The sequence below is a fragment of the Cygnus olor genome, chromosome 10 (genome assembly GCF_009769625.2).
Source record: "Cygnus olor isolate bCygOlo1 chromosome 10, bCygOlo1.pri.v2, whole genome shotgun sequence".
In the NCBI taxonomy this organism is placed as follows: Eukaryota; Metazoa; Chordata; class Aves; order Anseriformes; family Anatidae; genus Cygnus; species Cygnus olor.
The window spans coordinates 11,508,350-11,574,240 of record NC_049178.1 but is presented as its reverse complement, the minus strand read 5'-3'; the positions used below and the strand labels follow the sequence as shown (position 1 = coordinate 11,574,240).

The 65,891-nt window shown below is 42.4% G+C and overlaps 1 protein-coding gene and 2 long non-coding RNA genes across 3 annotated transcripts; 1 reads left to right on the top strand and 2 right to left on the bottom strand.

Moving 5' to 3' along the window:
- Positions 1-5,610: 5,610 nt before the first annotated feature.
- On the bottom strand, positions 5,611-25,376 carry TXNRD3 (thioredoxin reductase 3). Its single transcript, XM_040569151.1, has 16 exons — positions 25,054-25,376; positions 18,471-18,531; positions 17,410-17,519; positions 16,719-16,832; positions 15,258-15,330; positions 14,341-14,460; positions 13,841-13,983; positions 12,287-12,402; positions 11,959-12,184; positions 11,641-11,733; positions 11,115-11,191; positions 9,998-10,154; positions 9,703-9,810; positions 8,827-8,922; positions 7,184-7,318; positions 5,611-6,892 (listed from the first exon to the last, which is right to left on the bottom strand). Exons 1-16 carry the CDS (start codon positions 25,177-25,179, stop codon positions 6,830-6,832), a joined length of 1,818 nt encoding a protein of 605 aa, XP_040425085.1. The 5' UTR covers positions 25,180-25,376; the 3' UTR covers positions 5,611-6,829.
- A 17,334-nt stretch (positions 25,377-42,710) lies between these two features.
- On the top strand, positions 42,711-53,478 carry LOC121075563. Its single transcript, XR_005823025.1, has 3 exons — positions 42,711-42,788; positions 45,182-45,226; positions 48,918-53,478. It is a non-coding gene; the product is annotated as an uncharacterized LOC121075563 (long non-coding RNA).
- Positions 50,670-61,315, bottom strand: LOC121075562. Its single transcript, XR_005823024.1, has 2 exons — positions 61,210-61,315; positions 50,670-55,916 (listed from the first exon to the last, which is right to left on the bottom strand). It is a non-coding gene; the product is annotated as an uncharacterized LOC121075562 (long non-coding RNA).
- Positions 61,316-65,891: the final 4,576 nt, after the last annotated feature.

The window sequence follows — 65,891 nt, the reverse complement described above, 5'->3', positions numbered from 1 at the left end:
TGAACTTGCCCAAATCTGAGACAACTGAAAATTTGTCTTCCTGAAGGCAGGGAACGTCAGACTTGCTTACTGTTGCAGAAAACCTATCAAAAGTTGAATGTAGAAAGGCATCCTGCACCCATTCCCTGTCTTGAGTGATACCCTCTCCCAGTCCCATATTTTGGATCTAGTTATACATCTTCCTCTATACAAATCCCAACATGTGAATATCCACATAAATTCACCAGAAACTCAATCTAGGTATTAGGGTACACAACTCCTTCGAAGGACTGTCTTGAACAATAGGTATATGTATGCTTATGCATGTGTTTTAAATTCTCCTAGCTTATACGAATTTGAATAATACAAAAAGAAGTCTTTGAATTCTGTTTCTTGCAGAGCCCCCTAACAAGACCTAATGCAACTGCTGGTGATCAGCCATACCTGCAAACAGATCCTGTCAATGACACTGCTCTTAACACATCCCATTTTATAACTTTAAAATGCTGTGCAAACACCAATCAATCCTCTCGGTGCTCTTGCAATATATGCTTATCCTCAGAGAGGTTAAGTAACCAACAGTCACACCAGAGACGCAAGACAAGGAAGTTCTAACCTTTACTGTCACTGCCCCAATAAGCAAACACAGAAGACGCAAACACTAAAGATGTGCGTTTCCTGTTGATTGAGGTCAGGATCAGTAAGGTTAACTTAATTTCTGGAGGAGACTGAACTAAATTACATGTAACACCTCAACAGCAGAATCTTAGGCTTCCTAATTCAGCGACTCAACTCCTTTACTAAATAAGCTTGAAGGGAAGGGCCTGGTTCAGTGATGCTTCATCCAACGTGGGAGGCAGTTGGCTTCCTTCCCAAGAAGGCTTCTCCACCTCCCTAGCCTAGCTGAGGCCTTGAATGTTATGGAGACACCAATCTGGCAATCAAGGAGCACCTTTAATCCCCTTCAAGAGGGACCATCTTTTTAAAACTCAACCCTCACCTGAGAGGAGGGAAGGGATTGTCAAACGTCAAAAAAATTAACATTTAAGAGCAATAGAAATACAATCAGGAGATGACAGCTGTAACCAAAAACATATAAAGTGAGAGAGGAATGGGAAGAGAATCAAGGCTGTATTGGAGGTGCTTGCTCCAAGGAAGGTATGGACACTTGTTTTGGGAATAGAGACAAAAAAGATCTCATATCTCACAGGGTAGATAATCTGTCAGGACAGAGGTGGAAAAAAACAGTTACTCAGATTGACGGAAGTTCTGCCTGAAGAAGAATAGAACAGTGCACAGCAAAATCTTTGTTTCCCAGTCCACTTACTTGTCGGTCTCACTACCTACACCCAGAAGAGATGGGATGGACAGAGCAGATGCACTTCTTGGCAAAAAAGCTGACATATCCCCAGCACAGGGTTTTACCACATCTGGTAGAGGCTCTACCATGACTTTTCTTCCTGCTTAAGGTGAGGGAGAAGAAGGGAGATAGAGAAACCAGTGAAAAAATCCCTGACAAAAATCAATCTTTTTCCCCCCCCAACCCTAATTTCTTCCTCTTCTGCCCAACTTTTGCAAGTATGGTCTCCCTCCCTTCCAATGCACAATGCTGGACCATGACTTCCACTCAATTCAACCATTTCATCCACAGTGGTTCAGACCCCATCAGCACTCTAAATCGCCCTCCACCCACAAACTATGCAAGCCCAAGCCAGAGCATGTCAGAAGGAAGATTACACAAGGAAGTCCGTGCCAGGTTTCCAGGAGTCATTTTTACAAGGCAAGAAGGTGGTGAACCATGCCAGCATCTACCCACAACTCTCAGCCTCAGTTAAAAGCAAAACAGCAACAACACTAAGTACTAAAAGGGAGTTTCTTGCCCAGAAACTCTTGGGCTCACAAAAGCTGAGTTCTTAGTCAATTTAGGTATAATTTGCACTGACCTAGGGTTAGCAGGTGCACAACTCAGATCAGCAGAAACAAACAGGTCAAATTAAACCCAGCTGGGAACTGTTAGTCCCATACAGTAGGGAAAGGAGATAATTTTGTTGAAGACTGAATTCCTTGCAATTCAAGGTGCACTGATTGCAAATCCTTATTGGACATTGCGAGCAGGAACCCCCTGTACATTTTCCTATTCAGAAAAAAAAGTCATTCTTTTCTTCCCGATCTAGACACATCTGCTACAGGCACAAGCACAGCTTGTTCTGGTAATCTGATCTTTTCTCCCCTTGCAGAGCATCACCATGCACGCACAAACACGATTTTGTCATATTAATTGGTCCAAAAGAAAGCATAAATAGGCAACAGACCAGTCACATCAGCTCTGCAAAATAAACAGTATTTTCCATCTTGCCTCCCAGTTAATAAGCAATCAGTGGTGCCTCCCAAACATCTTGTCATTATAACACTTCCAAGCACAGGATTGGTCCTGTTTTTGCTATGCGAAGAAATTATCTTAAAGGATGGTTGCTATTTTTAGAGGCAGCACTGGAAATTGAGCAAGTCATCTCCGAACTGTGAGCTCATATACCTTAATGGAGGTGAAGATGTCTAATCCCACACTCGATATTCACTGTGTACTGTCAATTAAAAAAAAGGTCATTTAAGGAGTTCCTAAACTGCCTCTCCATTTACTTGGATTACAACCTTGAGAATAGATTATGTAGTACTGCAAACCTACAAAAAAAAAGAGGATAGCTTGCCTCATTAGATCCACTGGTTATTTTTAATTAAACACTTGACCTTTCCTTCCTCTGCCATTCCCAACTCCTAAGGCACATCCAGGAATTTATCCCTTGCCAATATTCAATGGAGACTTACAAGATTTAAACACATGAGAACTTCAGTTTGCGGCTAAAAATATTTTTTGTTTTCATTTTTTTGAATATTTGAGATGTGTTGAATAAAGGCAAAGCCCTCAAATCTTTGTCAAAAGCCACTCCAAGGGGAATACTGAAACTCTGAAGCCTTAAATAGTAGAGTTAGATGGAAAAAATCTTTAATGTCTTATTCTGGCATTTCAAGGATTATTACACACTTTTGTATCTGTCAACTTGCCCCCACAGTTCTTGTGCAGACCAGCTAGCTGCTCCTGTGTTACTTAAGACCAATTACAGTGCTTAAAATACAATTAAAATTCATGTTACATAGAAATCCATCTACTAATTTGATGATTAAGTGTTTTCCATGTTTTCAATAACTATAATCGTAACCACTTCTGGACCTGGAAAGGATACATGTAACCAATAAGTTAAAGCACACAATTTTGCTGTTTATTCACTGTTTCAAGAGCTACAGTCCAGACACAAAACACCGTAATCATCAGTGACCCAGACAAACCATTACTTCAGCTAAGAGCAGATTCAGTAAGCAACTGAACATTTTCAACTGCAACCTATAAGAGGCTATTGGTATTTTAAGTATACAGAACAGCCCTTTAGAATTTGGTGAACATTTATGGCAACAGAAATGTAAATAGACCATTTGTCCTTTGATGTCACTGTCTGAATGTCTGTACTACTCAAACATACAAGTGATTTGGAGCAAATGAGTTTCAGAACAAGGTATCTGTTAGCTTGAGGGAAGATTGCTTTAAAGCATTCTAAACCCAGTTAGAACTGCACTAAAGTTTCGTTAGGTTTCACACTAGTTAAGTTTCCATCAAAGGAAGTTTGACAACAGAATACAAACATAGGTAGACATTCATTTAAATGCTACTTATGTAGCTTAAAAAAAATCAGAGGCTCTCCATGTAGTTTTCAGCATCTACTGTTTTCACTAAAGCAAACAAATGCACACACAAAGTGCTACTGCTTACTACCTGCAGTTACTCAGGACCATTTAATCAGCTTGTGTAGTGATGTCTGATTCTCGTAATTCTTTTGGGATAACAACCCAACCTCATTGCACTAGAATGTACATCATTCCCCTGAAGTTTCTTGTCAGAGGGCAGACCAGTGGGAACTATAGAAATTGCAACATACTGAAAGAGGCTAGAGCTGTTGCAAAGCCTTTTCAGACCCACATCAGGAAATCCTCCCCATATTTGGCCACTATACAGGGCCTACAATTCTTTTATGTCTTTAAATAACGCATTCCCAAGGTACAACAAGCCTGAATGGTGTTGGGCAAAATGAACTTTGAGAGTGAAATACAATATAGCCCCAATTCTTGGGAAAACTGACAACTTGAGCATTTAGGGTCACCTAACAGCTAGATTCCAGGAGCAGAATACTTGAGAAAAGATACTTTAGAAACGACTGAAGCAAGAAGCCATTCTACTTAACTTAGTCGCAGACAAAAAATCCTGGGAAAACAACCTCTACGTACAGGGGTATTTAGTTCAGTTAGGTTTTTACTTCTGAGATTGTTTTTCCTCCTCTAATATCTGCTGTCAAGCTTAATGCTTTGGCTTTTAACTATATCTTGTTGTCATGGCACCTTCTACTTTACATGCCAGCCTAGTGAAACACAAACACATTCACTTAAAATACTGCTTTTGCTATTAACTAGTTTTTGTATATTTTAACTGCAGAGTTTTAAACTTAAAGATTAACTGTACAGAGCACTCAATGCATGTAAAGTATCATTTAGAAAGAGCTGACAGCCTAGACAAGTTTGACAAGGAACATCCACAATTAGCACATTGTTACTGATATGCAAGCAGTAATTATTGATTAATTAACTTGAACCTGTAAAACAAATCTGAGTACAAAATAAAACTCAATTAGTGCTTGCTTCCCAAATTTACTATTAAGTTGCTGTTCATTGGCTTAACGTTTGTTTCCTTCTGCACTTCCTCTATAAAAATCGCTACACAAGTTAAACTTGGCCATTACCTGACAGTTGCTCATGATATAAAGCCATCTGACTGCCTTTTGGCTTACTAAGTTCCAATTCTGCTATTTATACAGTGCCAAGTCCACACCATGTTACTTGTTCCAAGCAGTCCATCCTAATCTCTACTCACTTTTTAAAACAGCTCAGATGAACCTCTGGATCACCCACTTCAGCTTACAGACTTCTACACTATTGTATCTTCTTTACTTCAAACTACAATATCAGACCTATTAAGAAAGGCAAACTTTCAGGCATGAAAGACTTTGGCAATACTGCTCTTAAAGCTACTTCTGCAGAAGATAACAAGCAGGTGGCTCTAGCTAGTATTCCTGTGAGACTGGAACAACCAATTCCCCAAAGCTCTGAGGCACAGCCACAGCAGAAATACAGTAAGCATTCCTACTGCCAAATGAAAGTACTTTGGATTACCGCTAGGCACCCACAGCAAAATCCTAAAGCAAAATACCAGCAAGACTTGGTGCTAAAAGCCTAGCTAGAGTCTAGTGAGCACCCTTCAGCTATGTCACAGTCAAACACTAACGTATATAAGTAAGACTTTGTGGATTACAAAGAAATGGTATTAAATTGCCTTCTCAGTCTCAGAGAAACCTCCATGCTGAAGTAGAAGTGCGTTAGATTTCTGGAGCATGCCCCAAATTCAGTAAGACAACTTGCTTCTCCATTTGAGAGATTACAGCATGCAAAGGTCTATGGAGGCTTTAGTATTGCATGTGAAACAGTAAGATTTCTTAAGTATGTAATAATGTAAATCATGGTCAGACACAACAGTGCTGTATGTGTTGTTTATTGAACTTCAAATTCCATGGTACATCATAGATTAAATAGTTAAAAACTGTTTATTTACTATCATACAGTGTTCAAAAAGTCTTTCAAAACATATTTTTGGACAAAACTAAGAGCCAAATTCAAACATAACTCCCCCAGAGCAGCATGCCATTGGTGGAAGAAAGCTTCAGAGTACTGACTGTACACAACACATGACAACAAAAGCATGACAACACACCAAGTCATTGTTCTCTGCTGCAACACAGTCCAAAGAGACATTCTCTGCAATTACCGCCGTTGGTAGGCACCTACATTAGTGGGACAGATTGCTCTGAAATTCTTCCTTCCAGGCTTCAATACTCCATATAAGAGTACAAACTTACAGTTTCTGGATTCTGTGATGTTTTACATTAGAGCTGAAATCAAATATGAGACTATAAGCTCTAAATATAGTCATAAACCGCAAGACCAAATTGCGGAGGTCTTGCATTTATGCTCTTCAACCCTGACACACTGACACACAAAATTCCTACCATTCAATTTTTCATCTTAAAGACACTGTCACCTGAGGTCAAACAACTATGAATGTGAACAGCAGCAATGTCCTAGATTACTTTGAAGTTTTAGACTTGAAGTGAGATACAAGTACTTCAATCGCACTGCTCATCACTTGCATACAATTTGTGCCATCTTGCCGTAACTGGATATACAATTAAGTAAAGCAAAATGCATCAAAAGAGATAAATCAGTCAACTGTAAACTGTTGGCAAGAATGATTCAGTTACATATTTGTCTTCTACCTCAGGCATTTATACAAGATACTGGAGCCTTGAAGTGTCAGCTTTAATTTGTGCAACTTAAGAATTTCCTTCAGGAGGAGTTCAGTCACCTGACTGGACGAAGAGATCTCCCAACCTTGCGTGGCAGCCATCAGTCATAGCTCACCTCACAATAAGGTTCCGAGCCATAACATCATAAAAGCACATTAGTGCCGATTCCAAGCAAAGTCAGGATTCACTGTTAAGATTTCCCTGCTGTATTACTGTTTCCATTTGCAACGCTATTCACTGAGGAAGTCTCACAAAAGCACCAATCCCCACTGCACTACACACAGTGGTACTGATGCAAATGTTTATTTTGCCCCAAAGCAGTTGGATGTATTAGGGCTTTCACAAAACCAAGCGTGCACAACATGAAAACACGTAAGACAGCAGGTTTAACCTCAGCAGCCCCGTTGAGTGATGTCTTGTCCTGAAGATTTTGTAATATCCATCGTAGTGAACACCTGTAAGACACCAAAACAACAGCTTGCTTACTGTTGCTCTGTATCATCCATGTGGCTATCGTTCTCCTCTCGCGAAGTAACAATACTAGATTTCCATGAACTATTATGGTGGAAAACAAGTTGCAGTGCACAGTTAACATACATTTCCTATCACATGCCAATATCTGGTAGCCAGAAGTTAAGCAAGCATTAAATAAATCTCAGTATAGAATGCACTTCAGTACTATTTTCTTACATTTTTTTTAAAGCAGGTTTTAAAATCAAGCTCTTCCTTCCCCCTCACCCTCTTACCTCCGCACAAGTTGGATGGATACCAATTGTTTCATCTAGTAATTCTTTGGTGAGACCACATTTTATTGCAGCAGCAAAACCCTGGGTAACTTCACCAGCATTAGGTCCAAGAACATGAAATCCTATCACACGGTTCTTTAAGGGTGCAGAAAACAAGAATGAGTAAAGTAGGTAAGTTTAACAAAAGCTCTAGTACATAACTCCCACTACATTTAAAGTTATATGCCATGCAAGCAGGTCAATAGCACAGTCTTGAACAAAAACCAAGCCACTCCAAAGAAAGTAGTTCTATGGCTTATTTTAGTCCATTATATCAGAACAGAACAAGTGAATGAGTTTAAAAGTCATCATACATGAGTTTAAAAATCATCATACAGCACTAACACTCAAAGACGCTGTCTAAAACTAAAGACAAGCAGCTGACTAAATTACTACCTATTATTCTGTAGGTAAGCAATATGTTCAGATTGAATTTGTTTTTCTACATTGAAATTAGGTGAGATGGAGGAGCTGTGTATGTTGTCTGTCAAAAAATCTGATGCTGAACAGCTTTACTAGTTGTTCCCTTCCTCCCCCAGACAGTTTACAGAAAGAAAGAGTTAAAACACCCTAGGTTTGAATTTTGAACAAGCTGTCTGTGTAGACAAACCTACAGTGATGGCAGTAGCCTGTAAGAATGAGATAAAAATGGGTGTGGTCTGTTTTAATTTGCCTGATGAATTGATTTATCAAGAGGAATACAAACAATGGTTTAAAACATTTTCCCTAGACATCCCAATGCCTTCAGAGAAGCCCTAGCCCAGGTCTGAACATAATTTGCAAGACAGGATACAAATTCCTTATAACACAGAGAACTGAAGATGCTATTTACTTGACATTTCCCCCATCACTTAAGCATGCTAGAAAAAGCTTTGCATAGAAATCTGAAGAAAATCTTCCCCTCCACTGTCATCTTTTCACTTGGCGTTCTTGCAGTCAGTCTCCACCAACAGCAGAACTTTGTGCCTTTCTGCAGTCTTTGAGAAAGGCATTGGTAGGCTAATAAGGAAGAGTAAGTTTATTTCCTCTTAGTTCAACAGCCAAGCTATTTCATCATATCATCCCTTGTCTCCAAAGTAATTTTACTCTAAATTCTTACTTTGTACATCTGTTCTCCCAGTTTTTGGGACAGATAACAGACAGCATTGGCACTTGTTTTTGCAACAAAACTCACTGATCTCTAGAAATGAAAGTTTCTCGTCACTGAGGTTCCAGGATCAACAACATTTTCCAACTTCCTGTTAAACATACAAACCTCTGCACATTGCAAAAAGCCTAAAGCAAAAAAATACAATGGCCCAGAAGCCTAAGGCAAGACTGTAGATATGTAATAGTTCAACAGCCCTTGGAAAAAACCCTGGAGAACCTTGAATAGAGACTCAGGATTAGATTCATAAACCTATAAAGCTATCACTTGCTCAAACAACTGTTATACAAAATCAAACAATCAGCTCCTTCCAATTGATTGAACCTCTTAAACTAATACTTATGTTAACAGAACAGATACATCTGGCCTAAGGCAGGCCAGATATTAGTCTTCTGGCTCATCTAAATAAAAATATTCATGAATACACTCGACACATACATTCTGGCTTGCTACTTACATTGTTGTGTTTAGCGCAGATAATCTTCGCGTAACAAGTATTGTTATCTCGGCCTGGTACTGTCCATTCAAGTGGCCAGAATAAACTGTGATAAACCTGGGAGGATAACAAGAAAGAAGCATAACAGTTTGATGAATTAATTCAGTCAGACAATTCTAGTTTTTTTAATCTGTATTTACAAATAGGTGGTTTGACATTTAACTCATTGGACTGTTGTAGCATATTAACCAGTGCTTTCCTCTCAGCATCTGCCATCCCCATACCAGCAGTCCATATTCCAAAAGTTAGTAGAGGAACACTTAAAACGTGTGTCCCAATTAAAGCTGTAGCTGTTTTAATTAAGTGTTTAAAGACAGCATCTTATGACTATTTTCAGTGAGAGAAGGTCTTTAGTAGTACAAATTTAATTTCTAGTTACTATATATTTAATCCTATTCTGCAAAGCAATTAAAGCAGAAGCTAAATAATGCCAAGTATATTTGAAAGACAAAGGAGTTAAATACAAAGCATGCAAACAACTCTCTTGAAATTGTCTTCAGAGAAGTGCAGAAGCTGGAAGTTACCATAAAATAAACAAGTTATGGCTGATACTTCTACAGTCCTAAGTAAAGGTCAGGAAGAAATTAATTCCCAATTCAGGTACAGTGAACAAGTGGAAAACAGACAATCCCAAGAGTTTGGTATATTTCAGCCATAAGAATGTTTACTTTGCTACAACAGAAGAGCTACCCACAGTTTTGAAGCCTGATTTTGGCCTCCTGAATTCAAATGATTCTCAGAAGCACAGAAGTAGTTATGTAGAATTCTAACTTTATCAAGCCAAGTCCTATATTTCTGGCAATCCATTAAATTGTTAGTTAAGTTGAGTGCTCTCACCTCCAAGTTTTGCTTTCCATATTCTTCTATGGCTTTCTCTTCAGCTAGCCCACAGCTGCCATACTCTAAAGGAGTAAACACTGTTGTTGGTACATTGATATAGTCACACTGAAAAGAAACAAAGTTTATATTTAGACTGTGCAAGTTCTACATGGTACATCATAGGAAGAATCGTATTAACCCAGTCTTATGTTTGCAAAATACTTACAGTGCCCACAGTCATATGAACAACTTGTGTTACCGTAATTGAGGAAAAAAACAGAAGTAAATTAAAATTGTGTTCTTACAGCTTTACCTTTGTGGAACTACCACCATAGAGCCTGCGGGCTAGGAGTTTCCCTGCTTGAATTGCAACTGGAGTAAGTTCAAGCTTTCCCTCCAAGATATCCCCAATAGCATAAACATAAGGCACATTGGTTTGTTCTTCATCATTGACTGGTATTTTCCCATTCCTTTAAAACAAAAGGAAAACAAAACAGATCAGTATCATGACCTTCCTCAGTGCTCAGCAAAAGACGAACAGGATATGTTCTGCTACAAAGATGTTATTTTAGCCACTCAGCATATTTTATTAAGTATGCTTATGCCATTTTACTTCAGTTGCAAGCTCTTCAAGGCATCAGTTATATTTGCTTCTGACACAAGGCTGAAGTTAGCATTTAATTGGCCATTTTTGTCTCCAGCAACAACACAAGTCTGATGACAATGAAGTTAGTCAGGCATTTTTGGACTTTTGATTTTTTATTTGAATATTATACAGCTTACAATTTACATTTTCCCCTATGGGGAAAAAAGCTGCATCATCACTCACGTGTATAAATAAGTTGGTTTAATAAGTTGCTAGCTGCTGCAAGCTGATTCTAATTCTATTGCCTGATCTGCATAATCCTGCCTTTTTCTTTGCACCAGCTTTGCACTGACACTGGGGAGAAAAAAAATCTGTAGTGAGTAGTTTGCTCCTTTTTTAGATGCCCAGATTGACTTGCATGATTTCCAGGACTACAGCAGACTTACAAGCCTGTTAGGCAAAAAAAAGTTACAGGTGTACTGAGATTCCTGTCGAACCACAGTTCAAGCTCACTTATGTGGAACAGCCTTCAAGAAATGATGAAATGTACACTAAAACCAGAGAAACGCGTTAAAAGTTAAAGATTTTATACATATTCAGTAAATAAGCGTTGGCCACTGCTCAAGGAATACAAGTAGGTATTAGAATAATTCTTTTATTGAGTAAAGATTTAAGGAATTAAGTCCCTGAGCAATTGTACTCAAATCCAGGAGAGACATTAAAGGTTCACCTAATTGCCTTGTTTAAAAGTGTGGGTTAAAAAAAGCAGCAGTAGCATTAGACATTGTTAAGAAGTTTTAAAAAAAACAAAATCAGTGGCTTAAGGGAGTTGAGAAATACTCACTTCTCATTGATTTTGACACCAATCGTCTCTAAACCAATATTTCTGGTACACGCATCACGACCAATAGCTATCAAAACCTAAAAAATAAAATTACATCTAGTAATTTTACACAAGGAATTGTAATGCCGATTATGTTTTACTTTTCTCTTTCTGAAAAAGCTTTAAAGCATACATGATTGAAGTGACTTCTCAAAAAAAAACTTTGGAAAGAGGAGCTACCCACTGCTCAGTCTCCAAGCACAACTTATTTCAGAGATGCAACAAACAGCAAAATGTTAGTAGCAGAACAAAACAGAAGTAATACTGTTCACCAGAACCAAATTCCAAGCATGAGAAGTTTCACCTGTTCTGCTGACAGGGCACAACTGAAGATGAATATTTAATTTTCACTTTTTTTCCTGTTAGCAAGTTACATAAACAATTTTCCAAGCAAGACTTTAATTTTCTCCTGAACAGCTTTTAAGGTATTTTAATACATATCCATAGTACTGCAATATTCAGTTATTTTAAATACAGAAATGCTTACAGTGTTATATTCTCCCACAAAAGTTTCTGGTCCCTCAGTAAACTGTGCTGTCACTTTTAGTCTTCCAGGCATGCCATCCTCCAACTTTTCAACCTGTATAAACATTTGTAAGCTTAGAATGACCTCAAACAGCAAAACTCTTGCATTAGCACTTCAAACTTTGACCTACTGTTATTCAGCAGTAAAAAAAAAGTTAGTCTCATAAAACATTTATTCCTGTACAATCCCAAAACCTTCCCAGAAAGCACATGCATCCTACCTAGCTGTGCTGTTTACAGTAATTTAATGTGGAGAGAAGAAAGCTTAGGAAGCACTTACCTGAGTAGGTATACACTTTCTGATGAACGTTACGCCATGCGTTTCCATGTGGGCACCTATTTTTTCTGCCATTTCTTGGTCAAAGCCCCGAAGAAGTATGGAACGCACCATTACTGTGACATCTAGACCTAGACCAGCAAGAAATCCTGCACACTCCAGTGCCACATAGGAAGCACCCACAATTAGCGTTTTGCCAGGGCAATAAGGCAGGGAGAAGAGGTCATCGCTAGAAAACAAAAGTATAGGTTACAAGGCTCTTTGAAAGCAGGCTTGTCTTTGCAAACACCAGAGCAGACAAAATTCAGTCTATTATGCCTTTTCATCTCACCTTGTAATACAGTATTCTTTATCTCCAGGGATACCCAGGTATCTAGGCCTTTCTCCTGTTGCCAGGACAAAAGTCTCTGCTGTGTGATAGGTTACTTGTCCTTTTCTATTAGTTGCCTGTTACACAGACAGAGTTAGAAGTCTTTATCACAGGAACAGGAATTACAACAAATTAAAAACTACATAATCCTCACCTAATTTTTAAGCATATCCACAATGTTTAACTGCTAGCTTCAAATAAAGCCTAATATATTTAGAGAACCCACGTAGATCACTGAAGAATAACAGGTTTAAATTACAGACTGTTAGGCTATTCTTTATCCTTTTAGGTTAGAGTACCTAAAATAATTTACTATTTGAATCCTGCTATATGGACAGAATTCAATCTAAACGAGTAGTTACTAACTTGAAAGTAAAATCACAAAAAAACACAGCAAATTAAGGGTGCTCCTACCCCTTGCTTCCACGGAAAGGCCAACACTATGCTAATTACAGAATACCTTCAATTACTTCTTAAACTAATGTAGAAATTAAAAAAATAAATCAGATTTACATGCTTTAAGAGGGCCTAATACCCTATTTTAAATGAATTAAAACTAAAATTTAGCTATTTTCTTGATCTCTAGAGGCCCTGAGAATTTCATCTTGCCAATGCATCTATTCCAAAATCCAACCTTCATTCATGCACTTTAGTTATTTGCCAAAACAGATAAAGTTAAACTCCCTCCCACCCCACCCATCAAATCATCATGTGATTCAGGTTGGAAGGGATCTCAGGTCATTTAGTACAATCTAGATCTTAAAGTCTCCGTTCTAATTCATTTATAATACTAAGGACACTATTAAGCAGATGACCTGTATATGTGGACAGAAATAGTTGGTAGACGAGGTAAGTAAAGCATATCATCTCCTCACCATTAGTTCTCTTGGTTTGAAAGACATTTAATTCAGCTTTCATAAGCTCATACCAAAACAGAAAATTGCAGCCACTGAACCAAGCAGAAGAATTGCATTTTGAAGACAACTAAGTTAACCTTGCTACATTGCTATCACTCACAGCAGGATTACCAGCACATGCTTTGTCTTGCAAAACTGACAGTTTAATTCTTATGCTGATACAGCATAAGGTTCTATCAGCAGTGTTATGCAAGTGCTTAATCTAAATTTTATTTCTACGGTTTGTGCGCTTTAGTATGAAGAGTTTCCAAGTGGCATATTGTTACAGTTGAAGATTGTGTTGTATGTTAATTATGTTTGTGGCTCAGTTTGATGACCTTTGTCATGACATTAGCAACTAAGACCATCTCATGCAAGACTTAAGTTTACCGAAATCCACATTACTCTTACGTAAGAGTTACTAGGTTTGCAAATACTGTGACACATAATAAAGCACAATATTAATTTCAACCAACTTATTTCAGAAATGACTTCTTTTAACTTAGGCTGACTTAAGTTGGCAGTGTTAGCATGAAGCCTTTTCCTTGATGGATTTTAAAAGGCAGCTTTAGAATACAAGTTCTCTCCCAGGTGAATAAAATGTTTTAACAGCACATACCTTAATTTTGTGTGGTTCAACGAATTCTCCGTAAGAATTTAGGTATGTCACAGATTTCTCTCTTAAGGACAATCGATAACCCCAGTTTAAAGAACCAATGTAGTTTTGAATTGCTTCTACCATGATCTCCCAGTTGTGTTTAACTGAAACAAGCCATTAATTTCATATTTTAGAAAACAAAGCACAACGAACCCTTGAAGAAAAACTTGTCTTATTTATTGTACATCATGCTAAGCAGCCATCATTGTCATCAGTAATTAGGATACTTATTAAAGCCATGTGTTACTATGGTACACTTACCTGACTTGTTATTACCTGAAATAAGCCCATTCTAAAAGTTAATCCATTTATTTCAGATTCCATGTATGACTCAAGAAGGAGAAACGCTTCTGATTCACTTACGAAAACTACTGAACTCTGCCTCTATTTACTAAGTCTGAAGTACAAGAACCATCTCAACCATCTGTACGCTACCTTGTCTGTCCTCTGTTCTTACTAACCTTGTTCTTCATATTGCCAGCCATATTTCCTTGAATCTTGGAGTGCCTGCCCCAGAAGTGCTGCTTGATGCATTAGCTTCTTTGGAATACAACCTACATTTACACAGGTGCCACCAAGACCTAAGATGGAAAGAAACATGTTATTGTATTGCCCACATGAACAGAACATGCTTCTGCTATTATGAGCTTTACATAGCCACCCATAGATCAGTTGTTGATGCTTGCTGTAACATGAAATTTCTGCTGTTAGACATTTTAAAATACAATGAACTTTATTTGACTCATCAGGCCAAGTACCATGTGATGTCAAACAGAGGATAATTACTTACAGAGTGCTTCATATTTTAGTTGGATCAGCAAGTTAGCATGGCAAAAAGCCCAGAGTTCCTAAAATTTAGGATTGTCTATGCTATGGAATCTGAAATATGTATTTGATTGAAGTTTTAGCTATAAGAGCACATTCATAGCTTGACTCAAAGTTTGACCAGTGAAATACCTTACTCATTCTCAATTGCCAATAACATTAATTAGGTCAGACAGTAGCTGCCTAATTATGAAACGGTGAGGCATGGACAGCTATAGTCACATTTTTTTAGTGGTAGCCTGCATCAGTTGTCCTTGAAGTTGAACTAGATGAACTAAAGTGCATAATAAAACACAAGAAAATGAACACATGCACACATAGTATTCAGCTACAGTATTAAAGTGAACAGAATTAGAATGAATTCTCACTTTTTTCAAATGTAACAATATGCAAAACAGAAATAACTGTCCAGAAAAGCATCATCTTTGTTATGTGTTCCAGAATTACAGTAATTCTGCCCTAATTTCTAAGGATAGAAATCCATAACATCTAACAGAACAGTAAGCATGACTGGCACTCAAACACCATCAAATACAAGTTAACAGAAACTTACCCCAGGAGGTTCCAAGAGGTGTTGGAACAACATAATCCAATACCATTACTTTCTTTCCCAAGGTAGCAGCTTCCTGTAAAAAGAAGTCAGCATCGATGAACTTCTCAGCAAAGAAAAGCTTGCCTGCTCTTTTACAGTCATGATATACTCAGCAATAATAGCAGGCTCATTTGCTAGTCTCATTATTACATGCCTCTTCTACCTCCTCCACTAAGCAGAAATACATAACCTTGTCTGACCACACAGTTGACCCTTCTTGGAGCAGGAGCTTTGTCTGGACATCCATCTAATGTCCATTCCAATCTGAATAATCTTATACACAAGGAATGACCAGACACTTGACTGAATCTACTCACTGTTTCATATTTTAAGGGCTTGGATCAAATCTTTAGGTGTCTCAATCTGTTCAAGAACTCCTGCACAGTTGCTGAGATCCTGGATCAAACAAGGTTTAGAATTACCCAGTTATTTTGTATTCGATGAATACTCAAACTCTCCCACTCTAAACAGGTTGGCGATTATCACTAAGGTTACAATTCACATCTCAGAAGGAACTTTGAGGAAAGATCTGCAGCATTCTGAAAATAACTAATGAAGGAGACTGTCCAAATGGAGCAGTTGTGGGGTAGAGGGTGGTTCATATTTAACAGCTTATTTGTGTTATCTCAGAAAACAGAACAAAGCCTTTCAAAAGCCCTCTTTAGTCTGAGGACATTGAAGTCTATACCTCAATCACCCATGACTGACAGTTGTGATATATAGGCAGTTCTGGTGAAAGAAAAGAACTCACACCTTCTCCCACAAACTAAAATAAAGTATGAAGCTGTATCACCTTCTCTGCCATTTTTATATTGATCTAGTTATAGTTGCATGCTTAACTGTATTGTAGAGCAATCAGCAATGTTGCCAAGAGTAACCTCACCACAGCCAAACCATAAACTGATGGTTAGGATACCTAGCTGAGAGGTAGGAATTGTGGATTCAAATCCCTCATGTAGAGGAGAAAACTGAATCCGCATCTCAGGTCCTGAGGCATTCTGAACAACAGCTAATTGTGTAAGATGTACACAATCTCTATTATCATTTCTGCAAAAGCAGCTAGAAGGGAAAATAAAGAGTGAGCCAGTTTCTTGAGATAACAGTACGTTTCTAGATTACTGTTTGGATGTGTTCAAATGCCTGTACACTACACACGAAGAGGAGATACTTAAAAAGGTTTTGGTTCCACCCTCAGCCAGGAACCTAAAACCTATTATTAGATGACCTGACCAGGCATTGGCTTGAAACTACTCCATACAGACTGTGATCTTTTGAGTAAGCACACTACTAGACCACTACTGATTCATTAGCAAGTTGAACACTAATAATCATGAAAATATAGATTCTTTTAATTCTACTGTGATTAATATGAAGACTAATTTTTCAAGAAGGTTCATATAGAACCTGTTCTTCGTGTCATACCTTGGAACAAGCAAGTCCACCTGAGCCACCACCAACAATAATGAGGTCGTAATCATAGGTTTCTGCATCTTTGACATCCCCAAGAAGTTTCTGCAGTGTTCCATTCTGATAAGCCTGTAGAAACATGTTTGAATTGATTTTAAGTAAAGACTGAATTACATTGCCTTTTCTGATGTAGATCATCCAGTCTGACATTTCCCTTCAATATCTTAACAGAAGATATAGCTGTTCCTGAATTTCAGGATCTGTATGGCCAAAGACTCCAAGCAACCTGATCTAGTTGAGGTTGCATTGAAAGTGGGGAGTTCCTAAAGTAATTCTGTGATTCTGAAGATCATGGTCCTGGAAAAAATTCAAACGTGTTTCACATTTTATTTGCATAACAGCCTTTATGTCATAGAAATGGCACTAAGAATCAAAGAGCAAATTAAAAAAATCACTGATTGTCTATTTCCTCAGTCATACAGCTTAGATTGAGTGCTACACAAACTTTCTAAGAACAGTCTAGAAGTTCCAGAGCCTGTCTTACTGACAAATTCAAGAAAAAATGCTTGCATACTTGTAACAAATATAGCAGCTAATTCACTAACAAACTAGGCAGTAAAAACACAAGAAAAACGGCTTGACCTAACATCCCCCCCCACACTCATTACTCTCGTTTACTTCCAGTTGATTTTAAAAGAAAAGTTACCTTGTAAGTTGCGTCACAGCCACCTACATGCTTTCCATTCACAAATACGTTAGGCACTGTCCTCTGATTAGTTAGCTCTGCTAATACTTGCTGAATACTGGGTCCATCAGCTAAAAATAAATGCAACAGGTACATTGCACAACTATTTTAAAATATTTTTACTCCAAGACCATATCTATTTAGCATCAGTGATCATAGCAATTGCAAGGAAAAGGTATTCTTGATGAGAAGTAATTCCAGGAAAAATACTGAGAGCTGTATTATGTGCATCTTAGACTATAACTAGTTCATAGTATCTCAGCTTTAAAAGTAAAAAGTAAGTATGAAGAGATACTTTGGATTACTAATTATGTATATTTCCCCCCCAAACACAGTTTAAACACAAACACTTTAAAAAAAGCATTAGAAACTAAGTTTTGTCTCTGTATATAGAGAAAAAAAAATCAGCAGGTGATGACACACAATCAACAGTTTACCAGTGGTGTGGTGAAGAGCTTAATGAGAATTAGAATAGCCAGAAACTATTTGTTCTTAAAACTACACTCATTATGTATACATAATGTAAGGAACACAGTACTACATTTGTAGTGAAACTAAAGCAACTTGAGCTTTAGAAAAAAATCAAACTGGCAACAGTCAAGATACTGTAATTCACCATTCTTTCCCATGACTCAGCAATGTTCCCTATAAAGGTCACTCTTATAACATGTCAAACATTAACAGTTCATCTAAAGCCACAAAAGAAACCAAGAAGGTAGAAAACTACTACAGTTTTTTTCCTGAAGGACAAAACTCCTGATGGAGAAATCAGATCTCACATCCTCTGTGTAATCAGTTGACAATTTGCAGAGAGAGTCAAAGCCTTCAGTTATATTAAACACACATCCTCCATTAAAATCCACATTGAAGGCTAACCGGTCTTTTATCTCTGTACACATTAAAACTGATTTTATTTGCTTTATATTACTTCCAGTTAGTACAAGAGAGCTTAGAGCCATGCACAGTCACTGATTTTTAGCTCCATGAAGCAACATCTGGTAGGTTTCCTTTCTGCTACTTACCAGTCACATCCAGTTCTAAAGCATAGTACTCTACACCCATGGTGCTGAAGAGTTCTTTCACCTGCAACAGAAAGGGACACAGTGTTTTGGTACACAGGCAGACTGCCAAGGCAAAGCTTTCACAAGATCTGATGCACAGTTCAGGGTAAAACCTAATCGTTAGATCTAAGAACTTAAGTCTCAATTATATGAGCATGTAAGGACTTTTAAGTCTCATTTATAATTCTTTGAGAGCCTGTAGATATCTTTGATCGTTTGGCACTACTGCTACATTTTGCACGGTCCTTATTTAAAGCCAGGCTATTAAACAGCATTCAGATTAAGTATCCCACATCTGAGCAATCTTCTATTACAAGTTTTACTGACCTTAAGAGACAGTTTCTTTATACAACTGGCTTAGCTGCAGATCTCTCCATCCCCTGATAGATAACAAAAGCCATGACAGTAACTGCTATACAGAGTATCATCAAAGAAGAGAGAATGCAGCAGCCAGATTCCTTGATAGTACTAAGGAAAGGCAGAAGAGCAGGGAACAGGATAACTTGCAAAACAAAACACTGATGAGCACATGCAAAACAAAACAATAAAAACATTGCATTATAAAAAAGCCACAACAAGAATGACTCCCCAGGTGTACTCAGCACTGGGACAGCTCATGTCTACCTGCCCTGCCCACATTCAGTTTTGTTCACTGCACCTCAGAAAAAGATTTAGAACAAGTGGAGAACAATTATTCGGACTAAGAAGTCAATGAGCTGAGTTCAACTTAAAGAAAAGATGTGGAAAAAGAGCTGTTTCAGTAAATAATTGACTGACATAAGGAAGAAGAAAAGTGGTGGTGGATGCAATAACTAATGGGCTTGAACTGCATCAAGAGATTGAGATGAGACCTCAGGAAATGGTTTTCCTAATAGCAAGATGCTGAAACATATAGCCTACATAGAAGACAATCTTCATCAGTGAAGTGGCTTCAAAGTACATGTCAAAAGTATTTGACCTACTGCTTCTCCTACACTGAGTTTGGGAGAAGACTTGTTTTTTTGTTCCAGCTCTGATTTTTGGTTTGCTGTTTAACAACACCTGCCTCAGCCTTCTGGAATAAAGCAGGAGTAGTTCTAACTTGTTGGCCTTTGTTTTACTAAGTCATTCACATCTTACTTGTGAAATACTGACAGCACTAGTATCAGAATGTAAGAGTTACATTTTTAACCTTTTACATTGCTATTCTTCCCCACTAGACAGGAGAAGGGTCTAACAATGCTTGGTCATTAAGAGTCTGCTTGTCTCCTACACTGCCATGAAAAATCTCAGACAGACCATCACTAGGAACATGTTCCAGAAACATGTTTCATGTACCCAAGAGCCAGTATGGAAACAAACAAGCTAAAACCTCTATGTACAAGCCTAGCCCTAAAAAGAAAAGTCATCCTAAATGACAACTCAGTTGAGATTTTTTTTTCCTCCCCAACAACTTCTGGGTGTTCTTGTAATACTAGTTGAGAATGGACAGGGTGCTATTATTACCAGATTCAAATCAGGTGGCCTTTTTGAAATAATATTTTTACAGTAACATCCATTTGCAAATCAGCAGCATTGAAATTATGAACTGTTCTTCCAGGGGGGACATACCTCATGGCACAGGCAATATTACAGCTGGCAGTATTTATTCCTTCAAAATATACTTTGACAGACTTACCTCTGCAAACAGATATCATAAGGCATTGGGTAAGATACCTGCTTCTAATCGTAACCATCATGATGTAGGAACAGCGCTAAGAAGAAGCACTAAATTTGTGTGCCCCTTGCCAGCATCACGTCTGAACAATAAAACACACTAAGCTGTTGATAAAAGATTTTTTTCTGAATTACAACCAGCTTTCTGATGAACCCCTGATTTAATGATGACAATTCATATAAATTGAGTCATATCTAACAAGCTTACAAATGTTAAACACATGATAAAGAAGTGTTTTTAATGCTGCTGCGATCCATGCTACTATGCTACTATGATCCGTACTAGCTACAGATCTAGTAGCACTAGATCCGTGCTACTATGACAAAGGCCAGGTATTTCACTGCTTCCTGTCTTGTACTGGAGTTCCAGCTTTCTTCAAACAAAGCTTTTGCATTATGTATTAACAACATGACATGTTTCTTACCACATCATACAGCAATTGTAGCATACTACAATACGCCCTGCATGTATGACTGATGACATTAGTTTTACAGCTGCAAATTAAATGAAGTTGGAATGGCCCCTTGGAAGTCATTTGATTCAACTGCCTGCACAAACAGGGCCAAATGTGAAATTCAATCAATGTTGGCCAAAGCACTGTCCAACCCAGTTCTGAGTATCTACAGGGACGGAGATACCACAACCTCTCTGGGCTGTTCCAATGTTTGATCATCTTCATAGTGAAGAATTTCCATTTTATCTCATTGGAATATCCCTCATTTCAAAACATACACATTGTCCCTTACTTGGCTTTTCGCTCTACAGCTCTGAGAAGAGTGTGACTGTCTTCCCTATAATCTCCTACTCAGTGGTAGCTGAAGACAGCAACAAAATCCCTCTTCAGCCTTCTCTTCTCAAGGCAGAACAAGCCAACCTCTTCTTCACACATCCTTTGCTCCAGCCCTCTAACCATCTACATGACCCCAAAAGCTTTTGTGCTAAACTCATCATCACCCTAAGGCTTGCTTACTGGAGTGACTGTAGCTGTGGACTGAACCAAAGGGAAACAGCAGTGAACTGCTCCAGCTCTGCAACTGCTTTATAAAGCCCAAGCTGAATGCCACAGAAGATCTAAAAAGCAAAGCTCAAAAGGATTGCTGCTATGAAGTGGTACGCTAAGAATGTGAAGTCACCAAATTAGCTACTTGGCTGATATTTTAGTTTGCAGCAAGACAGCAGGGTGTAACATGCAAAATTTCATTAGCAGCTTTTTAAAAAAATGAAAAAATGCTCTACAGCTTGAACATTGACATATCAGCCAGAAGGGTGGAGGACAAGACAGAACACTTTTGGAACAAGAAAGGATTATAATCAACAAAAAGACAGACGTAAAACAATGCCTTTAGGTGACATTTATTCTCCACTGAAGATATGGCGTAAAGAAAAAAATTAGACAAATACCAGCACCCTAATTAGAAGTAGCTATTACACTTTAAATTTGTATGAACAGAACATGCATGTGTTAGCGGTGATGAAGCAGAGAGAAAAACGACAACTATATGAAGGGTTGAGATCTTCAATGCAGGCAAGATAGACTAGCAGATTTCAGATTGGAAATGAAAATGATTAGGAAAAATAGAAAGACAACACACTAATCGTGAGTAACCTAGAGAAAGTAAACAGGAAATGATTTCTGAGAACTACTAAGAATTCAACAAATGGCAAAAACTGAAGTTACTAAGAAAAGTTATGAAACGAAAAGTAAGCCTCCATGCAATACATAAACTAGAGAGCTTACTCGCCCCTGACATTTTTATAGCCACAATTAAAAGGAGATGAAAAGAGCTATTAGACCAACTAATGAAAGAACTGTCCACTGAAAACGTTTAACTCAATAAAATTAATACAAACTCAGGTCAACAAATTCCTGAGCCACGCTGCTGGAAACTTCAGTGGCACACTGGGAAGTTTTCTTCTTTATTCCTCAGTCCTAAAAAGGTCATTTCTCCAACAAGTGTCAGAGCCAGGATATCACATTGCATGGTCCCTCACCTCAATCCATCATTTACTTCCCTTCTGACCAATACACTTGCCTTCTTTCCCTACTGAGCCTTTCCAGTTTTCACAAAGAGAGAAACTAGGAAGATTTCTAGATATTACTAAACATTAGACAGATTTTCCAAAACTTAGCGTTAGGCAAATTTCTTCAGAAAACTCTTCTTCCTGGAGATGCTTTCTGTCATTAGTATAGCTAAGTAAATGTGAAGCTTCATACAGCAAAGTTAAGTAACATGGTATGTCGCATGTCTGCTGTTTCACCTATCAGCTAGCACACTTTAATACCTACAGATGAATTTACCTGACATTCCTGCAGATACAGACAATTATCAGTAATAGTATAACATGTAACAAGAATAACTGACAGCTTCTAAATTTTAGGAGCAACAGCTCTAGCAGTAATTTCAACACATCACAGCGTTCAGACTCTGCAATTTTTCATGCTAAAAATGTTTTCTTTAGACATTTCTAGCTTAAGTTAATCTTTTCAGGATGGCAAAAAAATAAAGAACAGTCAAATTTAGTTGTGACAAGGAAGTCAATCTAACACCACTCCTTTCCCACTACTGCTGGCTAAAGCAATTGAACAATAAATTGCAGTCGCAGAAGGAACTGCACAATTGCCTAGTCATGCTGCTAAACGGAACAAACAGAATCAACTACTTAATTTATTTAGAGAAATTACTTGCAGTACTCCTAAGATTGTGCTTTCCTTCAGATTTTTTTTTCCAGCACAGCTACAGCCATTTGAAACAAAGAATTCTACCCACACACCCAATGATGCCCTTTTAGAACACAAATACACGGAGCACCAGTGCTTGAGTACATCAGTTTTTCAATTAATCCTACCAAAAGCACATTGCTAACAACCATCTACGGTGAAAGAAGACACGCTGCACAGCATTGATACCCCTCTGTCTTTAAGAACTCAAAACTATGTGATTATAGGCTAAGTACCCAAGCTGTAACTTCTCTTTCAAATTATATCCACTTCATTAATTCTGCAGACTAAGTCAGCCAGTAAGAACTGCATTATCCATTGTTCTCTCATTCCTTTCATTATTTTCTAAGTCTTCATAGGGAGGGGGTATTAAAACCCATACTGTTGGAGATATTTCTTTGTTTTACCACTTAATGTCTTTCCTGAGGCCTCTCTCTCAAGCTTTCTTCTAATCGTCTCTCTGTAATATTTCTACTGGCTTTCTTCATTGTATTACCTTTCCCTCCTGTTCCCAAAAGGAAAGTAAACCAAGGAAGCCTGCCTACAAGAGAATTCAGTTCTTCTCTCCCTCACCTCCTACTCCCTCCCAATTTATCATCTGTTCCTCAAAGATTCATAGTAGGTCTTTTAACTCTCCCTCCTAGAAAGGGCTATGAGAGAGGGCCCCCATACTCCATACTTGTTCTTCTCTGTTCCATGACAATAAAGATGACATTCCTCAGGTCTGAATGTTTCCTTGAAGCAAGTAATCCTGCCTAGTGAAGAAACTCTGAACAAAGAAGAGAACGTTAACCTGGAATTTATTTACTGGACTACAATCAAGTCTGTTTTTTCCTTAAGCTCCTTGTGTTAGTCAAGTCCCACCACAATGCCAAAGAGAGATGAATGAACAGGTTGCAAGCTTTAAAAAGTGACTATGCCATGTTATGACCTCAAAAAACACTGGACTGAGTGCCATGCTTGTCAACACTTGGCCAATCACTATCACTACAAGCACACAGAACAATACAGACAGGAATAACTTTAACTGTTCCTCAAAGGACAGCACTGAAGCCATCAACAAACGATTCCCTTCAAGAGAAGACAGCATTGATTGGTTTGTCCTGTCCTCTTATACACAGGAGTTTCCTTTCTTAAAGCATCAATTAAGTTGCAAGTGAGACAGAATATATTCACTCAGGTGTCCTACAGCAGGGCCCCAACACCTCCTCCCTCACAAGAGGGACTCTAACTAAGCCTAGCTACGCACAGGAGTGCAGCTTCTGAGAACCTTCCTGAGTTGTCAGCTCCATTGAAGCTATCAGAACTCAATCCCATAGCACCACTTGTGTTTTTTCCACCATGGCCACATAAAACATGGTGTTATTAGGTTTAAATAACATTCCATAGCACGCTGTTTGTAAACATCCAGGAACCACACTGCCTAGGAACACCCAGATCAGTGAGGGCTATGACTACAGCCTGCTGGTATCACTGAATTCTAATGAAGATCCTGCATTTCTTTAATGACTCTTCCTCACCAGTTACAGCTAACCCGTGTGATTCACGCATAACAGGGCTAGGGAAGATCTCTGTTCCCTAGAATCACCACAACTCCTCAGTAGTAGCTTCTTTTGGCTAAAATTTGCTTCATGGCTAGAATTTTGAACTTCTGATTGAAGTTGCCTATACTCAACCTTCTCCCTTAGATTTCAAAACCAGAAAGTTTAACTTTCTGTTATCTGAGGGTGCGGGTTCAGCCAAGTTGAACACAAACGAGGCGCTCACACTTTTGGCAGGAAAGCAGCCCTGCCAGCGCCCTGACCTTGAAGCAGCTGGTCCCGCAGCGGAGGAAGGCACACGCTGTGTCGCACATCCCACGCACCCCGCTGCCCTTCGCTCACGTGGCAAAGGAAAAAAAAAACACATCCAGAACCCCAGCTCGGACCTCACCTCGCCTCAATCCCCACAAAACGTGCTCCCACCGGGCGTTAAGGTGGGCACAGCACTCCAACGCCACGGCGCAAGCCCGGAGGGAGCCCTGACACGAAGCAGCATCCCCACAGCGACCGCACTCAGCCCTCAGAAGCACGGGCCTGGGCCGCCGGGCCTGAAGAAGAGGCTGAGGGGCTCGGGGACCGCCGCCTCACCTGGTTGCAGTAGGGGCAGTAGCTCTTGCTGAATACCATCACGCGGTGGGAGGCGATGAGGGTCCGCACGCGTAGCTTTAAGCCGTCCCAGTCCGGGAGCTGGGTCTGGCCCGGCGGTGGCGGCATGGCCGGGCTGTGCTGAGCCGTACCGTACCGTACTGAGCCGTGCCGGGCTGTGCTGAGGCGCTGAGGCGCTGAAGCGAGGCGCGGGCAGGGCAGGGCAGGGCAGCGGCGCTGAAATGAAGACGCCCGCGCGCGCCCCTCCCAGCCAGCGGCCGCCCCACGCGCGTGCCCAACGCCCGCTCCGGCCCCCTCCCCTCACAGCCCTGCCCCTTCCGGAGCAGGGAAGGCGACGGGCCGGGCCGACCCACCCGCCTCCACGGGGGGGGTAAAAAGATAATGAGGGCGTCCAGCAACGCAAGCCGTCCTGATATAATCTAGAATTTTTTGTATCTAGAGAAAGAAGCGTTAGTGTTTATGTAGAGGTGGTGTAGAGAGAGATAAATGTGCATTTTGAAGCCTTGCCCCCCTGCCGAGAGCTGTGGAATGACCCAAGAGGATGGTGACGAGAGGGCGCATGCGCAGAGGGGCTGTGCCCGGTGAGGGGCGGAGCTGTGTCCGCTGAGACCCTCCCGCGGCGGGGAGGGGGGGCCGCCGGCATTTTGGGCCGCCTCAGGGCTGTCTCAGGGCGCCTTGGGCATCAGAGGGTCGTCCCGGCCTGAGGTGGAGGGGATCGCCTTGTGTCCCCGCGTGGAATACATAATTTTGTTTATTAATAAATAAAATGGATTCTGGCTTGAGGACAGGTCGGCTGATGCAGCCAGAAGAAAATCCCTCGAGTAAGGCTGGGTTAAAGGAAAGGGATGCTGAAGCATTATCATGCGTCCTGCTTATCATTACATGCATCACTGATTAGGTTGATTATTCTCTTCCCAAGAATCAGTAATTCTCAGGACTGCAGGGTGGAGGGGACGTGGTGCTGACCTGAGCAGCACAAAGAGCCTGACTCAGGGCATAGAGCAGGAGGCACTCTGTCAGGTTATTCCCCTGCTCTGGTGGATTTTTGGCTGGGGAACGCTAGGCAGCGTGTCAAGGTCTCAAGAACCTGCTTATCTTCCTGCAGAGCATGTCCGTGTTCAGCAATTGCAGCAATAGCTTTCCGTGAACAGTCATAAGAGGTTACCCTGGTTTAACATCTGAGAACTTCCCTGATGTTACTAGAACGAACCCTGCAAGCTTCTGAGTGACAGGAATCGTTTTCAACTGGTGGGGAGATGAAAGCACAGAGACAAAAGTGATTTACTCAGTTCAGTGGGGAGTTTCTAACAAAGCCGGCAATAAAGTCCAGTGCTCCCTCCCACGCCTGCCACAGAGCAGCCTTACTGCTGTTTAGTAATGCTAAAAATAATCACATATAAAGGTTGTACTGCCACCAGTGATGAAAATGGGCCTGGTGGAAGGCAACTGAGTCAACTTAATTCCTTTTTGATCACATATATCAGTGGTGTTCGCTGCCCAGTGAGCTTGAAAAATTGTATATTACATGTATTTTAATGTTGACAATGAAAGAGTTCTAGACTAAGTGTTTACACGCTCCCCACAGAGAAAAATAAATCCAAGTTTTGCAGCCTCTTATTTCAATACCAGCATGTAGGAAAGTGGATACAGTACTGCAGCTGCTGAATTTTGACATAACATGCAGGGTCCAGAACTATCCACTGTACTTGGTTCATAGTCCAACCAAAGCTTCTTTTGTTCCTAGTTTTGGCTAATTGTTCTCCCTCCTCAGACTCTTTCTGGTAGATGAGAAAGATCGCTGCCCTTTGTATTCTTCCAGTAATTATTATCACAAGCTCAAGATTTTGTGTCACCATCTGAAGGCTAGTGTGTTTTTGTCCTGAACTTGGGATCCACCAGCTTTAGAAAGGTCACAGAACAGAAAAAAAAAAAACAAAAAACAAATGAACAAAAAAAACACATTCAAAATACTTTTTTTTTTGTTGACTCTCAACAGTGATGGATATGTGTCAGTTTCTGTGAGGAATGAATGTCCAAAGCAAATAATGTCACTTGAGTTTTTCCTTTCTGTGCTCTTTCTGCTGTTGGTTATTGTTATCAGTGTTAACTTAGATCAGGAATGGGTAAGAGGGACAATGTCACCTTGGAACACAACTGGGTGGTGTGCCATGGTAAGACATTGAGGTAAAACACACACAGGAGAGAGTCTAGAATAGAGTAGAGTAGAGTAGAGTAGAGTAGAGTAGAGTAGAGTAGAATAGAATAGAATAGAATAGAATAGAATAGAATAGAATAGAATAGAAAAGAAAAGAAATATAATTTCCACAGCTCTTCCACAGCGCTAGAGGGCTTTTGGCATCTTGGCGTCTGATCCCATATTTAAAAGTGTAAACCTACACACCATCCTTGAAAACATGGAGTAAGACAATCTCTGCCATAAAAAAGTCTCCAAACGACAAATTGATGAAGACAGCAGGCGTTGGAAGCATTTCTAAACAAAACTGTTTGAAAAAAGAGATTTGGAGGAAGGAAAAAATGGCTGGTAGAAAAGAACCAGGGAACTATTTTAAACATAACAACATGAAAGGCTTTAGCCATCTTTTTGTCTAAAACCAAAATCATGTGTCACCTGGGCTTGCTCCCATTCCTTGGGGACATTCACATAACTGTGAGCCTTTATGCTGCTAAAGGGAGTCAATTTAACAGTGAAGAATAGACAGAGAGCTCCCTCAAAGCCACATCCCGTTGTTCTCTGATTCAGTCCTCATGTCACAGCACAGGAAAGGAAAGAGTGTGGCCTATCTCCAGCCTTATATTCCATTGGGGATCTCTCTATGAGGAGTTATTCCCCAAGGTTCCTTCCTTTTTAATGCATCCAGAATGCTGTAACAGAGCTAAGGAAGAATAGAAAATGTGTCTTAAAAATGAAGGTGGTGACAAAAGCCCTGAACTGTGGCCCATTTTTTTCTCACGTTATGCCAGTGCCTTCCCTGATCTGCTGGAAGCTTACCCTTTGCACCAGGAGAAGAATAAGGGGGCCACATTTTAGGACCACGTTTCCTCTTTTGCAGAAGGAGTTCCTATCTGCCCAGAGCTTCGAGCATTACCATAGAAATCATTCGTAAGCCAAGAGACAGATGAAGTCTTTAGCCATGAGCATAGTTCCACCCTTTGTCAACATTAACAATAGAGAGACTGAACCATGCTGGAGGCTGCTGAAAACCTGATTTGATAGCCAGTCATTTGGGTGACATGCAGATTGCCTGCAGCTCTGAATTTATGAATTAGTGTTTGTGGCAAATGATGTCAGAAGCCTGCTGGCACATTCACAGATTTTGGCACAATTAAGTACATTACCGTCGGCATTGTTGGAGTCCTGGTGGCACACAAAATACAGACCGTGTAATAACCCTGTGCTTCAGGCCTGAGACTGGGAAGGCCTTTCAGATCATAAGAGACTTCAGCCAGGGAGGGAGGGGAAATGGCTGTTCTTCCTTCACCTAAGAAAGAGGAAATAAGCTCTTTAGCTGAGAAGAAACACTCTCCAGGAAGGGCTGGGCATAGCAGTAACTTCTGTTAGCAGCGGTAGTGCTAAAATACAGTGAACACGCACACAGCAGAGGGCAATCACATCTTCATTGTTGTAAAGATCCAACATCCCACCCAGAAATGCTTGTCTGGGCAGTGGTGGAGCATTGAAATGAGGCCTGAAAGTTAACTGCTATTGAGAAGTCGATGGGGGAAGCTCAGGACCCACCAGGAATTATTTTTTTCTTCAAGATCTTGAATAAATAGTGAGAAACCTTTCTGCTCCTTTTTAGGGGGCATCAGAAACAAGGCAGTTAAAATGAAATAATTGAAGTGGAACAGTTGGGACCTGCATCTGCTAATGATGTGCACGTGTTTTTTTCCATGCAAAACTCATGCTTGTGAAGTCATAATAGACAGAGTGGGTTCCTTAAGTTCACTCTCCTGGTTTTGCAAACCATCTGCCAGTTAGTGCTTGCAAATGAGAGTTGGCCGTGGATTTGCCTTTCTGCAGATGTGATGTTGGTGGTCCTGCGTTTCAAAATTCGGCTCTGCTGAATCTAATCTTACCCATCACGCTCTCAGTCTAAAGTGTCTGATGAGTGTCTCTTGAACAATGATTAATTGTTCATTAATAATAGTAATAATTAACATCATTATTATAAAGTACTAAGGTGAGCATGAGGCTGTCTGAATGCATCATAATAAGGTTGCCAGCACTTTGGCTCAGGGAATATCTCCTCCCAGAGGTGTTGGGCACAAGGCTGGTTTATGATCTTATACGTATTTTACAATAAACAGTAGTGTAGAGAGCGCCAGGTCTTCTTCCTCAGGTGGCTGCAGCAAGAGGGAAAGCAATGAGGCTGTCAGGCTCCAAGGATTCATGCAGACCAGGGTCTCCCTTTGCCCTGATGAAGCTTTAATGATGTCAGAGGGACATGGTCCGGATATAAACCTGCAGAATAATGGCCTCCAGCGTTCAATTGTGCTAAATGCTACAAGCCAGAAGCTTTTCTAGAGCTGACAGAAAGCGTTGGTGCTCAGCTGCTTCACAGAATGAGCCCGCTATTTGCCTGCTTTAATGAACAGCATGGTGTCCATCTCCTGTGCACCGGAGTCACCTTTCCGTGCTACGTTTCTTACAAGGGCTTCTTAAAAGAGAAAGGAAAAGAAAAGGAGTGTAGAGAGAAAGGATAGAAAAGTCTTTAATCTTTTAGAAATATGGAAAGTTGGCTGTATTTCTAAGCAAAACCAGTTCCCTTAAGTAGTCATATGTTACACATTTCCCAGGAGAGTATTTTAATGAAGGTTTTTTTTCTTTTCTTTTTTTTTTTTTTTTTTTTCCTAGTCAGCTAATTCTAGTCAGCTTTAGCAAGGCAGCTCTTTTGCACTTGCAATGCAGGGATCCTGACCTGGGGGTCTACACCCCTCTGCATTCCTCACTTCCAGTGAAATTTCTACTGTCTTGATCTGCCCACTGTGACCGTGCCATTCTGCACTTGAGAGAGATGGTCAGAAGCACCAGAGGTTAATATTTCAGAATAGGGAATATTCAAATGTTTCCTACCGTTTTTCAGCAAGGCCAATTTATTTTATCCTGCAGCTGCATAGGAATGCTCAGCAGGGAGGTCAGATAATACATTCAAAAGCAAAGATTTCTTCACTGCCTTTTGTCGTAGATTTATTATCAAGTGTGTCTCATAAAGTCTATTTACATGGGTTTTCCTTCAGGTAATTAAATACCGTGCTGTAGAGAGCAGGGATTCTCCCAGTTTTTCACCCTTGGGGTAGCTGCATCAGAGAGAGATCTTTCTGTGTGTCCAGATTCCCACCCAGTTTGTAGTCACCCTCTTGTTTTTTTTTCTTTCAGGCTGTGGACAAGACGGCTGGACATCTTTGAATACTTGGTGTGAAGAGCTCTGCCCTTTGTGCCCTTTGGCTCACACATCTGGTGCTCTCTGCTGATCAGAATGGTGTTGTTGGTTGCATATGTCAAAAACAAATCAAAACAAAAACAACAACAACAAAAAAAACACAACCAAGTCATCCTTTTAGGACTTTCAGGGCTTCACTGGAATGAGATAATTCTTAATAGTGGCTAATGCTGATGAGGATGCTGTTGGCTGAATTTCGATCCATTCAAGGTTTCACATTTGCTAAGGGTGGTTCCATCAGCAAAAACAGACCCGCCCAAGAGGCTCTTAATATTTCCTGCTCCTGGGTGGTGATCTCAAGCAGCAATCTTTCTTGTGGTTATTTGATGCTTCCAGGCCTGGCTGGGGCCCAGGAGGGTGCAGGGAGCACAAGAGAAGGTATTGTGGAAGGGGAAAGGCATAACAGAACCTACATTTGCTAAAAGTTTAGAGACTGGATAAGCTCAAATTTCAGGGAAGGATCAAATAAACCCGTGTTTGTGCTGGGATAGTTTTCATGGCCCTGCTAGATAACAGCATAATCAAGACACAAACCCAGACTATTGTCAAATCCCAGCATTTTAAGACACCTCTCTCAATTTTTGTTTTTGCTTAAAACAGTGGCGAGGAGAGAAACTCAACCTTCCTTTTTAGCTTTTGTTGCAAACAACAGCTTGGAAATATGGATTTGGCAATCTCAAAGATCAGGCTGACCATGCAAAGAATTCTTAATGGCATTCTAGTGGCTTAGCACAGAAACCAGAACAAAACATTCCCAAACACTGATGTTTGGCCAGGTCTAAACATAGCTTTTTGGTGTATCTGAAATGTTTTTGTGCTTCAGCCACAGCACCAGCAGGGTGCTACTTTAAAATCCTAATTCCTGTGCACTCACTGGACTGCCTGCGCTCAGAGGCATTGCTTAGGCATTTTGTAAGGCATTTGCCTTACATTGCTGAGACAATATTCAGAGTTTATCTAGCTAATTTTAAATTATTGACTTTATGATTGGTGGATCTGTGGAGGAAAGCCTTAGTGCTGTTCAGTCTAAAATCCAAATCAAAGCAAATGCGTTTATTGATTTTAATTAACTGAATCCGAAGTGATAGTAGCTCAACATAAGAATTGCCGAAGTGCTGCTGTTGGCCTTGGAGTTTCCCAAGGCTGCTGGTGTTTGTCCTTCCCCTCTGCAGTAATCCACAAATCCCTGTCCCCTTGAATGTCAACACCTAGCACGGCAGTCAGATTGAAGAGTAGGAGAACAGAAATTACTTCTTCCAAGATCCTCATTGTATGCTGTGGTGGAGCTGCTTGCAGCCAGCTCCAGGTGATGTTAGATGGCATTGGGGCTGTGTGGATGACGTGGTCTTTGCTCTTGCCAGTCTTGCATATCCTTGGCTCTGTTTGTGTAGTTCTCGTAAGCATTTTGTCACAGGAGGCTGTGGTGGATGGGCTGAGGGCAGTGGGAGGGACAACCCGAGGAGGTACAATAGTAACTAGTTATTTAACTTCAATAATTGCTTTTGAAGCTCTGCTTGGAGTGGAGGGACAGCCGGGCAAGGGCGTGGAACTGCTCACACTTGATTTTTCAATTGCTTTTGCTCTCCCTCATATGGAATCCATTTTGTTATTTTGACTTCTCTCCGGCTAGAGTGTTTTATGTAGTACCTTGGACGTTACTGAGTCATTGATAAGAGCTAACAAACCATCTGCTTATTTCAATTTGAGCCAGAGGATAGGCTGCAAAGCACGGAAGGTTTTTTTTCCCCCCTTTAATAAGTCAGAGAAAAATGCAGCAGAGGGCAGTGTGTTGTTAGGTTTCAGGGGAACATTTACTGAATTACACCGGGTGGCTGGGAGTAGCCTCTGTCCGAATGCCTGTACAACTAAATAACACATATTAAAAGCTCTTCCTCTGAACATGAGGGTTTTAGGCTTTAGCAAGTGTCTTTTTTGTATTATAAGGACTTGACTGTTTTAATTTTTAGAGCATGGGGGAAGTGCTAGCGTCGGGATCTTTTTCTATTATGCACAGGATCTGAAAGAGCCTCATTAAAGGAGCAGCGTAGAACACAGATGACATCGAGTAGGCAGGCTACCTATAATAATGTCATGTTTTGTCATTTATAATAGATAGTTCTTCCAAACCTTTGGGATTCCCACAGCACCCAGCAAATTAAATATTTGAGCGTTGTTAAAGGGAAGCTTGTTCAAGGAGTCTGGGCAACTGTGAACTGGGACATAGATGCCATTGCAGAAGGAGGTGGAGTGCTGAAATTTCGTTTGAGGAAAGTCCCCAGTCACACAAAGCATGCCTTGGGACATTTCTTAAGCCTCTCTCCAATAAATATGGCTTTGTTTAAGGCATGATTAGAGGGGGCTGGGTACAGTAAATAACATGCAGTGTTTTCACAGCACTGAGCTCTGCAGCATGGCTCATCACACAGCAAGCTGCGTGCAAACCCTTTTACCTTCAGCTGATGTCAGGAAGGTGGGTCTGATGCATCTGGAAACAGAGTCCATGGCTTTAGGAAGCCCTGTTTGTTCAGACTGGAGGCTGACAGTGCCAAGCCATCTCCCCATGCCCGACTTTGCTTTTAAGATAATGTTGAGATGTTAAGATAAGTAATTCTAGATGCTTCAGGCCAGCGGTGAAGGTTTCCCTGGTGGATAGAAACTCTGCAGGGTTAAATGCTGTGCTTCTCTGAGTTTCTGGAGCTAGGTTTGGGTGTCACAGACTATACCCAGACGCAGGGAAGCATAAACACACAAGGAAGCTCAGGAGGTTGATTAGATTGTTCTTGTCCTTGAAGTTAATCATGTGCTTAGATACATCATGGAATAAGCTTTATTATATTTAATTTGTAAATCTGGGTTATTAGAGGAGAAAAAGATATCCAGGGAGGAAGAGAGACTACTTTGGGATGTCCTGCCAACATGGCAGGACGTGCCACACATGAGGAGCAGGTAAAGCCCTGGAGAATGTGGCTTAATCTCATGCAAGCATGGGATTCAGTCGATCATGTTTTGGGTCAAAGGCAGGATGTCCCGATTCAGTGTAAGTTCATGACCTTTCCCATGGGTTATCAAGAGAAATGAGATGTGGAGAAGCAGCCATAAAAATGAACATCATTCAAATCCCCCCAAATTAGAGGAGGAATAAAAGGAACAAGTGGGAAGAAAGTCTTCCCCTCTCCCCCTCACATAAATGATGTTCTTATCCGCATAATGGTGACAGGAGGTGGTCGGATGGCATTATTTAGCTGAATGGCCTGCGTCTCCATGTGTGCTCAGATAAAGTTCAAAATGACCTTTAAAAAAATCCATTTTTAAAGATTCTTTTTGCTTCAGAAAGGTCCGACTTTAGTAGCTTAAATTTAATTTTGTTCTTGAGGGAACTGGCTGCGGGGGAGTGAAGGCAGTGCTGGAGATGCTCACAGTAAACTAATAGCAGGTAAAATGTCATTTAAAAAAAGTGAGTGGAAAGCATGTGTCATTGCAAAGAGGAAATTAATGAATTCTCTTCCCCTAATTCCTTTTCTCGGGTTTAATTTCTGATGTCTTTTCTTCTGACTGCCACGCCATTGCTTCTGCTTATGTTAACACCAACTTATTAGCTGCCTCATTGGCTAGGCTGAACCCAAGGTCACCAGAACAGGGATGTCGTAGCGGTCAGCTGCACACACTTACAAGCACAGCCATGGGAACGTGAGCTTCTTGGCTCCGGCTCTGGAAACACGCAGCTCAAAGGACATTCCCACTGCTCCTCGGTAAGCACAGACTCTGCTGTTTTCCTGCAAATCTCCAGCAAGAGAAACATAAATTGACTGCAAGCACTCACAGTTGTACCCCACAAGGAACAACAATGACATCTAAACATTGGCAAGCACGTTGTATGAGGCCAGGGACTTCATCGCTTTGTTACAAGCGGTAGTTGCTCTCCCCGGTTCCCACCCTAAGGAAATTGGCCTTCGGGTTAGTGGTGACGCAAGGCCAAGGAGAGATTGCAGGCAACCCATGTTGGGGCTGCCTGGGTGAAGTGTTCTGGCGCTGGCCCATTGCACAGGGGTGGAGACGCCTGCCTGACCCCAAAGTAGTCCTTGCTTTCATGGAAATTTGATTTTGAGCTTATTTTAGTGTTGCTGTTGTGTAGAACACAGATAACAGTCATACCAGTTTGACTTGGTAAGAAGTACAAAATGCACCATTGTGGCAGCTGGTAAGCAACCAAAGGAGTGAGCAAATGTCTGTTGCAACCAGCAGAAGAAAAGGGCCACCTAAGCCACTGGTGTGAGTAGCTGCTCTGACTGGCAAATAAACCCTGTGGTTATCACTACTGTCCATAGCAAAATATCTTCCCTTCATCTCACGCTTCTTCTTGCTGTCTGGATGCTCTTGACTTGATTCTGGAGACAGCTCAACACCTTCCTTCTCTTAATTTGGGATCTGTCATAAGATGGAGCTATAGGATGGTGTCACTCCATCCTTCTTTCCCCACAACACATGGACCTCCTGCTCTGAGCATTTCTAATGTCAATCAAAGGCTGGTTGCTGAACCCCATGGGACACTTGCATTTTCTTGCACTCAAAGTACCCAGCTGCCTGGTGAAATGAAGCTGAAATTAGCTGTGCTGGCAGCTTTGGTTTGGCTTCTCCTCTGGTTAAGCTGCTGACAAGCTAATTCACACCGCTTCATTTTCCCAGGGGATCCCAGCCCTCTCTTGGGCTTGTTGAGAAAAATAAAAGAGGTAGGAGTGGGGATGGATAGCCAAGACTACCCATGTGTGAGGACAAAAACAGACAGGCCAATACATCAGGATCATGCAGGATTGACTGGGTCTGCCACTGCCCGGGGATGTGGGCATCAACAGCTTACTAGGGACTGTTGACCAGGTGGATGAGGTTTTGTACATAGCCCCCTCTCTGCAAGGATCTCACTGCAGGATGATGCCTGCTGGCGAGGCTGTACTTGCCAGTTAGCTGCCTGGCCCTCTTCTCTCAGCCCTGGTGTGTCTGAGAGATAATGTCTAACAGGAGATCCAATTGGAAGCTCGTCTGACTAACGAGAAACAGCAACTGAAGGCTGAAGTTGGTGTGTCTGGTATGGGTAAAATAGAAAAATCTATCAGTAAATCCATCTAAAGACTGCTATTGGAAATTAGTGTATCTGGCTCCCTTATTGCTAAGGAATAACCCGTATTCTGCTATGCCTCTGATGGATGGTGTCAGCACCCTCTGCCCTTTTGGCAATGCAATGACTCATTCACAGGAGTCCTGAAACAGCTTTCTTTCTCTGCCTGCCACCAAACACAGTAGATCTTCCTCTAATAGCATTTTTTGTTGGGCCTAATTCTCTGCTGAGATGTTATTATGGCAAACAAGGAATCAGATATAATCCCATCAGCCTCTCTTTGCAGGAAGAACTTGGACCTCCACACTGCTGCCTTCCTGGGAACATCTGCAAGCTTGACTTTTTTGTGTGCTATGTAGCTGAGAGTCTGGGCTGCCTGAATGACCCCAGGCAGATAGTAAAAGACGGCTTTTAAGGCTGGATAACGTATTTCACAACTGTATAATCCTGCAGTAGCCTAGGGGTTTAGAGTTGGTTTGTACTGTTTTTGATGTAGGGCTTATTTTAGGTTTTGTAAAGAGATGGTGCTTTCTTAACTAAGACTGAAGTAGCTTACGAGCTGTTCTGCAGAGGGCCTGTTTGCTTTAGGCTCTCTGCATACAAACCCATACTGTTCTGGGGGCTGTGTTAAGGCCTGCACATGGGTGGAGATGTGCTGGCCTACAAACAGAGAAGCACCGCTGCACATACAAGCAGCTATGATACTGTCACTGTCATATGAAGATAGATCCATACCTTCTAATGTCAAATCTATGTGTATGTACAAACACATGCTCATATGCACAGAGGGAACTCAGATACATACAAAGAGGCATGCACCTATTCGGATATGTGCAGACACAAAGGCACGAATACACTTGAATTAAGAGGCATCTTTTCACTGTATTTGTTCATTTAATGCCTGTACACATATCACTGCCTGCATCCTGGCTCATTTGGGCCCCTCTGAGGTGATAGATTCAAATTAGCCTCAGAATACCTGAGCTAGCAAGGAAATTTAAGAAGAAAAAAAAAACAACATAAGGTGCTAACATAAGAGACTGTGGTAGGAGTCCATTTTGAGCCATTTTCCTCTCCCTTCTCTCCCAAGCCCTTTTAGTTGAGTGATAAAAGGTGCTTCTCCTGTTTTTCTCCTCCAACACCTTTCCTTATAAACTTTAATAAGTAATCAGGTGTGATCAATACCAGCTACTACTTTCCTGTTCCTCTGTTTCCTGTTCTCATGCAGAGCGATTCTGTAAAAATGACCTCCTGGGGATCCTGCATTGATTCCTTCTCAGCTGATGTGAAACTTCAGCCATTTTCCTTCTTGCATTGTCCCTGGTACAGCCTGGAAGCAGAACAGGCTACTGGTGGTGCATGGGCTGGGTCTGAAGTGGGGACATAGACGGAGCAGGGCAGACCTGACTCAGGGTCAGGAAGGCAACAGAGAAGGAGAGTCAAAGGGACACTTAAATGTTCTCTCTCTCTCTCTCTCTCTCTCTCTCTATTTTTTTTTTTTTTTTTTTTTTTGCATTTATTTGCAAGCCATGAGTAAAAAGTCACCATATGTTTTCCTGCCATCAGAGCTCACAAGGGAAATGGTGTGACATAAGCCCAGGAATGTCACCAGGGCAAAATGAGAGACAGAGCACAGGGATGGATGTACAAGGTCATAACAGATATCCCCCTCACCTGGGGGAAGGTCAGATGGACAGAGTAGCCCTTTTCTGCTGTGTTTCCCCAACAGACGATGAGCTGCAGTTCAAGGCACAGCCCTGGTATGTGTGCTAATGGGGAAATTTGCAGACAAGCTGGGTTTGCTGCCGCAGTGTGAAGCTGGAACAAAGCAAGGAGATCTATGGGCAGAGGCACAAGGCAATACTATGGAGACCAGAGCAGGAGCTGAGCCTCTGTTCCTCCCTGTGCTGCAAATACGGCACGAAAAGAGTATGCAGCAGAATATGCTGATCATTCCAACAGGAAGCTCTGGAGGAATCAGCCCAGCTGCACCATCCCTGATTTTTTTTCCCCATTTAGAGAAATGAGACTTGGGGACTGTAGAGCCACAGTCGTGGTGCTGGTGTTTGACCCTCTCTTCTTTCTAGCTGAGATAGATGGAAGAAAGGAGGGTTTGGATATGGTGAAAAAACACCAAGCTGACAACAGTGACAACCCTGTCAGGTCAAAAGGGCTTTGAGTTAAAGCCCTGGTATCAGAGCCCTGCAGAATACACAGCATCACAAGATATGTAGGGGTAACAGAAGGTTAAAGCTCCAAGGATCAGAATGCCAGTGTTTTCAACACATCTGTATTTTGGGTATTTTGGGTTCGGATTGACTTCTATGGCACCCTGTGATACAGGAGTCACCCTGCAGCCTGTCTGTAGCTGTAACCACCAGAGGCTGCTCGTGGTTGCTCCCTCTCTCCTCTGGCGCACAGCCTGCCCATCACTGCAGCACAACGGGGACAGGAAAACCCTCCAACCCCAGTGTTCAGCCTCCCTGCACCTGGGAGGATAAAATCTGCTTCTCCCCTCAAGCAATTACAAGCGATAGCTATTTTGCTATTCAAGGATTGTGATTCCAACACTCGAGGGGTTAATGCACCAGGGAGGCAGCTGATGCTTTCGTGCCACTGTGCTGTATCAAACAGCTCAGTTTCCAGGAAGATGAATATCCGTAACCAAGTAGCACAGCAGAGCCCAAAGCCTGTTCAAAAGAATTCTTTTTGATGATCTGGTTTTATTACTTTCAATGAACTGGAGTCTCCAAGGTACCAGTGAATAAGGGATGCTGTAAAGCGGCATCTTGTATACACGTTTCAAGCTGCGTCTGCTGGTGCTAAAAAGGATGAAAGAGAAACTGCTTAGCAATGACCCTAGGGCCTAAACCCAGCTCAAGCGTTCCACGGGGCATTTGCTGAGACAAAAAGAAGATCTTAACCATTTGCACTGGGACATGACAACCAGGACACAGCCTACATCATTCGCTTCCCACTGGGAAAACTGATCCATTTCCAGGACAGAGCATGTGGTTTGTGTTATATGTTTCATAAAAGCTCTTTGCCAATTGGTGGGAAAAAAAGAAGTCAAATCAGGAACAGGTAGGTATGAATTATAGGGCTCAGTGCTATCTGGAGAATCTAGGTGATTTAATAATATGCTATGTGAGACACTACACTGGCCAGAAACCCTTCACAGAAATGCAGCACGTAAATTTACCTTTTTTGTTTTGTCTCTACATAATACATGAATTTGGGAGTAACACACAGTTTGGACCATGAGCACATGGACCCACCTTGGACTGGTTCAACATTACCCCAGTGGACATGCGAAGGGAAGAAAAAAAGAAAGAAACCTGTCCAAAATACGCAGAAGGAGCAGCTCTTCAGGCACCAGACCACCTTGCCAGTTCTGTAACAGCACTAAGGAGAGATTTTACAGCTGCAGACTGGAGCTCAACTTCTAAACGGACAGGGACAGAAAGCCAGACAGCTTGGAAGTCCTCTTATCGTTAAAGGACATCAGCTAGTGGCCTTTCCTCCTAAACTCTGCGTACACCATTACAACAATATTAGCCTGTGCGTTGCCTCTCAGTGCTTTTGCTTTGGAATTCAAATCATGTGTGTGTTTTATAAAAGGCTCTCTAGTGTGAGCCTCAGAAATACATATGCACTCTCCAACTGTGTGGGTTTTCTCTTTCCTGCCTGGTGCACAAATTACTCATTGTAACATGATAAATGAATGGGGCTATGTAACCCTCTTTATAGTTTACAGTTTTTATAGTGCTTTGCCACCATATGTTATAAATTCATGAAGCAGTTGTAGCGTGTAACAGGTTTTTCTGTTTGTTTATTTAGTTATTTGCTAATTCTTACAGCTGTATATACATATATGGATATGTGTGTAAATACATGTAGATATTTGCCTGGTGGACTGAAGCCTGGAGGAAAAGATCAGCTGAATCTGGAGAGCACTTGGGCAGAAAACAAGAAGGGTAACAATATTCCCTTGATGTCTGGTGAGAAGTGAGGAAATTGAACAGAAAGTTACTTCACAGGGTGAATTCACATTTCATGGTCTGCAACATTTTGGGGCAATTTCTGCTAAAATCAACCATATTGTACAGTCAAGGAAATACAGAATATAAAATTGCATTGTGAAAAGCCTGGGGAATCTTCATGTGATCCCATAACTTGCAGACTTGGGCAACAGAAGCTGTGAGCCTAGGAATGAGGAAAAATGTGGCTTTAGTAAGCTTCTGGGATTTCTGCTAAGTGTGGTCACAGATTGTCGCTGCACCTCCTGAGGAATGGAAGTTGTAGGGAAGCAGCTAAAAGCAGTGGTTGATGGGGAGAAGGCTTGGATTCACAGGTGAAGATGTGAAGACATCTGCTTCATCCTACGGTGCAGCAAGCTGCCCTTCGGTGCTCATTTAGTTCACCTAACTTCTCTGGGGCAACTGCAGGAGGAGCTGGCCCTTTTGGGGGGGCGGGGGTGTTGGGAAGGGGTTATTTGTGAAGTGGGGTTTCTTCTTGCCTTTATCCTGTTCCTTCTTCTTCTCTCTTGTGACTTCTCCACAAGTACTGTTTGGTTAAGCCTATCTGCTTGGTTCATCAATTGTGAATAGGGAATTATATTCGCCGAGTACCCAGACAGGTTGATTTAATTTCCCCATGTTTCCTAGTGGGAAATCAATCTGGTGTTTTAGTGGAAGTCCCTAGACATCAAGCCTACTTGCAATCAAGGCCTGACAAAAGGAATACATATAACTCCCTATATATCTATATTTGTGTAAGCATGCTGCTTTTTTCATATATACAAATACAGCTATATGCATAGGTGGTATCTATGTGTGACCACGTGTATTTATGCCTGTGCATGGCCACTTTCATTATCTTAGCAATTTCACTGGCATTCCCATGTGTTACACTGTTTAACAGAATTGGACAGGACGTGTTTACGCTTTATTTAAGAAACACTGTAAAAACAAGAGGATCTTAATCATCACTAACCATGGTAGCTGCAAATTAAATATCTGAGCTCTTGGAAGCTCGTTCATCATAAATATGCTACGTGTCTCTCTAAGAGGGAGACCTAAGGAATCCTTGCTAGTTCTACCTGAGGGGAATCATAGGGAGGACATATGTAGTATAAGTCAGCTATAATAACCTATATAATGATGGCATTGGTCCTTTTAATAAGCATAGTTCCTCGGTTTTCTGTCTTATTTTACCTATAGCATATATCTCTCCCATTTTGAGAACAGCTCTAAGACAGGACGCACTTTTTGAAGCCATAAGGGAAACTGAGGAAGAAGGGAGGGAATGAGGGAGCACATACAGGAAGGGGTCAAACAGGATGGAGGGCAGAGGCTGTCATGAAATCACAGCAATAATTTGCAATATCCATTCTCCAGCCTCACTAGATCAACCACAGGACCCTTTTGTCTGGTAGCAATTACAATATAGCTGATGATTCAGAGAAAGACTAGCTTAATTAGTAGTTTCATTAGGCCAATTCTCTAATAGCTCAGACTGAAGGAAAATTCTTTCCTTGCTCTCCTAGAAGGGTAAATTATGATAAGTGTTTTCCCATCAGACTGTTTTTTTATTTACCTACTGATGTTATGTCTGCGTGTAGATTCTGGAGGAAAGCTAAATCTAAACCCTGGATCCAATACTGCTGAATTTTGGCACATGGAAGATTTACACCCTGACTTGGAGTGCAAATTTGGCTTCACCATTGCCCTGACAGGCTGAAGAGATCTCTCCATAGGTCTTACGAGAATCATACTTTATCTGAAGAGTATGATTTCCAGCTCTTGATTCACATCAGACACACCAGGTACTCAGCCCTCCTGGAAGTCAGACCACTTCATTAGGCTCCTAAGCAGGGCTTTAGAGGGCTTTCTTCAGCCTTCTGCTTCTGAAATGAAGAAATGCAGATTTTCTGATTTGCATGCACATGGATTTCATTGAAAAAAAAAAAAAGTTCACAGTAGCAAACATGCAAGCTGTGTATATTAGATTCACCAAGACAATGCAGGCTATTAGCACCTTGCTCACTGCAGATACTCCTACCAGTGTGCATACTGGTTTGCAGTTATACTCAACTTACAGCTCAGCTTCATCTCTAGAGAAGTTGAGGTTTAAATGCTGTGCTGCAGCACGAAGGTAGGAAATGGGCAGCAGCAGCTGGGATTTTTTAAAAAGACACATGCAAGGCTGCTTTAGCCATCTGGAGAAGCAACCTTTCTTCATATCACGCAAATACTTTTCAAGGTTTGGAGGTTGTTTTTTTTGTCTTTTTTTTTTGTCTTTTTTGTTTGTTTGTTTGTTTGTTTGTGTGTTTGTTTGTTTGTTAAGTAGTTGGGGAGTGTGTAGAAGAACACTGCAGATCATAAAGTTAACACAGCAGCTCATCAGCTTGTGCTTCACACAGAATAAAAGGAAAGGAATCATTTGCTCTGTAAAGGGTCACCATCTCCCAGATACGTTTTTACATTGGTGCTATCCAACAGCAGCGACACAGCACCCAGTCTGTGCTAGGGGAAGCTGGCATTGAGGTCCTGGGTGAATGTGTGCATGTGTGTGTGCATGTGAGTGATGGAAGAGAGGAGAGAGGAAGGGACTTGCTTTTAGAGTAGCTTAGAGAAAAAGGAGAGAAAAAAATAAATCAACTGTCTCATTCTTTTCTCTATATATTGATTGAGAAAGATTAAACAATTTATTGAATCATTGCCAATCCAACGAAGCATTTACCAGTACAGCCCGAAGTGATCCTTGGAATAACAACAGAAATTCCTCAGCTCTGATAGGAACTAAAAGAGCCAGGGCTATCTGAAAAGTGCTCTCGAAGGCAAGATCTGAGTCATGCCATCATGCGGGGAATGGTGCTGGGCCCACCTTCCCCTTCCTCACTAGGAAAGGAGAGCTTGCAGTGCTGCAGGGTTTCACAACTGCCTTCTTTTTGGGACATAATCTGGTGGTGGGACACAGGGGGGACTCAGTTGTTCTGTGTTTGGTGAGATAAGCATTTGGTTATAATGATGTTGGTGTGTTCTGTGGTGTTGCAGAGGCTGGTCTGGAACCAGACACACTGGTGGGTGTGTTGGGTCTCTGAGCAGCGCTAAGGAATTTCGCTGGGCAGAGTCTTTACACAGGTATCTCTAGTCTTGTTGACACCCAGGTTTCATGGGACTATCCCATCACCCTGCTTGGTACTGTCTCCATGTATTGACTGAACGAAGGCAGGACTTAGTCCTTACTCACCTACTTCAAAAACATTCACATCCCCTGACTTTAGGCAGCCCTCCTAAAAAGAAATCACCTGACAAGGTTCTTTCTCCTTACTTTTTTCCTTCTTTTACTTCAGCTAGATCAGGATTTTAAGGTGAAGTCGTGGAGCAAGAACAAAATAGAAATTGACATGACTTGTGGTATTTACAGATGTTAGATCTAGATGTGCCAATTGTAATTAATCTAGCCTACAGTCCTGTTTGAGCCAGGGAATTTCACTCAGTAACTCCTGAAGAATTCCTTTGATTGCTTTGATGTTATTTGACTTCCCCTTTGGCGAGTCATGGTCTCCTGCAAGACTCAATCTCACAATTACCTGAACTCCTGCTGTTAAGTGTGGAATAGTCCTAGCTCCCATGGAGCCTGCTGAAATCAGCTCAGGGCAAGATCGAGCCACGAGTCCGTTCTCCCTGCTCCCCTCCTCCTCTCCTGCACATCCAGTTTTGTTGCTTGCTGCACCGTGAAGTATTACCCTTACCAGTCACTGGGTATTGAATTCATACTGTTGTCTGCCCCCTCTGAAGCCACCCAGGTGAGCCTGTGTTCAAATGGCACATCCTGTGTTGTAAAATGTCCTCCGGCAAGGACTCTGAAAGCCATCATTGGATGAAGTGAAGCTGACGTTAGCAGTACATGCAAATTCAGCCAGAGACCCACATCCCGAACTGCCATGTAAATCCACACCCTGACATCTGCAGGCACATGCCCTTGTTTCAGGATCTTAAGTACATCACAGAAGGTGGCTGCCAGGCATTGACTTCGGGATCTGATTTACAAGGAAAATTTGTACCGCAGTGGCATAACCTTTTCATTGCCTTTGCTCTGAGCAAAAAAGTAGATTGTTTTAGACAACTTAAGACATGTTCCCAGGACTGCAAGTGATAAACTGAGACACAACTGGCTATCAGCAGAACCACAGTGCTCTTAAACCCTCCCCAGTGGCAAAAGAAAATGGTGTTGTGTCAGCTTTCAGGTCTGCGTAGTCAGCAGAAAGAACCAGGCTGGGCTAGAAGAGTGATATGGGACTTAGGAAATCTGGGTTTCCCATCAAGGCTGCTTAAGTGATTCAGTGTATGACTATGGGCACTTGCAGCTCAATGATCAAACTGCTACAAAGCACGCATGTTTTGGGTCTGGTGGGGCATGGCTGAGCCCAGACATTGTGCTCTTCCCATCTGGTGACAGGAACATGGTCAGGGGCTGGCCACATCCATCCCTGTGTCCAGGTATCCATATGAAGGATTCTTAAGGTTCCTGCCTCCCTGTTCATGTCAGGGCGGAGTAGTTCCTATCATAACAAAGATTACGAAGGCAAACACAAGCTCATGCTGTACCAGGCAGCATCAGTGGCAGGGGACTCAGACCTTCTTCCTACCCCTGGGGAGATCTGTGCTATTTACTTCATCCTGAATCTCTGTCTGTAATATCTGCAGCTTCTTGTTTCAAATGATTAGTGATCTGATGACTGGCATTAACAGTGATTAACAGGAACTCTGCAGAGGAAGAAGCTCTGACTGTGCATATACACTATCTGAACTGGGCCTGTCAGTAAGCAGACTCAGGAGAGATTTATTTTGCATCACTCCCAGCCCTAGAAGAATGATGCTAAACTCTATCCCTGCTTTATGAGGCCTCTTATGGCACCCCACTGCTAGATTCAACAAACCATTTTGCATATATTTACTGTCTTCCTAGCCCATAAAAGCTGGCTTTCCTTTATTAACTACAGTTTACTGCCACTCTCAGCAGAAGCAAATAATAAGGGAAATGAAACTGTACTCATTTTGAAGACCACAGTATACTTCCAGATGTTGGTCACGTCAGCAGTGCCATATCAAACTGTAATTGCAAGTACTGTGATTACAAAATGGTTAACAAATAAGTGTTGTCTGGGTATTATCACTTCTACCACCCTGTATTACCATTGCAGTGCATGAATCCTTTGGAGGCTCCTATTGTTTCTGTATGCCTGACTCCCGTAAAGCCTCAGTGACAAGAGACGCTGAGCACCCACCACTGATCCTTCCCTCCCTGGAGGAACTGGGAATACCTGGAGGAGGCAATGGGAGAGGCTCCTAGGAGTCTGGCTATAGTAGCGGAGGAGTGAGCATCAGAGCAGCCTTGTCATGCCACGACCATCTCTGTGGCTACTGACCTTACTGTGTTCAGCTTGGACTGAAGCAGGCTGGGCTGTAACGCACTTTCCTCGAGTTAAAGTGCTCACAATAAAGAATTTTTATTCTTTTCCTCTCCATAGATCCCAGAAATAGTTCAAGTCATGAGAATATGCCCAGCATCACAGGTAACTGACTGTACAAAGAAAGCCAAGAAGACGGTTTGCTAAATGTTCTGGTGGCCACCAGGTCTGAATTGTACCCAGGGGTCCCCCACCCCACCATGCTCCTGAAGGCAGTCCTGGGGTGGTGTTGCAGGACTTGTCTTGGTGCCAGTAGCTCTAATGCATGTTTGAAAGAAGTTTGGCACCTCCGAGGACAAAGTCAAAGCAGATCTTTGCACTGCATCTGCTGTACCATGTGTGTGGTCACTCTGGCGATGAGTTCTGACAGCATAAGCTTATTAGTTCATTTCTGACAAATAATATAGGTATGGTATGGGGGAAAAATCACGTTTGCTTAGCAGTGACAAGGTAACCTTTATCAGGGCACAGTCCTATTAATTGCTGCAAAATTCCTACTGTAGAGAGGTTCATTGAGCTCACAGTTGTGACTCTGCCTCCACTTGCTTTTGTTGCAGTATAACTCTGACATTGTAATTAATTTGCTTTCCTTTCCCTCCTTTGAGGCCATTTTCTCTGTCAGTCCACAAAACATCTAGCAGCAATGTTTCAAGAGCAGCCTTTAGGCTACACAAACCCATCTAGCTCTAGACTCCAAAATTTGGGCCTGTTTCCTCTCCTTCTGTGTTCTTGGCCTCAGGAAGCAAAATGGTTTTTATGATTTAGTGTCTGATTTCTTTGCTGAGGATAGAATGAAGCAATCACTACCATTTGTTTTTGTGGTAGCCTCATTTGTACAAATGCGTCCTGGGTGATTCATAGGCAATTGCACTTGGTAGGTACCAGGATGTATGCACTGAACGGTTTTTGAGTAATGTATTCACTAGAAATTAAGCTGAAACTTAGCAGCTCATTTTCCAGATGCCATCAATGCAACTGTCAGGCAGGAACAACTTCCAGTGCCTACTTGCCTGAGCCAGAATTGAACTGGAGCTTTGCAAGTAAAAAAGCTTTGGCTTAGGTTTTCTCCCACCGCTACTGATTTTTTGGCCTTCAGCTTTACCGAAAGTGCTGAGAATCTCCTCTCTCTAAATTGTGTCACTTTAACTTGTCTCAGGTTGGGCACCCATAAGTAGAGACACTGAAAAACGCCAGCAGCAGGTCGAGAAAAAAATAGTTTTGCTTCCAGCTACCAAATCCTGAAGCTTCTGTGCTTCCTGCTCTTATCTGTATGGTGAAACTTCTTGTCCCTAAGGGAAAGCCTGTCATCCTAAGACCCATACAGGCATGCAGTGAGAAAAACAGTCAATGCCTTGAATAGCACACACCCCAGAGAAACCTGTACAGTCTCAGAGTTAGAGGTGAGGGCACGGAGAGATGAAAGGTAAGGTCTTCTGAACCAGCCATCTGCATTTAGGAGCCCATTTCCAGTGTCCAAATTGCAGAGTAAGTCCCACTAAAAGTCAATGGCATTCAAGAGGTCTTAAAGTTTGGTGAATTTGCTTCTTGAGGACACATGGAGCAGAGATGGGAGCTGTGTGCAGCACTCACAAGTCCTTGGCCATTGCCAAGACCAAAACCACACGGTCATCCTGCTCCACAGCTCTCCCCATCTGCACAAACTCGTAATGAAGAGGACTTGGTGAATGTGCTCCAGCAACGTAGCTTTATTTTTTTTTTTCTTCACTCCTGCTGTGTAGAGGCTAATATTAATTACTTTGTATTCTGGAAAGCAATAAATAAATAAATAGATGGAGATCCGGAGGAAAAAAAAAAAAGATCTGTAAATTAGAAACTGATGATTTACGAGACGCCACCAGAGGAAAATTCTCCCTCTCTTTTATGCTTGGCTATTTCAGCCCTGGCTTCTCAGGCTGACAGAATGAATCCTAATATGCAGATGAGGCTATGATAATGATTTTGTGCTGCCTGAATTACAGAAGCGTATTTTCGATGCAGGCGTATTTAAAACATCTTAGCAGGGCTCTGAGTTCCCTGCATAATTTGATGAGCAATAAGTAAGACACAGGTATGCCATGCAAGCAGCAAAATGTTAAAAGGTTATAGAACTGTATTACATCCAGTCATGTGAGAGAACAAATTAACAGTGCTGTTCTTCCAAAGAGACACGGGCTCCAGAGGGAAGATCAAGTTGATCTCACTGGGAGAGTTTAAAAAAAAAAAAAGACTTGCTTCTTTTATAGACTTGTCAGCTCTTGCCAGTGGGCTGCAGGGACTCAGCTGTTCTTTTAGCTGAGTTTGAGTTTACTTTTGAATTTTTTATTTATTTATTTAAATACATGGTAAAATATATCTATGCGTGCCGTGGCATTTCCTGTGCTTGTTTGAGACATCAGTAAAAAAGTCTTAGCACCAAAATCAGTCACTTTGGAATATTTTCCCATTAGTTTGCTCTGTCAGTGAAGTGGGAAACATGACTCCCCAGCATACAATTCCTTCTGATATTCAATCAAAACATCTGACCTAACATTCATTACTGACACTCAAATTACAGGGCATCTTCTGAATAGCTCACCAGTCCTTTTTTCTTTTTCTTCCCTTCTCTCCTCTACCTCTTTTCCTTTCTCCTCCCCGTCCCCTTTTCTTCCTTTAATGCAATGTGTGATTGTTCCTTGTCAGGCTGGAGCACGTTCCCGTCCCACTAAGTGTCAGCATGCCGCTATCAGCTTGCAGCAAATTGTGCTTTCTCTGAGCAGTGGCTGATGGAATGAATGGCAGCCAGGAGATAGTCCTGTCCTTCACAACGCAGAAAGGGCGAGAGTTCCCACAACTGCTTTTCCCTGTGAGCGCATTATGGTAGCAGGTCAAGGGAGCAGGGGAGTTGGAGGGGAGAGAGAAGAGAATTAAAAATAATAGTCTGGAATTCTTGGTAGTGTCCTGATTATAATCAGAAAGAAGCAAACAGTAAGGCCATATAAAAGCCTTCACTCAGAAAAAAATTTTTCTCTCTCTTTTTGGAGTATTTGTGGCAGCTGAACCTAGCGTGGTTTTTGCAAGGCTGAGGTTCAAGACTTTAAGTGGTGGATGAAGCTACAGCTGCATCACCTCCTACAATCATGGGCAGCAAGTTGATGTTCAGTGGCAGCTCTTGCACCCTTATGAGCTTGTCATTGAATTTCTCCCCACTCATATCCTACAGGTGTTCTGTGCAGAGAGCTTCTCCTCAAAGATTTGTCTTAGCTCCTGACGGTTTAGGAATTCAAAGGCACCAGCACTGCACCAGCTCCTTCTCCACGAGGAATCTGGGGATAAATATGGTTAAACATCTTGGTTTTGTTGCTGTTGTGGTTTGAATGTCACATTTCCCAGGTAATGTGTCCTAAACTGTCCTTCGTCCTCACCTGCTGCTGAGATCCATGCCACGGCAGCTGTGGCCACCTGCATTTTCACAATGTTGTTCAGGCCTATGGCTTTGCCCTGCTCGTTCCCATCCAAATGCATCAGCTCCCATATTTCTCTCACGTCAGTCAATAGTGCTGTGGGCTGATACATAACCAGGCAGCCCTCATTCTCTGTAGCAGGATGCTGTTGTGTCTATCCCTCCTCAATACGCCATTGGCAACTGAAGGTAAAAAGGAATCCAAAACTAAGTAAAAATTGGACTTAGACCAGGATGTCTTGCAAACTACATCCCTCAAATTAACGCATATTAAATGTGGGCAGTAGATTGCATTACGCGCTGTGTTACGTGGAGCTGTTGATGAAATCTGCACGTGGGCCCTGTTTTTCCTTCCAGATGTTCCTCTTGGCTGCTACGCTGAGAGAGGAAGGAAGGAATTGTTCTGGATGAGGCTCCTATCACCTGCCCCACCGAATGGGAAAAGCCCATGAGACTTCTTTTTAGGAAGTGCTGGAGCAATGCCTGCATCATCCTTACTGTTCCCAGGTCGGGACATGGTAGAGCTGCATGTTGTTGTGCCGTTATGTACAATTAATATGTCTTTTTTTTTTTTTCTGTCCAGTGGCCATTGCTGGTGCCGCAGCCTGGCGCTGGGCTCTGCTCTCTGGCCTCGGCGTGGTGCAGAGGTGGCGGGGGCACAGCTACAGCACTGCAGAGCATCACCCGACAGCATCTCCGGGACGTCGCTCCAGGGAGCGCCTGGCCACTATTAAACCCTGCCAAAGACTCTGTAAGGCTTTCCTGAAGTGCTGTAAGGCAATAAGCACTTTTTTGCCCTCCTGCCACCTTGAGCAGTAACAGCAGCTGTTACCAAGCCAACAGTAAAGCAAACGAAGCCCTCGCACTGGGGCTGGGAGATGCTGCTAATGATATTCGCTTGCCACGGCTCGGAAGCGCTGGCAGAGCTATCACGGAGCAGTTAGGCATCCCGGCCACAGAAACGCTGGATGTTTGTGCGGGGGTGAGTGTCCCCTGGCTATTTGCAAATTCTCTGCCTTTTTGAACTGGAGGCTTTATGAGGAGAACCTGGAGATGATAATAATATAAGAAACTGGAGACACTTTCCAGGGGCCCCATCTAGCTCCGTCTCTGTTGCCATGCGTGGGAGTTGCACGGGGCTCTGAGCAAACAGACGGTTCCTCCTTACTGCCTGGGTTGGCGGCATATGGCTTTCTAAACGTGTTTAGTTTAGGGGTTTGCATTTGCATCCAGCTCCCAACTTCCAGCAGGTCCCCGTAGCTGCACTTCACCTCCTTGCCAGCATGATGGTCCAAACGCAGTTCTTGTCTCCTTTGACTGTGTGTTCCTGTAGTACAAGCCACAGCACTAAGCTGGGCCCAGGGAAATGTGGTGGAATCTCAATGCTGTGCTGGCAGGGAAATGTGGTGGAATCTCGGCCCTGCTGGGTCCAGGCTTGCTGCAGGGAATCAACCCTTGTTCTGCTGCTCCCACCGAGAGCCAAGTGCTGCCGAGGCACAGGGTGTAACTGGCCAGAAAAGGAGGTTGTTGTAGGCCACCAAACCTCTCAATGCAAATAAATGGCAATAAAACAGAGCCAAGAATATGCATGTTCAGTGTTGGTCATGTCCATGGCCTTACTCTTCCCTCACTTGACTGTTTTTATCTTTCTAGGCTATCAAATATTTGGAGCACAGAAGAAATCTCTGTACCAGAGCTACTGCGTTGGGATCTCTATAGAATAATGTTAATTCTTTCAATTTCATTCTTATCCCAAGCAGTGATCTTCTACCCCCAAGCATGAAAGTAGCCTTTGTAATGCTACCTTAGTGAACGCAGCTGCAGAAAATTTCTCTGCCTACTAACGGGCTCTTTCGTCTAGGGTAGAAAGGCATAGCAGGGTCCAATGGCTAGGAGCTGAAGCCAGATAAATTCAAATGAGGAATAAAGAGAAAAGATTCACATTTTAAACATTGAAGTTGATTAAGCACTAGTTCAAAGAAAGTGGTGGATTCTTCATGTCCACCTGGCCCTAGAACAAGCCGAAGCACTTTCCAGAAGATCTGCTTTAGCAGACACAGGTTGTTACGCTCAGCACGGGGTTATTGGGCGAAATGTAATGGCCTGAGATAAACAGGAGGTCAGCCGAGCTGTGCTGATGGCCTTTTCTGGCCCTCAGCTCTACGAACAGCATGCATATGAAAATACGCGCTCTAAAGCAAGCTACTTAAAATGCATGCCTAACTCTAAGCGTGGAAGTATTCTGGCTCTCTTCACTGGGATTTGCCTGCTAAATCTAGACTCCTGTCCTGCAGGTTTGATCCGATCCAGCTTGAAGTCAGTGAGGATCTTCTCCCTGGCCACTTCAGATTGAGCTCTCAGACAGGAATAGTTTAGTTCAGCTCCCCAAAATGCATTTCATGCTAAAACCACTCTGCTCTTGTATGAGCACTGTGTGCTGAAGGATCTTAAAGCATTTTGCAAACATTAATTCGCTACTTAATTAAACTTAAAACACAATGATCTTGAGCAGATGAGCTTTGTGTCTTTCTTCAAGCACCATTTATAAAAGGAATAGGTTGCACTTGTCATGCTGATAACAGTGCCTAACTTTCCCACTTACATTGTGTTTCTAAACCCAGTTTAAGTTGTTTTCCTTCAATACGAACAGTTTTTGGAACAGTTTTTGAAAGAAAAATGCAATCCAAGCACACTTATTTATTTTGTTGGTGGTGCTGGAAATTAGAGTACAAACGCTTTATCTGCATTACAAACACTATTACAAAGTGCTAGAGTGCTTTAATCTATCTTCTAGACTTTTTTTTGTTATTATTATTCATGCTTGAAGTGCTTCATCTTAATGCTCACAGTAGTTACCATAGGCACACACAGCAGCACCAACCCCACTAGAGGCTTTTCTGTGTTTTGTTTTCTTTTTCCTGATGCTCTTATTACTTGGATGACATTAAAGTATAAACAAGCCAACAGATGTGCCCACAACCTGGTAGCTCTCTTGGTGAAAGGAAATAATTGCAGGAAGAGGGGTTTTGTGTGTGTTATTATTGGGACAGTGTCCTAAGTGCTACTAGATGGTGATATTATCAGAAAGTAGATTGGAAAGTGTTGCCTAAAAATCACATGGGAGACAGCATATAGCTGCAGGGAAAGGCCTGATGGTGCTGGATTTATGTTTGGGTTGGCTTGATGAATCTTCCAGCCCCTATTCTGAAGCACAGATATGCCTGCCTCCCTCTGGCTGTTAACAGCTAAAGGACGATGGATCTGAAGCTGCAGCACAGAGGAATTACTGGGACTTCAGCTCTCTCCAAATGAACCATCTGCTTAGCAGCCAAGGCAAGTTTAATACAGCAGACCTCTGACTTCCACTATTCAGTCCTTCCCACACATAGAGGCTAAGCTGATAGATGTGGGATAACTGCATTTATGGACAGTGGTTCTCTGAAGACAAAGGTCCTGAGAGGGATGTCCTACCTCCTTTACTCGTTATTCCCTAAAACTCAGCAAGGGACCAGCCTGAGACCTGGAGCACAGGGACAGAGCTGCTGGAGGAGTGACCACCCCGGCCAGATGGCACACACGATGGAGCAGAGCTCTTCCTATATTGCATTTCAGGGCCAGAATGTCACCTGCTGTAAAGCAGCAGTTGCTGCAAATAAGTCACTTTAGAACAGGTGAAGGTCTGGCCCCCAGCAACCAGTTTTATTCCTTGATTACTCAGAAGGGACTCAATCATTTTCTGGATCATTTGGAAGCTGGGTGAATGGAGACTCACAAATGCTCCTTATCAAAACTCCCCAAGCCATCTTCTATTATCTGATTTCCCTCTCCTCCCCCTTTTATAAGAAAAATCTCATCAATCAAACCATTACACTGAAATGTTAGCATTTTAAGTGCATTTGCTATGTATGGACAGAGTCAGCACACACATCCAGCACATAAAAATTTGATAATTTCACATTTCAAAAAGAGATATCAAAAGGCATAATTTAATATGTTCTCATTGAAAAAATCATGAACTGTACATTCCCTAGTACTGTATATTCAACAATCTTAATTACTGAAGCTATTTACATTCAGAAGATAATTTTCACAACTTGAAGGGTTAGAAAGAGGTGGTGGGTTGATTCTATTTTCTGTTGTGTTTTGATTTTCAGTGAAGGCCAAGTCTTCTGATTCCCTGGAAAATGAGAACCTGATCCACCATCCTCCAGGACCACCACTGAACTTCAGATTGGACCCTGAAAGTGGTGTTTGTCTTGATCATCTCTCAAACTGGAGAATGACTGAATTAAGATATTGCACTGGAAAATGTCTGGCAGAACCAAATTTCTTGGGCGGTGGGATTTGTGTGTGGTTACTGGATCTCACAAGCTGGTGGTTCGCCTGTTCATGTTTTCACACTTGTGTGATGAGGAATGAAGTTGTGGCAGTTTGGGGAATTCCCGATACAGCTCAGATGGGTCTGCAGACATCAATCCAGTAGAAGCGGAAGGATGAGTGCTTGTTTGGGACAACAGGCCTTTGCATTTGTATATACGTTAGTACAGATCAGAGCAGAGGGATATGACATTATTTCATAACCTGTATTTTGAGCTGACCTGCTCTATTACTGAGATGATGTGCTGTGGAAATGGACAGGAACATGGTAATGTGTTCATATTATAGTTTGGTGGACAATCACTTCCTAACAGGAGAGCATATAGGTCTAAGGGAATGTGCTGAAATGTATGCAAATGAATGTAGATATATGCAAATATGCAATCTACATTTTCCCCACCTTCTTTTGCAGAGGATATTAGTAGGTATGCAAAGATCTAAAATGATCCAATCGAGAGCAATGCTGAGAGAGTGATAGGAGGTGCAGGTACCCCAAAGTTTGAGTGAATGTACACTAAAATCTCTCCTCCCATCCATCTCTTTATTAGAGATTAATCACTTTCTCCCTCCTACTGCAGGAAAACCTAAAATCATAAACACTTAATTGGGCAGGGGACAGTGAAACCAGTGGCTTGCTGCTGAAATGGAAGGAGTTGGCAAACCTAATGGCAGAGCTCCTTTCACTTGCTTTTTTCCCTTGTAATTTGGAAATTCAGTGACAGAAGGATGATTTTCAAGATAACTCATCTCTGGATTGCTGAAACAGACACAGAATTTGACATTTTGAACAAAACAATACTTCATCCAGACAAGTAATACAGCAACTATGTGATCACAGTGTGGGGTTTCTCTTCCTCCTATATGAGATATGTTTCCTCCGTGCTCTGAACAGCAAAACAAAATGTTCTGCACCCTCAGAATTAAGCAGTGGTGGATTGGGCAATGCCTTCTGTGTAGGGAATAAAATATCATCACCTCTTGACATCATAGAAAAGCAAAACAAAAACAAACAACAACATACAAAGCCAAGTATGTAGTTATCCATGGTGAGAAACATTTGTAGATTCGGTGTTTGGGTCTAAGATGAGGTAGACCTCCATCCAAACCTAGAATGCAGGCAGGTCTGGCTGTTGGTGAGCCTCAAAACACTTTGGATTAACGAACTTGGATCTGTATCACACTGGTTTCACTGCATGTAACAGGCTAAAATAAGACAATGCCTGAACAGCTCCTATGTCTGGATCTGGATTAAAAGATAACTGGTTCTCCACTGCCCTTTGCATTGGTTCAGAGAAGTTGAAGGTGTGTCTCCAGTCATTGCCCGAACTGTCCAACCCTCCACAGCTGTCTGAACACAGCTGGCAATCCCACAAGCGAAGATATCCTTGAATATATTTTCTTTCCTGCATTAGTTAGGCTGGAGCTACTGAAAGCTCTTGAAATCAGGCCCACTTAGTGACCAGCTGTGCAGTGCCATGTAGAAAAAAAAAAGATGGGGCAAGAGCAGGGCAAAAGGAATTAGTGACAAGGGTCAGAGACACTTGGGGTACACCTTTAAGTCCTCAGGGCTGGCTGAAGCTCAGGGAATGCTCAGAGAGCCCTTTGACCCTAAGTGCGGCTCCTCTTCCTCCCCCAGCAGGAGCAGCACCACTTCGCAGCGCAGGAGAGGAGAGGATCCCTCTGGAGGGGCTGCCTGCAGCCCTCTCACCAGCCTTAGCTCTTTAGGTCCGGGAAGATCCCGGGGAGAGGTGGCCACAGGGTGTCACTCGCACCCCATCACTGAGCCTCTGCGCTGCTCCCCGAGCCCCTCCAGCACAGCCCGGGGCAGGGTGAGGGCAGGGGTGGGCACCGTGCTCGTATTTACACTCCCAACCAAGAAAATACAAGCCTCGGTGCCACTAGGCAGGAATCGCCACCCTTTCTGGCAGCACTTTAATAGAATGCTAACAAATTTTTCGACCTGTTTGTTCCTTCTCTATCCACTGCGGTCAAAGAAAGTCTGCCGGGAAATGAATTACCATGGTGTGTACACCAGCAGGTCTGCGGGGGGGGGGGGGGGGGGGGGGGGGGGGTGCATGTGGGAGCAGAAGGGAAAGGAAAATCAAGTAAAGAGAGATTTGCAATAACCTGCACTATTAACATTTGCACATTTCAAACCACCTTTCAGGCTTTGTTTCCAAACAATAGGAAGGGGTTAGTTTAATTTAATGGGAAGGAGTTAGTACCAACAAGACTTGGTTTTTGTTTGGTTTAGTTTTTGTTTTCTTCTCTCAGACCCACATGATTTTTCATTTGGACTAATATCTCTGAACATTTGGTTTTAAGAACAATTCTTATTAAGGTCTATCTAGCAGTCTAGCTGTCACAGGCATTTTCTGTATATACAAGCACATTGTCAAGTGTCTGAGATTTTCTAGCTTGAAAGCCTTACATTTGGAGCTGGCACCTTCTGGCACATGAGCCAGGTGGCCTCAGGCAAGCTGATTCAGAACATGGCTTCTGCCCCTGCCTGCAGGACTTGGCCAGCTGCAGGATTTGTGCCTTGCTGAGACAACCACGATTTCAAATAGGTGTTGCTTCTTGACCTGGGAGAGAGGGAATGGGCAAGAAGTGGAGGCACTAAGCTTTTCCTTTCTCACTGCTTTTTCTGCGTGAGTTACATCTTGCCTGCCTCAGGCATAATCCCTCCTGCTGGGTCCATAATTTGCCCATTTGTGTCAATTTACAGGTTAAAAAGAAGGGTCCAAGTCCTGCTGCTGCTGGGTCTCCAGACAGCTTGGGTGGAACTTTCCACTTGGATGTTCACAGCATTTGGGGATACGGGTAAAGGACATGCTTCCTTCTTGGCTTGCTGTCCTCCAAGGTTCATTGGAAGAGCACTTGGTCTTATCTCATTCTCCCTTTGCTCCTGGGAGATCTTTAAGTGTGAAGAGATAGTAGCTTGCCTTCTTTTCATCTAGAAGGCATCAGCATGGTCCACTGAAAAGAAAAAATGAGGAGAGGAGCCTTATCCCTCCCTTCTAATACCTTAACTGGCTCATCAGCAGATCTGTAGTGTTTCTTATTTTCCTCCCTTAGTGTTATGCAAACCTCTGTTAAAAAAAAAGACCTGCTATTTAATAGTAATAACTTTCCAGCAAAATGCATTGATGCAATCTTTGAACTAATCTTCTAGGTTTCTCTTCGCATTTCATGAAAATTTACCAGAAACGTAGTCCCTGCAAAACACTGAGGAAATGGCACAAATGTCCTTACTACACTGCCCTCCCTCCCCGCTGATGTAACACTGATTTATTGGTTACATCAGCATCTAGAGAACCAAATGAGGAAAGCCATCAAATGCATATTCCTCTTGCAGAAATCTGTTTCCTACCATGTTTCCTTAAGCTACTCTATAATTTGTGCGCTTTTGCTGGGGGCAGAGGTGCCATTTAGTTTTGTACATGTGTATCTGACAAAAGCAGCAGCACAGGAAACTTTTCTTTCTCAAGAGCAAAGGGCCCTGTCCTGGTCAGCCCCTTTCCTTTGCTTCTCTAGGTCCTCCTGACCCATTGGAGTGGGAGATCAGATCTGTTAAGAGCATATGGAGTCATTCCACATCACTAAGTTAGCCTAGAAATGGGAGCTGGCAGTGACTATTATGTATTACCACTCGACAGAGGGTTGGCTGCCTGTCAAATTTGTCTGTAGAGTCTCCCTGCACAGGCATGTGTGTCCCCATCGCAAAATTCAGCTTCCCAAATGACATCAACTGTGCCTTCTCCGCAGGAGCTGAATTAGCCCTAGAGACTCCCTCATCCGTCAAAAGCTGTAGACAAGTCATGCTAGGAAACCAGCAGCACAAGGGAACTGTGCTTTCTGAGTCCTGCTTGTTTCATGGTTAGGTCAAGACCTCCAATCACCAGGGTCATCAATCTAATTAGAGAGCATACTTAATGAAACCCTGTGAATGTTCATTATTGGACAGAGCACTGCAAGGTGTGCAACAGGAGTACAACAGCATAGAAAGGCTGGCAGATGAGGCCAACATGTTCAAATATCCTTACTGTGGGCACAGTTTCTGTGGTTGCCGCTGCAGTTTTCCAGCCATCATCAGTATTTCAGAGGTAACCAGTATTTGGGAGTTGGGAGTCTAATTGTGCCTGCAATTAGCACAGAAGATAGATGTGGGCTGCTAGAAGGAGACTCTTTTCAGTCAGTTTGTGAGATTAACAGAGGGGAAGACACTGAAACTCCAGATCATTTCTAAAATATTTGGCACTCTCATTTCTCAGCTGACTTCAGCTCCAGTCCTTTCTAAGGAGCCAGCTTCTTCTTTAGCACAGATGTCTTTCAGGACATCCTGCTCTTCCCTTTCATTGAAAGCTGAGTGACTCCAGCTTCCAGTTGTAGAGACCATCAATCCTGCAGTTCTGGTCTTCTAGCCCAACCATCCTGGCTTGCCTTGAAGCATCCTACGCTGCTCCAGTTTCCCAAGAGGGCACCTGCTTTCCAAAGCCTGCATCTCCCCTTGGTATTTCTAAGCATGGTGCTGTCCCTTACTAAGCAAACAGCAAGAAAGCAAAATAGAAACAAGGGAAAATATGACACCCTCTGCTAATAAATGCAAAACGATGGAAAACAATTTTGCCAACTAGGCAACTCAAATTAGACTTCTATCTCAGAGGAATATGGTCGATTTGTAGCTCTTATTACAGTGTAATGCTATTTCCCTAAAAGTTTGTGCGCGCATTTTAATGAATTCATAAAACCCGGACTGTAAAAGCCCCATGGGGGAAACCTGGCAGCTCTTTAATTCAGCATTAAAGCTCAACTGATGTCAATTGAATTGATTTCTGTGCATAGAAATTGCATTCATTGAATGAAAACTTTAGCCCTTGCCATTCCCCCTTTTAAAGCTCACTGTAATACAATTGGCTCCTTGAGTCAGGTTCAATTACATGTTGAAAGTTTATAATCTGGTGTGCTGAATGGAGGCTGTGAAATCAAGAGAGAAAACCTAGCTAACCTGATTAAACCTTATACCACAGCCGTCCTGGGGCCAGTGAATCCTTATTGTAGCACAGGGGAACAGCTCCTCTCCAAGTATGCAACGCATCCTGATTGCAGCCCAAGATTTTACTCTGGTAACAACCACAGTGACCTCAGTGTCTCTAATGGGAGTTCAGAGCTCTGACCTAATTTTAAAGTTTCCCCTTTTTAGCCTGGGGAGAGCTTTGAATCAAAATAGGAACAGTTAGGAAGGGAAGGGAAACTGTTAGGAAGGGAACTGTTAGGAAGGGAAGGGAAAGATCCAGGGGGTTTGCCTGGTTTGGATTCTCTTTTTGTGCTAGGCACACGCGTGTTAGGGTGTGATCTCACAAAGGGCAACTTTCAGTCATGTTTCATGTGGGCTTGCAATCCTTGACTTTTGCTATTAGCCTGGGGAAACTCCAGTAATTTCCCAGTTTTTGACCCAAATGGAGTCAAAGCCAGGAAATTTTCACTTGTTGGGAAGTTATAGTTGTTTCCACAAACTCCACCTAAGCCTGCAGGAGATGCTGCTAACTTCTGCAGATATTTCACCAGATGCAATCTGCAACAGGTCCCATATTTTGGTTTTTATTTTCAGAATTACTCCCAACTCTCCCATGAACATAGTGGAAATCTGATGAAAGTGGCCTTCGTTCACATTGTTCTGTCAAGGGTCAGATTAACATGAGCCATTCTCTCTTTTTCCAGTGTTTCTAATACTTCCAATGCTCTTTCACTACTCCCAGAACCAAAAGCGTATGACAAAATATTGCGTGATCTTCCCCCTATAAAAAAGTCAAGCAGGCTTCTTCTGTTTCAACTTTCAGTAGAGGATTGTTTTATGCAAACCTGAGACAATGTCACTGTCACTCAGCACAGAGCTGCCCTCCAAAACCTCCTTCGGTTTGTTTTGGTCATATGCAAAGAATTATTCATCATAATAGCAGTGAGCATCAGGCTGGTGCATTACAGCCAGCAGCCGCAAGGTTTATTACAGCCACAGATCCTCACACACCCATCTGAGACAAGCGTTATAATCCTGCTTTATAGATGGAGAGAGTGAGCAATAGAGATTTTCAGCAACATAGGAGGAGTTGACCAATTTTCTGACCACCAGCCCTGTGCTGTGGCCCCAGCTCTGTTCCTCCCTAAGGCAGGTGAGACATGCCTGAGCCCCCGAGTCCAAAGTTTTGGATGAAACAGCTTTCCTTAATTTGATGCCTCAACCTGTAGTTTAAACCTGTGTCCCCACTGGAAGTCCCTTAGCCAGTGTGGGGCTGCCTGTGGTCACTGTAATAACACCAGCCCAGAGAAACCTTAATCCTTTAGTGAAGGATAACTGCAGGTCTCTGCTTTTATTTCATCTGCTGATCTAAGGGAAAAAGCTCATCCCCTTCACAACTGTTGAAGGTAGGTCAAGGACAAGGCATTTCACTGTGTCTGGGTTAGAAAGAGCTTCTGGAGAGGTGTTTGCTCTCTGTGGTGCACAAGCAAGGCACTTGGGGTCTGTGCCAAATGATTAGGCAATCAGAGTGCAGATTCCCAACACCCACCACTGGGATCCTCCATCAGTACTGGGCTGGGATCTTTCCCCACCATCCATGAGATCACCTTCTATTCCCAGTCCAGTAAATCTTTTTCAAATCCCACCTTGGAAAAAATACCCCCAAGCCTGTCTTCAGTGATGCCATAAGAACTGAGGTAATTGCGGAGTCACATCCACTTTTCTTTGAGCATTTCAGTGTATGCTATGCCTTTCACAGTGGGACAAAGGCTGCCAAACACATGGAAGGTATTTAAGAAGTGGTCACAGATGATAATTAGTATAAATGATACAGAAGCAAAAAAAAAAAGGCAGCCAAAAAAACAGACTCCAGGGGCTTTGAAAAGCAACCAATAGTTTTGGGTACAGCATCACAGAAGGACTAACATCCCGGAGGGCCAAGCAACCTCTCTGGAAACACAACAGACCAATACAACAGCAAACTTTTCTTGAAGTTCAGTTTCTATTTTCCTTCACATATTTTCAGCTTCTTCAGTCTAGTGCCATATCCCACAGACTCACCAAGCAGCCCTTAGCAAGATTCACTTTCCCAGTATTAGCTTTAGCATGCATGCTCTCTTACTACCATGATTTACAGAGCCTGGTAGACCTTTGCAGGCCTGAATAAGTAAGGGGAGTAGAAGATGACCACTATCAAGCATGCAGAGGGTTAACTGCTTCACAGCCACATAATCAGTGTCCCCAAGTACCTCCAACCATCTTCTCCCAAAAGACACAGCTGCTCTGATAAGCTTTGGGTAGAGAGAAGCAGCAAAAGAAAAAAGAAAGGCTAATGTTCCACTTCAAAGTGAATCCCCATTTCCCTACCCAAATAGCAGGGAGAAAATGTCCTCAGTGTTGCTCATGTGCTTATCACTTTACAGCCACAACATACTCCACTTTGTTGGGCTTGCCAAGCAACATGGCTGAGCTGTAAATTGTTAAGAAGAAAGGAACAGCAGAAGGACTCCTCCCCCCTCCTCTTCTTTTTTTTTGCTGTATCATCAACTTTAGGCACCCAGCAAAAATAGCCGTGAAATATGGAAATGTCTTGTTCATAGCACAGTGATTTTTAAAGGCTTCTGCTGTACAAATGCAGCTGAGATAGGCTTCTATAGTCTCGTCATCTTCCACTGTAACAGCGCTTCCTTGCTATTTCACTGAATAAGCAGATACAACGGGAAACTATTCACTAAACTAAAACAACATCAAAAGCCCATTAAAGTTCTGATTTAAACTCTCCAAGAAGGATGGAAATTCACAGCAAAATAACAGGCAGCCAGGATCTGTCTGCAGCTAGCCATCACCCTTAACACTATCTAACTCTGCTGGCATATTAGATGCCTGGTGCTCAGCTGCAAGTTTTTAGATGTTAGTGGGTTTCAACCAAACTCTTAATGGCCTTTTCAGTGCTGCTCCTTCTTAAACAACTTGAAGCTTTCCTCCTCTCTCTCTTTTCACATCTGTTTTGCAGTGCACAGGCAGAGCAGGAGGCTAAGAGCATCCCATCACAAGAATAAAAGTATGGTTTGCAGGGTCAGAAAGGGCTCTCTGCAGGCAGCATCAGCAATGCCCTCTGTCTTGCTTTTCCCTGCACAGGCCAGAGGTGAGACCCTATTCTGCAACCCATTTACTGCCTGCTCTGCTACATTACCCTGGCTCTGGTTGGTGCTATTGCCAAGCACTTGTAATCTCCCCACCTTGTCCTGACCTTACCTTGCTGAGACTCTCCTGTAGAAGTCTAAAGTATCTTCTGAAGCCTTCAGAGTGAATGAGAGACTAAAGGCACCATACTTATCTGCAGGCAAATTAATACCAGGGAAGTAAGGTGTGGATATAAATTAATGAAACCTCATTAAGTCCTGAGTTGATGTGACCATTTGTAACTCAAGTGGAAGTCACCTGTGATGGTAAATAGGATGAAGACCCTCTCAATGTTTAACAAGAAGATCTGTGTAAATGGGTTATGCAGGTTCATCAGATTACTTCGTGTTCACATCATGATTATCTTCAAGGAACTTCCTTGCTGGTGCAATCCTGCAGCTGTTTCTCCATATCCTTACAGCTTTGCTGCTGCTCCGCCCATGGAACAAGCACCCCTGATGCACTGAGCCAGTGTGTTGAGCTAAACCAACATAAAAATTATCTTTATTTATTTATTTTTTCTTTTCTGATGATTTGCTTTCCTCAATCAGTTCACTAGGTGTCTGCCCAAGGACAAGCAGGAGCAGGTGGGAAGGGCAGGCCTAGGGCAGGGTCAGCTGCCTTGGAGCAGCACCCTGTTGTGCCCAGGTGGTCCATTAGGCTGGCAACAGGTTAGGGTTTTAAGTTAGCTTCTTGAAAAGCTGTTCCTGAGCTCCTAACTGTTTCTTGTGGGCCCCTAGATGCTTTATAGATTCTATCAGTGCATTTAACCAACTCAAACTAAAAAATCAAGAAACTATATTACCAAAGCTGACCTGTTATTGATCACTGTAAACTACCAAATGCAGCTGTCAAGTCAAAATCAAATCAGTAAGGAAATTTCAGTATGAGACTGGAGCTGCATTGCTATATTAAGCGAATCATCAACTACAAAGCAGAAATAACCTGTCCTTAGAAAATCCCAAAAGAATCTGAGAAACTGGTTGTATATACAGTATAGAAATGGGGAATTTGACTTCATGCCTAGCTGTGTCTGCTGCTATTCCCTTGCTCTGCTAGAACTGAAAAAAAGGCAGGCTTTGAATCCAAGCAACTTTGAATCTGAAACAAGGGCAGGTAACGAAGACCAAATAAGCTTTATTTCCACCTGGTATCCAAAAGCAGAAAGAACCTGTAGTTTTGATTCCAGTAGGGGCACGGAAAAACTTGCATGACTTCAAGATCTCCCAGTTGGAATAAGAAACCAAAAGTCTCTGATGTAGTTAGCTGTGTCTCCGTTCCTCTTGTGCATCTTCTGTACTACAGTTTGACATCTCTAAATATCCTTGCTGTCTGCAGAGACAGCAGGCTATTTTGAGCTTCATTCACTGTATGCTGTCAAAAAAAGAGAAATCCCTGCCCTGTGGGCTCTGTCCTAGAGGATTTTATTTTGCTGCTCTCAGTCTAAAGCAAAGCCCGTATCCGTCTCCACTCTGCAGATTTCCTGCAGGGTCCAGCGCCTTCTCTTTTGCCTGTCACTGCTCGCCCTGCTGGCAGGGGATCCTGGCTGCCTGCATCCCCATCCCTCTGAGTACAGCCACAAAAAGAGAAGAGCCTCGTACACACTACATCCATCATCATTCCTCCCAGCAGAAAATTTTCAGAAGAGACATTAGTGTCACCACAGTCTCTGTCCTGTTGACCTGCCTCTGTAAAGCATAGTAAGTCTGGGATGGGAAGGAGAAGGGGAAAGCTGTGCTCTGAGGACAGCTCGCCCCTTTTTCAATGGGTTTCCTGTGTGAAATCCAGTGCTGCATGCAGCGTGCGTTAGTATTGTAAATCCTTATAAATGTCTGATAAAAGAATCAGCCTGTCAAATAAATGAAAGTCTCCATATGCTAGATACAGAAATGCAATCTGAAATCCTTTTAAAGAGAACCTGATAAATAGTGGGAATGCAGGGCATCAGCAGAGAGAGAGCTCAGATCCCCCTGCTGCCTTTAATGTGATCTCCAGGAGAATCCTAATAAGAAAGGTCATTGGGCTCAAAGGCCGCCAAGGTGTCCCTTCTCCAAGTGAGAGGGCAGCAGTAACACAGGCTTGCTGGCTGGCCCCGTGGTGGCATTAGAAGACCCCACAGTACAACTGCAGAATGGATTCTGCTAGCTATAATCAGTTTACCAGTGACCTTTATGCTCCAGAGACACATTTGTAATGTGTCTCTGGCCTCAACACTTGTGTGCTGTGTTTGATATGGCCTTAGTAAGGTGTGTAAACAAATGGAGAGAGCCTGGGACAGGTCTGCAGCTGCACCTTTTCCAACTCGTGCCACATCTCCCATGCAATGTTTTGCATACCCTACAATAGAGGATAAAATGGGCTGCATGCTATTAAGTTGTTTGGCAGCTGGCATCACAAAAGATGAGGTGTAATTCACAGCTTGGTCCATGTCCAACTCTTCTGAACTCTGCCGGATTGGCCACTTGCTGTGACGAACATCCCCACGTCCTTCCCAGGAGATCTCTGGTCTGAGGGACGCAGTCACAGCCCTGGTTTGATCCTGCCTGGCGAACAGTTGAGGCAGTTGTGCTGCTGGAACAGGACAGAAATCAGATGAAAGCAGAAGGAGGGCCCAAATTAAAACTACACTTGGGCCGTGAATGGACATGAAGCAAGAATTGGGGTGTTGTGGCTTGGATGAGATGCAAAGGATGTGAGAAGAAACTTTCATGATGAGAAACTTTCATTATCATCTTGCAGCAGTTGATTTCTTAAAATCTCTCTGCAGCACTTGAATAAAGACTCTGCAGCACTTGAAGGTAGCCTGCTCCAATGCTCAAATATCTGCAGCTTTATCTAAATCAGTGTCTAGTGGACACAACTGCATCCAACTGGGCATCTTCAGATCGTGCCTTTCACCTCCTTCCCAATGCCTTGTGTCTCTGCGATGTGATATTTCCAATTTAGCAGAAGAGTTCCTCAGGACAGGCAGCTCAATGTGACATTTGGGGCCATGTTGCAGAACCTTCAGGTCCTCACAGGCTCTGAGGAGGACAAAAATGCCATTTTCTGGTGGATTTTGAAGCTGGGCCAGGTACTCAGTCAGAGCAAATCCCAGAGATGTCAGAGTTCTCTGCAGGGGAAATTAAAAAAAATGTAATGTCCTTTCAGGTAATTCAAAACAGTTCACTTTTAACAGAGATGTCATGCCTCAATTTGACTTGATTTTGTGTTGTATTTATAGCACATAATATAATGAAAAAATAAATTGAAAGTCATTTCAAAATGAAAACCAAAAATGTTTCACTTCCGAAATGTTGAAAGAGGGCATTTCAACCATTTCAAAATGATGCTTTCAATCTCTCCTTTTTTTTCCTTCCTGAGCCAAGAAATGCATTCAAAACGTTGAAGAACTTTTTCAGTTTCTACAAATTGACATTTTCCAATGAAATTCACATATCTGTAAAGGTTGTTGTTTTTTTTTTTTTTTTTTTTTTCTTTAAATCCAAGGATCTTAAACATTAATTTGTTGTTAGGCCTCAGAGCACTTCTGAGTGGTAGTTAAGTGTTATGATCCTCATTTTGCAGAAAGGGAATCTGACTCATAAAGAAACATAAAATGCAATTGAGTTCCCACTTACTTCAGTGGAAGAATTGATGTGCCCAAGGTCAGAGAGAAAGTCAATAGCAGAACTGGGGAAAAGAAAGAGGCGTTTTGAAACCTGCACCTTTCCTGCAACCACCAGACTGCCTTCCCTTTGCAGAGCGATCCAAACCCAAAGACAGCAATGACCACTCTAAACCCCATTCTCAAGCTGGAAGACAAAATGGAAATGGCTCCAAACCTGGGAATAAACTTAGATCTTCCTTCAAAAAGACATTTGGAGCCATGACTCAGACTCATTCCGTCCCTCACAGCCATCCAGCTGCTTGGGTCAGATCCCATTTGTTTTCTGTGTAGTAGGAAACTCCTATCAACTTCCACAGGAGGTGGACCAAGCCCTTTGAACTCTTGTGGTTTAACTTGTGGTTATTAGTTTCTGCAGCACACCAGCCTTTCTTCTCTGCTTATGCCTCAGGAATAAAGAATAGAACAAAGCTGTCAGAAGGTAGTCACATTTTATTGCAATGCTGAATAACTCGTTTCTGGATTAACTTTGAAATTTATAGAGCTAAAATATAGAATGTACCTGGCATTGGAAAACAATATATTAGCGTGTGCAGCTGCTGCACACAGGGTTTTAAGATATCGTCTTGTCAGTCCCTACATGCTACTGTACCTTGCGGGCATAGCAGTAAATATCTTCCAATGCTGGATTTGTGCACGTTGTGCATGGTGATACAAATCCACGCAACCTGCCTGTGCCCTCACCTCTCCCGCCATGCTGGAACCCATCCCACAAACCACCTAGCACTTGTTTCTCTGCCAGATGTCAACTGTGCTAGCTGCTTTCCCTATCCAAAGGAGGGCTTGTGGATAGTAATACCATGTCCTGCAGAGGCAACGCAGGGAGGTGAGCATCAAGAGAGAAAGAGAGAGGATAATAGTTTTTCCTGCCCCCTCCTCTATGTGAGCCTGTGCATTTCTGTGACTTTCACAGCCCTGCACCATTTCCTTTCCACCCAGTGCTGTGCAGACGGCGCTCAGGTGGCAGCTCAGCCCTCCTGCATTTACCTTTGCTCCAGCGCTTAGATTGGTCACGGGTTGCTGCAGCAAAGACACGTTTTATGTTCTCCCTGCCCCCACCCCCATCATTTGGATTCATATAATCAAG

Coding starts and splice junctions, on each gene's coding strand:
- TXNRD3 (XM_040569151.1), bottom strand. CDS start 25,179: ATGCCGCCACCGCCGGGCCAGACCCAGCTCCCGGACTGGGACGGCTTA. Junction 10,155..11,114: donor GGTGTCAAAATCAATGAGAA/GTGAGTATTTCT, acceptor TTTGTTTTAAAG/GAATGGGAAAATACCAGTCA. Junction 7,319..8,826: donor TCTGCGCTAAACACAACAAT/GTAAGTAGCAAG, acceptor GCACCCTTAAAG/AACCGTGTGATAGGATTTCA.